This window comes from Scomber japonicus, chromosome 12 (assembly GCF_027409825.1).
Source record: "Scomber japonicus isolate fScoJap1 chromosome 12, fScoJap1.pri, whole genome shotgun sequence".
Taxonomy (NCBI): domain Eukaryota; kingdom Metazoa; phylum Chordata; class Actinopteri; order Scombriformes; family Scombridae; genus Scomber; species Scomber japonicus.
Genome location: NC_070589.1, coordinates 33,039,128 through 33,111,216, shown reverse-complemented (window position 1 = coordinate 33,111,216; position 72,089 = coordinate 33,039,128). Strand labels below are relative to the sequence as shown.

The 72,089-nt window shown below is 40.0% G+C and overlaps 3 protein-coding genes across 3 annotated transcripts in view; 2 read left to right on the top strand and 1 right to left on the bottom strand.

Moving 5' to 3' along the window:
- The window catches only part of LOC128369796 (adenylate cyclase type 8-like), a 39,489-nt gene extending 7,849 nt beyond the window's left edge, over positions 1 to 31,640 (top strand). Inside the window, exons 4-11 of the mRNA XM_053330873.1 lie at positions 1,541 to 1,642; positions 4,724 to 4,896; positions 9,801 to 9,879; positions 18,483 to 18,641; positions 24,135 to 24,281; positions 26,506 to 26,598; positions 28,600 to 28,714; positions 31,141 to 31,640. Of these exons, the coding sequence (XP_053186848.1) occupies positions 1,541 to 1,642; positions 4,724 to 4,896; positions 9,801 to 9,879; positions 18,483 to 18,641; positions 24,135 to 24,281; positions 26,506 to 26,598; positions 28,600 to 28,714; positions 31,141 to 31,640 (1,368 nt within the window). The remainder of the gene's footprint in view (positions 1 to 1,540; positions 1,643 to 4,723; positions 4,897 to 9,800; positions 9,880 to 18,482; positions 18,642 to 24,134; positions 24,282 to 26,505; positions 26,599 to 28,599; positions 28,715 to 31,140) is intronic.
- A 6,003-nt stretch (positions 31,641 to 37,643) lies between these two features.
- Positions 37,644 to 58,172, top strand: LOC128369795 (NACHT, LRR and PYD domains-containing protein 12-like). Its single transcript, XM_053330871.1, has 10 exons — positions 37,644 to 37,914; positions 39,115 to 40,981; positions 44,017 to 44,190; positions 44,722 to 44,898; positions 45,344 to 45,517; positions 45,952 to 46,125; positions 47,449 to 47,622; positions 47,803 to 47,976; positions 48,942 to 49,115; positions 58,097 to 58,172. Exons 1-10 carry the CDS (start codon positions 37,644 to 37,646, stop codon positions 58,170 to 58,172), a joined length of 3,435 nt encoding a protein of 1,144 aa, XP_053186846.1.
- Positions 58,173 to 65,173: 7,001 nt separating this feature from the next.
- Positions 65,174 to 71,597, bottom strand: LOC128369794 (uncharacterized). The gene is made up of 3 exons (XM_053330870.1): positions 69,927 to 71,597; positions 67,474 to 67,533; positions 65,174 to 66,895 (listed from the first exon to the last, which is right to left on the bottom strand). Exons 1-3 carry the CDS (start codon positions 71,595 to 71,597, stop codon positions 65,174 to 65,176), a joined length of 3,453 nt encoding a protein of 1,150 aa, XP_053186845.1.
- Between the last annotated feature and the right edge of the window lie 492 nt (positions 71,598 to 72,089).

Below are 72,089 nucleotides of genomic sequence, written 5' to 3'. Positions count from 1 at the left end.
AGGTAGGAAGAAAGCAAGAAAGGATGAATGAAAGGAAGGATGGAAAGAAGGTAGGAAGGAAGGACAGATGACTCGAAGGAACGATGGAAGGAAGGTAGGAAGGAAGGATGGAAGGAAAGAAGGAAGGAAGGAGGGTAGAAAGGAAGGAAGGATGAAAGGAAGGAAGGATGGAAGGAAGGTAGGAAGAAAGGAAGGATGGAAGGAAGGTAGGAAGGTAGGATGAAATGAAGGAAAGAAAGATGAAAGGAAGGATGGAAGGAAGGTAGGATGAAAGGTCGGAAGGAAGGAATGAAGGAAGGAAGGAAGGAAGGTAGGAAGAAAGGAAGGAAGGAAAGTAGGAAGAAAGGAAGGATGGAAGGAAGGTAGGAAGGTAGGATGAAATGAAGGAAAGAAAGATGAAAGGAAGGATGGAAGGAAGGTAGGATGAAAGGTAGGAAGGAAGGAAGGAATGAAGGAAGGAAGGAAGGAAGGTAGGAAGTAAGGAAGGAAGGTAGGATGAAAGGTAGGAAGGAAGGAATGAAGGAAGGAAGGATGGAAGGAAGGTAGGATGAAAGGAAGGAAGGTAGGATGAAAGGAAGGAAGGAAGGATGAAAGAAAGGATGGAAAGAAGATAGGAAGAAAGGAAGAAAGGATGGAAGGAAGGATGCAGAGTTACACAGAGATACTAAACTTCACAGTGACATTATGTTCCTGTTAGAAGTGTTTTATGGGTGTAATAGGGTAGGAAGGAAGGAAGGAAGGACAGATGACTCGAAGGAACGATGGAAGGAAGGAAGGAAGGATGAAAGGATGAATGGAAGGAAGGTAGGAAGAAAGGAAGGAAGGATGGAAGGAAGGAAGGAGAGAAGGAAGGTAGGAAGGATGAAAGGAAGGATGGAAGAAAGGTAGAAAGAAAGGAAGGATGGAAGGAAGGTAGGAAGAAAGGAAGGATGAAAGGAAGAATGGAAGTAAGGTAGGAAGGAAGGAGGGTAGGAAGGAAGGAATGATGGATGGATGGATGGAAGGAAGGAAGGATGGAGGGAGGGAAGGAAGGATGGAGGGAGGGATGGAAGGATGGAAGGAAGGTAGGAAGGAGGGTAGGAAAGAAGGATGAAAGGAAGGAGGAAGGATGAAAGGAAGGAGGAAGGATGAAAGGAAGGAAGGATGGAAGAAAGGAAGGATGGAAGGAAGGAGGGTGGGAAGGAAGGAAGGATGGATGGAAGGAAGAAAGGATGAAGGGAAGGAAGGATGAAAGGAAGGAAGGTAGGAAGAAAGGAAGGATGGAAGGTAGGAAGGAGGGAAGGAAGGAAGGATGAAAGGAAGGAAAGAAGGAAGAAAGGAAGGAAGGAGGGATGAAAGGAAGGAAGAAAGGAAGGAAGGAGGGATGAAAGGAAGTAGCCAAAAAAAACCTGTCTACACACAATCACCGAAATTCTGGCTATTTTTACACTGATCCTGCATTGGTTTAATATTGCACAACAACAATAATCCCCCCCCCCCCTCTCCCCTCCACCTCCCCCTCCACCCCCCCCCCTCCACCCCCCCCCCCCCCCCTCCTCTCTATATCTCACAGCTGTGGTGCGATTTCGACAAGTCCAGCACCTTCAGGAACCAGACGTACAACGAGTCGACCTCCATCCCAGACATCTGCTTCTACCCAGAGGTACCCACTAAAGGAGGAGTCCATCTGTTTCAGGGGTTGGTGGTGGTGGGGGGGGGGGGGGTTGTCTAAGGAAGGAAGGAAGGATGGAAGGATGGAAGGAGGGAAGGAAGGATGAAAAAAACACTTTGGTTAAACTTTGAAATTCTGGTTTTATATCTATAAAAATGAGAAGCAGTAGGTAAGTAAGGAAGGGTGGAAGGTAGGAAGGAAGGATGGAAGAAAGAAAGGAAGGAAGGAAGGAAGGTAGGAAGGAGGGTATGTAGGAAGGAAGGACACATTACTCAAAGGAAGGATGGAAGAAAGGTAGGAAGAAAGGAAGGAAGGTAGGAAGGAGGGTATGTAGGAAGGAAGGACAGATTACTCGAAGGAAGGATGGAAGAAAGGAAGGATGGAAGAAAGGAAGGATGGAAGAAAGGTAGGAAGAAAGGAAGGAAGGTAGGAAGGAGGGTAGGTAGGTAGGAAGGAAGGACAGATTAATCAAAGGAAGGATGGAAGGAAGGTAGGAAGAAGGGAAGGTTGAAAGGAAGGATGGAAAGAAGGTAGGAAGGAGGGTAGGTAGGAAGGAAGGACAGATGACTCGAAGGAACGATGGAAGGAAGGAAGGAAGAAGGGAAGGTTGAAAGGAAGGATGGAAAGAAGGACAGATGACTCGAAGGAACGATGGAAGGAAGGTAGGAAGAAAGGAAGGAAGGAAGGAAGGAAGGAAGGACAGATGACTTGAAGGAAGGATGAAAGGAAGGAAGAAAGGAAGGATGGAAGGTAGGATGAAAGGAAGGAACGAAGAAAGGAAGGAAGGAAGATAGAAGGGAAGAAAGGAAGGAAGGAAGGATAAAGGAAGGAAGGAAGGAAGGAAGGAAGGAAGGTAGAAAGGACAGATTACTGGAAGGAATCCTTTTTTCCTACCCTCCTTCCTTTCATCCTTCCTTCCGTCCTTCCTTTCATCCTTTCTTCCTTCCTTCCTTTGATGGAGGGAAGGTCGGAAGAATGGAAGGAAGGAAGGATGAAAGGAAGTAAGGATGGAAGGAAGGAAGGAAGGAAGGAAGGAGGGTAGGGATGGGAGGGGAGGGTGGTTTGCAGTCAGGTCTGTTTCAAGGGCTGGTGGGTTTTTTTTTTTTTTATTCTTTTACCACTTCTGCAACAACAGCAACATGATGAATTAAACATGGCGGCCATCTGCTGGCAGACCCAGAGGGAGGTCTCGCCTCAGACAGCGGCGACTGATGGAGCCATCACACCGAGGAACCGAGGAAATATCCCTTATGTTTATTTTGCTCACACAACACGCGTGTTTGATTGATGGACTCAATGAGGGAGTCACATTTTTATAGCTCCGAGCTTCGTACGGCTCCATATATATATTTATATTTATTTATTTATTTATTTATTTATTTATTTATTTATTTATTTATTTACAGACAGATTACTCGAAGGCAGGATGGAAGAAAGGAAGGATGAAAGGTAGGAAGGATGGAAAGAAGGTAGGAAGGAAGGAAGGAAGGCAGGACAGATGACTTGAAGGAACAATGGAAGGAAGGAAGGAAGGATGAAAGGATGAAAGGAAGGAAGGTAGGATGAAAGGAAGGTAGGAAGGAAGGAGGGTAGGAAGGAAGTAAGGAAGGTAGGAAGAAAGAAAGGATGGAAGGAAGGAAGGATGAAAGGATGGAAGGAAGGAAGGAAGGAAGGAAGAAGGGAAGAAGGGAAGGAAGGTAGGAAGAAAGGTAGGAAGGAAGGAAGGACGAAAGGAAGGATGAAAGGAAGGAGGGTAGGAAGGAGGGTAGGAAGAAAGGAAGGATAGAAGAAAGGAAGGTAGGAAGGAAGGAAGAAGGCAAGGTGGAAAGGAAGGATGGAAAGAAGGTAGGAAGGAAGGAAGGCAGGCAGGCAGTACAGATGACTCGAAGGAACGATGGAAGGAAGGAAGGATGAAAGGATGGAAGGAAGGAAGGTAGGATGAAAGGAAGGTAGGAAGGAAGGAGGGTAGGATGGAAGTAAGGAAGGTAGGAAGAAAGGAAGGATGAAAGGAAGGATGGAAGGAAGGAAGGAAGAAGGGAAGAAGGGAAGGAAGGTAGGAAGGAAGGTAGGAAGGAAGGAAGGATGAAAGGAAGGATGAAAGGAAGGAAGAAAAGTAGGAAGAAAGGAAGGAAGGATGAAAGGAAGGAAGAAAAGTAGGAAGAAAGGAAGGATGGAAAGAAGGAATGTTTGCTCACACAACACGCGGCTGATTGATGGACTCAATGAGGGAGTCACATTTTTATAGCTCCGAGCTTCGTACGGCTCCATATATATATTTATATATATTTATATTTATTTATTTATACATCACTAACTTCCTCCTGAGGGTCGGAAAAGCTGCTATGTGTGCAAATAAGAGCTGGAAATAAACAGACCGGGATATTAGATTAGAAATACAAACTAACTACGGAGCCTGGAGCCACGAGCTTCGAGCTTCATGAAAATCTCATTGTGTTTTATAGTCTGGGTGTAAAGTTGAGCTGATGTTGTGTCAGAGAAGATGACGAGAGGCTTGTTGGATGAAGGATGGAAAGGAAGGATATAACTGCATTCTATCAAAAGGCCACCAGGGGGCGACCGTCTTTATACAAGTCAATGGAGAATTCACCAACTTCTCACTTGATTTCTAACCTCAGTAAACGTTTTCAAAATGTGTTTATGGTCTCAATCGCTAGTTTAAAGCCTTCTTCAATGCAGTATGATGTTCATTTGGGACATTTTGGCCTCCCTGATTTTATATGTGACGATAAAGCAGGGTATGCATTAGGGGGCGTGGCTACGTCCTGATTGACAGGTTGATTGACCGATGTCCTCGAGATCCAGCCCTCGTAACCATAGCAACCTCCCCGCTCCGCCCATGGCTCCGCCTCATGCCCATATAAGTAGAATCCCTGTTTTTATTTTTCCCAGCATGCACCTGAAATTTTCAAGATGGCGCTGCCCAGATTCTAAACTATTGGCTTCTGAGCAGCAGTCCACAAACCAATGGGTGACGTCACGGATGTTACATACATTATACAGTCTATGTTTTTTTTCTAATGAAACTAACCTGATGTGTGTTTTGCTCTGCAGTATTTCGTGTTTACTGGTGTGCTGGCGATGGTGACGTGTGCCGTCTTCCTGCGGTTGAACTCGGTGTTGAAGCTGGCCGTGCTGCTGGTGATGATCGCCATCTACTCGCTGCTGACCGAAGCTTTCTACACCTCGCTGTTCGTCCGCTACGACACCGTCCACCACAACACAGAGTGAGTGAGACGAGTATATTCAAATACTTTCTATGAAAAGGAGAGAAAATCTGATCTCTGATGTCTGTTGAACTGCATTCGGCCTGTTGAGTTATTTAAAGCTCACTTGCTTCTGTGTATGTGTAGTTTTTCCTTTACCCAAATATATTTTAACATCCACAAGACTTAAAGAGACCTTATTGACCTACCATATTTATTGTCCCCTGTGAGATGTGGGATAATTAACAACATTATTCATTACATTTTACTTTCAGTTTGCCCTCAAATTAAAGTGGATTATCTGGATAAACGGCTGTAAATCATTTGTGCTTGAGTTGGACACATTTCAAGTGATGTTGCCATATTTTCTTGGACAATAATGACATAATAATAATAATTAAAGCCGCAAGCAGCGATGAACGTGGCCTGGCTCCCCTATGAAATTCGCCACATCGCCACAGCTGTTAGGTATAACAGAGGTGAAAGATTTTTATAACCTTTCATGTCCAGGGTCTTTAGATTATACTGAACGAATTTGAAACGTGATGGATTACATCTGTAGGAGGACTTCATAAAAGTCTGAGGCGTGATAATTGCGAAAGTGGCAGCAAAATTGATATTTCGAATGAAAATGGTGGACTTGCGGTTGGAGTTAGGATATGGGTCCAAGAGACTTTTTTGTGCGTTTTGACATGTTACATATGTTTACTGAATTTCGTTCATCTATGTCAATCTGGAGAGAGGGGCTCAATTTTCTTAATTTTCAACGGGGGGCGCTGTTGAGCCATTTTGTGATGGGTATTCCGGTGACCCATAATCAATATTTTAAATCATAATGGCGGACTTCCAGTTGGAGTTAGGATATGGGTCCAAGAGACTTTTTTGTGTGTCTTGACATAATATATATCTTTACCAAATTTCGTTTTTCTATGTCAATCTGGAGAGAGGGGCTCAATTTTCTTAATTTCCTGTTGAGCCATTTTGCGATTGGCATTCCGGTGACCCATAATCAATATTTTAAATCATAATGGCGGACTTGCGGCTGGAGTTAGGATATGAGTCCAAGAGACTTTTCTGTGCGTCTTGACATGTTACATATGTTTACTGAATTTCGTTCATCTATGTCAATCTGGAGTGAGGGGCTCAATTTTCTTAATTTTCAACGGGGGGCGCTGTTGAGCCATTTTGTGATGGGTGAATAATAAAATATTTTTTAACCAGGTCTGACGTGTGCAAAATGCCTTCAGTTTCGGGGCACATTTAAACCTTCAAAGATGCGTTTGTTTCAGAGGAATAACACCAATGTTTTTATTTAACTCTAACTAATACAAATATCAGCATCAATTTAAAAACTCCCGGCGTCAGTCTGCTCACCGTGTCAGTGATAATTAAGGAATCATGGACTCAACAACTGAAACATGGCGACACATTTCACAGCTCAGTGACCGTAAAACCCGAGAATGAAACCTGTCACCACCTTTATCTTTACCGCCACACGTTCCTCCTGTAGAGATTAGATTCAGAAGCATTGGCATCATACTTACTATGACCATACTATGCATATGATATTAACACGGTCAAATCGGTTTAAACTGACTCTTGATTGCCTGTAGTTCACGTTAGTAAAAGACATGTGTTAAAGGAGGAGAAGTACATTATGTCTCTGTCTATTTCTTCACCTCTGTCTCTTCAGAAACACATCAGGGAGCCATGTTGACCTTTTTTTCCCTCCTCGATATAAATGTTGCAAATGTGAGAAAACTCATCTTGTGGGTGTTCTCGGTGATAGTGCAGTGACCTTTTACGGTGACAATGTACGAAGGAATCCTGAGCAATATAACTGTGAAAGACTGGTGAAGAAAAAAAATATATATATATATTTATGGAGAGGTTTCTATACGAGGTCCGCTGGGAAGTGATGGGAGTCAGATTCATTTCTTTAAAGCCTTCCTTCCTAACACCATATCAACTAGTTTGGCATGATCTTCCTTCCTTCCTTCCTTCCTTCCTTCCTTCCTTCCTTCCTTCCTTCCTAACACCATATCAACTAGTTTGGCATGATCTTACATCCTTCCTTCCTTCCTTCCTTCCTTCCTTCCTTCCTTCCTTCCTTCCTTCCTTCCTTCCTACCTAACACCATATCAACTAGTTTGGCATGATCTTACATCCTTCCTTCCTTCCTTCCTTCCTAACACCATATCAACTAGTTTGGCATGATCTTACATCCTTCCTTCCTTCCTTCCTTCCTTCCTTCCTACCTACCTAACACCATATCAACTAGTTTGGCATGATCTTACATCCTTCCTTCCTTCCTTCCTTCCTTCCTTCCTACCTTCCTAACACCATATCAACTAGTTTGGCATGATCTTACATCCTTCCTTCCTTCCTTCCTTCCTTCCTTCTTACCTAACACCATATCAACTAGTTTGGCATGATTTTACATCCTTCCTTCCTTCCTTCCTTCCTTCCTTCCTTCCTAACACCATATCAACTAGTTTGGCATGATCTTACATCCTTCCTTCCTTCCTTCCTTCCTTCCTTCCTTCCTTCCTTCCTTCCTTCCTTCCTTCCTACCTAACACCATATCAACTAGTTTGGCATGATTTTACATCCTTCCTTCCTTCCTTCCTTCCTTCCTTCCTTCCTACCTAACACCATATTAACTAGTCTGGCATGATCTTACATCCTTCCTTCCTTCCTTCCTTCCTTCCTTCCTACCTAACACCATATCAACTAGTTTGGCATGATCTTACATCCTCCCTTCCTTCCTTCCTTCCTTCCTTCCTTCCTACCTAACACCATATTAACTAGTTTGGCATGATCTTACATCCTTCCTTCCTTCCTTCCTTCCTTCCTTCCTTCCTACCTAACACCATATCAACTAGTTTGGCATGATCTTACATCCTTCCTTCCTTCCTTCCTTCCTACCTACCTAACACCATATCAACTAGTTTGGCATGATCTTACATCCTTCCTTCCTTCCTTCCTTCCTTCCTACCTACCTAACACCATATCAACTAGTTTGGCATGATCTTACATCCTTCCTTCCTTCCTTCCTACCTAACACCATATCAACTAGTTTGGCATGATCTTACATCCTTCCTTCCTTCCTTCCTTCCTTCCTTCCTTCCTTCCTTCCTACCTAACACCATATCAACTAGTTTGGCATGATCTTACATCCTTCCTTCCTTCCTTCCTTCCTACCTACCTAACACCATATCAACTAGTTTGGCATGATCTTACATCCTTCCTTCCTTCCTTCCTTCCTAACACCATATCAACTAGTTTGGCATGATCTTACATCCTTCCTTCCTTCCTTCCTTCCTTCCTTCCTACCTACCTAACACCATATCAACTAGTTTGGCATGATCTTACATCCTTCCTTCCTTCCTTCCTTCCTTCCTTCCTTCCTTCCTACCTAACACCATATCAACTAGTTTGGCATGATCTTACATCCTTCCTTCCTTCCTTCCTTCCTACCTAACACCATATCAACTAGTTTGGCATGATCTTACATCCTTCCTTCCTTCCTTCCTTCCTTCCTTCCTTCCTTCCTTCCTTCCTACCTACCTAACACCATATCAACTAGTTTGGCATGATCTTACATCCTTCCTTCCTTCCTTCCTTCCTAACACCATATCAACTAGTTTGGCATGATTTTACATCCTTCCTTCCTTCCTTCCTTCCTTCCTTCCTTCCTTCCTTCCTTCCTACCTACCTAACACCATATCAACTAGTTTGGCATGATCTTACATCCTTCCTTCCTTCCTTCCTTCCTAACACCATATCAACTAGTTTGGCATGATTTTACATCCTTCCTTCCTTCCTTCCTTCCTTCCTTCCTTCCTTCCTTCCTTCCTTCCTTCCTTCCTTCCTACCTAACACCATATCAACTAGTTTGGCATGATTTTACATCCTGAGCAATATAACTGTGAAAGACTGGTGAAGAAAAAAAATATATATATATATTTATGGAGAGGTTTCTATACGAGGTCCACTGGGAAGTGATGGGAGTCAGATTCATTTCTTTGAAGCCTTCAGGTAAACGGGAGAAAAGGTCGCAATCGAAAGACCTCAAGAGAAAAAGAACCAGAGATGTGTTTCATTTCCACTGTAAAAAGTTTCAGAGTAGCTGAGCTTAAAATATAAAAATAAATGTATGAATAACTTGCACATGTTCTTTTTTTGTGGACCCAGCATCAAATTTCTTCTTTTAATCCATTTAGAGAGAATATATTAGAGGATTATGGTAAAAATGTCTAAGTGGTGTAACCATAAAAACTTTGGAAGGAAGGAAGGAAGGAAGGGAGGGAGGGAGGAAAGAAGGAAGGAAGGAGGGAGGGAGGGAGGGAGGGAGAAAGGAAGGAAGGAAGGAAGGAAGGAAGGAAGGGAGGGAGGGAGGGAGGGAGGAATGACAGAAGGAATGAAGGAAGGGAGGGAGGAAAGAAGGGAAGGAAGGAAGGGAGGGAGGAAAGAAGGGAAGGAAGGAAGGGAGGGAAGGAAGGAAGACAGGAAAATCCTTTTTCTGTCTTTTTTTCTTTTCCTCTTCCTTTATCTCACTTTCTTTCTTTCTTCCTTTCTTATTTTCTCCTCTTCCACCTTTATCTTTCTTTCTCTCTTTCTCTTCTTCCTCCTTTTTCTGTCTATTTTCTTTCCTTCTGTCCTTTCTTTCTTTCTTTCTTTCTAGGTAATAAAATATTTAATATTTATCATTCTTTTGTGGTTACACCATTTGACATTTTCAGGAGCATTCAGTCTTACTTTCGGTTTTAAAAAAAAGGCTGCTTTTAAAACGAGTTTTTAACATATTATTGAATTATTCATCTCGTCACTGAACCAAAGGGAAGCACAACAACAGTGTTTCATGTATTTTCAATCACATTAAATGATGATTTTTGTTTGTTTTTTCTCTTTTTTCTCAACAGAAACTTCCTGGGAACCAAAGAGACGTCGTTGCTCCTGATGGCCATGTTCCTCCTCGCTGTGTTTTACCACGGCCAGCAGGTAAGAGCCGCGAGCTTCGTCAGAGGAAGTGTGATACGAGTGTGATTCATTTTTATAGCACATTATTCTGTCTTTTTTTAAGTGCATTAACCCTCCTGTTGTCCTCGAGTCAAAGAAGGAAGAAAGGGAGGGAGGAAGGAAGAAGGAAGGAAAGGAGGGAGGAAGGGAGGAAAGGAAAGGAAAGGAAAGGAAAGGAGGGAGGAAGGAAGGAAGGAAGAAGGAAGGAAAGGAGGAAAGGAAAGAAGGAAGGTAGGAAAGAAGGACAGAGGAAAGAAAGAGAGAAGGAGGGAGGAAAGAAGGAAGGGAGGAAGGAATAAGGAAGGAAAGGAAGGAAGGAAGGAAGGGAGGAAAGGAGGGAGGAAGGAAGGTAGGAAAGAAGGACAGAGGAAAAAGAGAGAAGGAGGGAGGAAGGAATAAGGAAGGAAAGGAGGGAGGAAGGAAGGAAAGGAAAGAAGGAAGAAGGAAGGAAAGGAGGGAGGAAGGAAGGAGAGAAGGAAGAAGGGAGGAAAGGAAAGAAGGAAGGAAGGAAGGTAGGAAAGAAGGACAGAGGAAAGAAAGAGAGAAGGAGGGAGGAAAGAAGGAAGGAAAGGAGGGAGGAAAGAAGGAGGGAAGAAAGGGGGAGGGAGGAAGTACAGACGGAAGGAAGGAAGGAAGGGAGGAAAGAAGAATAAGACGGGGTCAATTTGACCCGGGAGGAGGACACAAGGGTTATAAAATGTCATTCCCTCTTTAAGTATTCATCTTCTCATCGCTGCTGACTTTAAATGTCCTCATCCAATCAAGACATCAGAGTTACAAAAATAATTAAAGCTGCAAGTAGCGATGATCAGGCCCAAGCTCCCCCGCCACGCCACTACTGAGCAAGACTTGCCGCGACGCATCTTCAAGGTCTTGAGATGACACAGAGTCAAAATGAAGTCGGTCGGATTAGGAGGAATTCATTAAACTATGTGGTGTGAAAATTGTATCAAACCGTGCCAAAATTGCAAATTTATTTCAAAATGGCCGACTTCCTGTTGGAGTGAGGGTATGGGTCCAAGAGACTTTTTTGTGCGTCTTTAGATGATACATAAGTGTACCAAATTTTGTTCATCTACGTCAATCTGGAGGGAGGGGCTCAATTTTATTAATCTTCTACAGGGTGCAATGGCAAACATTTGTTTGTCTATGTCAATCTGATTTGAGGGGCTCCATTTTTTTTCAATTTTCAAGGGGGCGCTATTGTATCCAGTAGGTGGCGCTATGGAGCTGACACAGTATTGATGCATATATGTGTTCAGGGTGGGACCCTCTACATGCGTGATTAATTTGGTGTAGATCGGACGATGTCTGTAGGAGTTATAAGGACTTCCTGTTTAATGGCGAAGGATCGAATGGCGAAGGAAATTGTCGGCGCTGCCACGGCCAAACCGGATCCCTAACTAGAAAGTTTTTAGGAACTTTTCATCTCCAATTTCTCAAGATGTTTCTGAGTGAATTTGAAGTTGGTCGGATTAAATCCCTAGGACAAGTTCGTTAAAGTACGAGGCGTGGAAAACGCCAAAATCGCACATATTTTTCAAAATGGCCGACTTCCTGTTGAAGTGACGTCATGGGTCCCACAGACTTTTTTGTGGCGAGAACAAAAAAAAAAAAAAAGCAAGAGATTTAATAAAAGCAGGAACATTTTATAATCCGTCTGAAGTACAGAGAGCTCACATGAAACCCCCGAATTTACACATTTATCAACGCTGACATTTCAACAGTATCAGTCAGTGTGCCACGGCTCTCTCTCTCTCAACAGCTGATTTTCACCCATTTGTGATCCTGACGACAGGTGCGACCAAAAAAGTGATAAGTGGATAAAACACTTACAGTTACATGGTGGAGGTGTTTTTCTATCAGTCGTTTGTTGATGTGACAGACGCTCGGAGATCACAGGCAGGTCGAGAGGTTGCTGTTCGTTCAGGCATGTCTGTAGAAAGAGAGGACAGAACAGGGTTTTTTTTGGGGGGGGCTTTACTTTATCTTTTGGTAGTACATGGCAGAGAAGCTGATAGGTAACAGGGAGAGAAAGAGGAATGACCTGCAGGGGAAGGAAGTTTTTAAACAGCAGAGATTTTGGATGAAATGTTGAAAAATTTGCATCAGAAGTTTGTGTTTGTGAGATTAGGATGAAACTAAATGACAATGCAAGACTCTATAAACACTCACTGGTACACCTGTGTAATCTAATTCAACAGATCTGCTTTAAAGTCTGTGTTAAAGTAAGAATAAATATGTGTTCTGAGTTTGACATACCACAGAAAAGTGTGTTGTTAACCACCCTGCCAAATTTGAATGATTAAAAAAATCGCCAAATATATAAAATTAGGCTTCAAAGTTGTGTAAAAATCAGCCTCTTTCTCTGCTCCCAAACGCTGTGGGCGTGGCTGCCGAGTCAGCTGAAGCCCCGCCCCCTACCAAGTGTCACCTGTCAATCAAAGTCACCACCTCTACCAGAAACATGGACGCTATGTCTGAGAGCTTTCTGCTGTTAGCTTGTTGGCTAACTCGGCTGCTCACTCAGCGGCTAACTCAGCTAACTGGCTAACTGCAGACTGTAGTAGTAGTAGTGTGTGCTGAATGTATTTCTACCTCTACAGCAGCAGGGGCGGGTTTATGCTAATCACTAAATCCTGAACACAGAAATCTTGAAACACAGTTTGTGAAGCCTAGCTCCACAATTCAAATCTAAATGGTTGAAATGCTTTTTACACCTTTTTTAGAAATACATTTATGACGTATTTAATGTGTTTAGAAGAAAATGTCTTAATTCACTTTACACTGTCTTTAAATTCTACTTTATGTTAATAACTGAGGTCATAGTAGGTGATGGTGATAGTGATGTACTAAGGTTCATTATATTGAATGGTGTTCCTAATATTTTGTCCACTCAATTAACGTGTATGAGAGGGGAAACATTTCAATATTTTTTTTTAATGAAGTCATTATTAGTATAAGTCCACTTAAATACACTGTAGGTGGATAAAATCATTATTTTGTGGTTACACCATTTGACATTGTCAGGAGCATTCAGTCTTACTTTTGGTAAAAAATGGTGCAAATGTCATTTCAAATGATATAAAACCAACAAAAATATTAAATGTACATTTTAACAAACCTGATGCTTTTAAATATAATTTTTAACATATTTGCTCACCTTGCCAACACTTATTTATCACTGACACTTATTCAAATGAACATCTATGAGAAAGGAAACCAACCCTTTTAATTCCTAACAGCAGCATTTCATCCATAATACCACATAAAGCAACAGTCAGGTGTTATTGTGCAACACACAAAGACACAGGAAAAAAAAAACCCTCTTCATTTACACGACATATTATACAAGCCGTTTTTATAAGGATGCAGTCAGAGTCAGCAGCTCAGAGGAAACTGGTATCAGCGCGTTGCTTTCAAGCTCTCTCTATGGCAACCTTTGATCATGTAGTTCAGCGGCTCGGCGTCGGTCAGAGATGGAGGGGAGACGGCCGTAATTGAAGGTCCTTTTGTAGCCTCCATGAAAGTAGAAAGCAGCCCGCATTTGCAGTCATCCAGTGGCAGCATATTGATTCTGCCCCGGTCAATCCCACCACTTGTTTGGAAAAAGCAGAGACAATGACAGCTCGCAGCGAGGCGCCTGACACTCGCCACTCTGGGGAGAAAAAAGAAAAAAAGGAAGAAAAAAAAGAGAAGGAGCTGTTTATGTGAGAGGCTAAGAGAAAAAGAGATGATATTAAACAAGCTGTTTACTCTGAGCAGGAAGTTCAATGTTCAACATGGTGATTTCTTCATCTGTGTTTTTTGGATGTACAATCGGCTTTTTATACCAATATTATAAACGATCTATAACAAAAACTAAGCATTGTCTTTGAACAGGAAGTCCTTATTTTTGTATAAGCTATTTCCTTAAATTTACACCTTTCCTAATGTCCTCAAACGAGACCTACTTTCTGAGTAGGCAAGGCAGCTTTATGTATTTATATGGCGCATTTCATACACAATGGCAACTCAACGTGCTTTACATAAAACATAAAAACATCCAATGTGAGAAATAAAAATAAAACCCAAGCATTAAAACATACAATTAAACCCCCCCACTCCACTAAAGTAGCACTGAGTAGCAGTGTCATAGCTTGTAGCTGTTGCTAAAATTAGTTAAAGTAGTTAAAGCATATCATTATATAGCATAAATTAACGAGTTTCAACCATTAAATCTGATACGTTTTTTATACCAGGTTCACGTTTATCTGAGGATCAGCTGTTGACTGAGTTGGATCAGCTGCTGCCATCTCGTTTTCAAACTGTATTGTGCTTTTGTTACCACTAGGTGGCACAATAAAGTGTTAGTGAATGAGGTCAACGGGTCAAAGTTAAAGTGATGGTTTGGCGTAATTTCGACCTAGCGTCATATGCACCATGGGGTCTATCTAAACAGCGCCTCAGCCGTTTATTTTTATTTGGTCGTAAAATAGTGGAGTTAGAGCCATCAGCCGAATGTCTTAGTACAGGCGCTAACGGGACCACCAGTGTATCTGGTACAAGTCAATGGAGAATTCACCAACTTCTCACTTGATTTCTAACCTCAGTAAACGTTTTCAAAATGTGTTTATGGTCTCAATCGCTAGTTTAAAGCCTTCTTCAATGCAGTATGATGTTCATTTGGGACATTTTGGCCTCCCTGATTTTATATGTGACGATAAAGCAGGGTATGCATTAGGGCGTGGCTACGTCCTGATTGACAGGTTGATTGACCAATGTCCTCCAGATCCAGCCCTCGTAACCATAGCAACCTCCCCGCTCCGCCCATGGCCCCGCCTCATGCCCATATAAGTAGAATCCGTGTTTTTATTTTTCCCAGCATGCACCTGAAATTTTCAAGATGGCGCTGCCTAGATTCGACACTATTAGGCTTCCGAGCAGCAGTCCACAAACCAATGGGTGACGTCATGGATGTTACGTCCATTTCTTTTATACAGTCTGTGGGTACAAATGGAGCCAAGTTGGAAGGAATCACAACAAATAAGCCTCAATGAAGCACTGATCTGTCAGACTAAACTATAAGAAAGCAACACCAATAAAAGCTGCAGCTGCTCCTCGTTGCGTGAGGAACTAAATCTTCTTGTTATCGACTCAGGCAAATGATCTCACATCTCACATTTTTTGGAAGGCAGCAGAGACCAGATCCAGCAGAGACACGCAATGAGAAAGTATTCAACAGGAGTAATATATCACCACTCTAAACACTGCGATAATGAAGCAGCTTCATTGTTTTTCTTCCTGTAAAACGAGAGCGAGTCTTTTCAAAGCTTTTACAGCGTCGACGCTCATTGTTGAGCAACACGTGTGTGAACAGAGAGAGAGAGAGGGTGTAAATACATTAGTTAATGCGTCTTTCAGAGGAGACCTTTAAGTGTTTTTTACTGTGTTGTGAAGAAGAGCCTATTAGTGCAGAAAGATGGAGGATGGTCTTTCACTCCTTTATTCCTCTTCTTCACAGCCTCTTTCATCAGGAGCAGCTCATTCAGAGCGCTACGTTCAAAATCTTCACAATAACCCAGAAAACAACATTTGCACACATTCTCCCTTTTACATTTATATTCAACTTTAAATTATTCTCTTTAACTCCATTATCATGCATTTGTAAGATTAATAATATGAGTAAATATATTGAATCAAATCTGTTTTTTTGAGGCTTTCATATGTTTTAGGGTGCAGAGGAAACCAACCAAATCCCTCCCTTTTTATTTATAATAAACTAATGGCAGCAGGGCACAGAAGCCAGATTAGGTTGTTCTTCATGTGCTTCCTGTCAGAGGTGTAATTACATTATCAAGCACTAGCCTACACAAAGCTGCTGCACAAGAGGCTCTTATTTTGAAATGTGAAATCATTTTAAGATCAATAGTCATGGTCATTACCTAATGGTGCCGGTGGATGAAGATGAAATCATTTCATTATAGTGAATGTAAATAGATCTTTTATTTTCTGATTTGTCACCTACTATTAAGGTTTGATAAATACAACTAATTGGTTAAATCTGCATTAAAAGTCACTGAATGTGTTTTTTAATTGTTAGTAAACCTGCTTTAACCTCTTTATCCGTCGGAGTCGGACTCAGGCTGCTGCTCGAAAATGACACACCCAAAATGAGTTGAGTATATCTCTGCAACTACAAGGTCTATATGAATAATCTTGGTCTCGTAACAAAGGTAACAGGCTGGTGTTTCTGGCACTTACTTCTAAGATGCACGGAGAAGGGTCACTTGTAGTTTAGATCAAAATGTTTCAGCCAGACAGGGAGCTCCGGTCCTCTGAAATGAGGCCAACGTGGAAGTAACTTAGAGCTGCATTCTATCAAAAGGCCACCAGGGGGCGACCGTCTCTATACAAGTCAATGGAGAATTCACCAACTTCTCACTTGATTTCTAACCTCAGTAAACGTTTTCAAAATGTGTTTATGGTCTCAATCGCTAGTTTAAAGCCTTCTTCAATGCAGTATGATGTTCATTTGGGACATTTTGGCCTCCCTGATTTTATATGTGACGATAAAGCAGGGTATGCATTAGGGCGTGGCTACGTCCTGATTGACAGGTTGATTGACCAATGTCCTCGAGATCCAGCCCTCGCAACCATAGCAAAGGGAGGGAGGGAGGGAGGGAGGAAAGGAAGGAAGGAGGGAAGGAAAGAAGGAGGGAGGGAAGGAAAGAAGGAGGGAGGGAGGAAGGAAGGACAGACGGAAGGGAGGAAGGAAGGAACAGTCAAAACAGACGGGGTCAATTTGACCCGGGAGGATGACAGGAAGGTTAAAGCGCTGTGATGTGTTCACTTACACTGGGATTATTTTACTTCAGGAACAGGTTAGGCCACTGTAGACTTCTTCAGTATTAAACAGAGATAACAATCGTACTCTAATTTTAATCCTTTTCACTTGTTCATTTTTGCAGGTATCCAAATATGAACATTAACTATATTTTAAGGGTTAGGGTTAGCCAACTCTACATTTCCTGCCAAACATATTTGCTGTTGTAATTTAGTTGTATAAGAGATGACAGCAGCTCTTACACTGAGTTAAATGTTTATTAGGATTGAGCAGCTGAGTGTATTTCTTCTGGGAGGGTTTTTAAATGAAAGTGTCGCCCAGAACAGTGGAGGTCATGTTGGTTAACAGCTGAGCGACCGGCCGCCATCTCATTATTATCCTGCCGCCAAACCCAAACCGGCCCCTGTGGGCTTTTACGTTCTTAATTACAAAAAAAAATGAGATTGAAGTTTTGTACTCACTCATATGATTAAGGGGACTAATTGATACCGAGATTAATCACAAAACTGTTTCCGCCAATCGCCAGAGACAGGCGCTTAAATCCTCACAGGCTTATCTGCTTGCCCCCGAAATTAATTTTCAATATCAGGGTTTTTTTTTTTTCCTTTCTTTTTTTTTCTCCTCTGCCCCCTTCACATGTTTAAACCAAATGGTACCGACTTATTGTTTGGCTCTAATGTATTCAAATGACTTTTTGTATTAATTGTGCTTTGAGAAAAGCAATTTGTGTTGCCTATTAGAGTCCCGCTTCATAATTGATCCAACCTTTAACAGATTTTTTTTAATTCCAGAAACACAGCTCAGCTTTTCCATCATTTAAATGATATAAACAACAGACTTTCCCCTCATCCTGGCTAAATGTTTCATTAGAAGCCGTTAATAAAGCCTGTCTGGAGAGGAAAAAGAAAGAGGACACATAGCATAAAGCCTTTGGAGATATTGAAGATAACACTGAGAAGTCCTGGTTATCGGTTACTTATAATGAATAATAGATAGTTACTGTATCAGGCAGCGTTAGCAGGGTCCCAATGAGCTCATTATGATCAACTCCTTTAAGTCTGTGAGGAGTGAGAAGAAAATATATTTTAATGTTATCCTTTATTGAGTCACTTTCACCCTCAGTTGGTCTCGTCTTATTCGTCACACGTCTCTAATTGTAATTCAACTTTTTTCCTTCACAGTGAAAGCTGCATTTAAATTAGCTCCATGATTTCATCACATAGCGTTACCGACACAAAGCCTTCGTTTTTTAGCTGTTATGTGTTTTATGATTCTGTTGTTTTTATCCTCCCTGAAAGATAAAATGCTTTCCAAAAAGGGTGAAACCAACATTCACATCCTTTATTTACACTTTTTGTTTTTTCTATATCCATCCAGTCATCAGGTTTTCTGATCTTCCACCTCTATGATTAGGGAAAGATGTTAGCTTAATGTGGCCGATCTGGGTGATGAAGGTGTTAAAACTTGACCAGGATGATGGACGATATCTCCGATTCTGCTGTATAGATTTCGATTGAGTCCATCTCCTTATCATTGTTCTTATTTTATAGTAAAAGTTACGAATCACTACCTACATGATTTAAATTGGGAGAAAGAAAAAAAAAGAATATAAAATAAAATTTAATTTTTAAGGTGTATTTCCTGGTTCTGCCACTGGAGGGCGCCAGAGATCAAACCGTTCAAATTCTACACATATAAAGGCTTTAAGTTAAAAAAAAAAGAGATATTTTACTAGCATGAGTTTTCTTTTGTGTTTTAGTTGGAGTACACGGCCCGGCTGGACTTCCTGTGGCGCGTTCAGGCCAAAGAGGAGATCAACGAGATGAAGGAGCTGCGAGAACACAACGAGAACATGCTGCGGAACATCCTGCCGAGCCACGTGGCCCGACACTTCCTGGAGAAGGACCGGGACAACGAGGTCCGTACAAACTCACACATCCGTCACGTGTAACCCTAACCCTCACTTTGACTGTCTGAAACAATGAATACTCACTTTGCTTTATTTTATATGTGGGTTCTTGAACACACCACCGTGTCAGAGGGTTTAAGTGATGGGGGAGCTCCTAAATTTGGGGAATAGTTATCTAATAAACTACTAATTAGTCAAGATGGCGTGAAATGAATCTTATGTTAAAGAAAATTCCGATTTGTTAAGTTAATGCTGCTGAGATCTCAGACGATCAGACAGTTAAACTTCCTGTCGTCCTCCCGGGTCAAATTGACCCCGTCTTTTTTGACTGTTCCTTCCTTCCTTCCTTCCTTCCTTCCTTCCTTCCTTCTTTCCTTCATTTATTTTTATTTTTTCCTTCGTTCTTCCCTTCCTTCCCTCTTTCTTTGCTGCCTCCTCCTTCCTTCCTTCCTTCCTTTTCTCCTTACTTCCTCCCTCTTTTCCTCCCTCCCTCCCTCCTTACTCCTTTCCTTCCTTCCTTCCTTCCTTCCTTTTCTCCTTCCTTCCTCCTTCTTTTCCTCCCTCCCTCCCTCCTTTCCTTCCTTCCTTCCTTCTCTCCTTACTTCCTTCCTCTTTAATAAAATTAGCACACATGAAATGTCTCTAATAGCCAACGATTAATATTCTCAGCAAACCGCAGACTAAATCTAAACCCAACACTTTATGAGCCTCCTCTCACACATCTGCATGCTTCACCTTCTTTTTTTCCCCCTCACTATAGATGTACTTTAAAATTAATCCCCTGCGTTCATTACAATTCGTTCCCTGAGTCTCGATGTTCCAGCTCCGAAGAAAAGAAAAGGCTCTGTAATTGCTTTTCAAACAACTGTACAGAGAGAGAATTGGTTGGGCGCTTCATTCAACCGGAAATCTTTGTAGAGTCTTTTTTTTTTCCTCTTCATCTTCTTCTTCTTCTTCTTTTTGGTCGCATGCATTTGATTTGATTTTAATAACATGTTGTCAGTCAGCAGAGAACACATTGATTTGCTTCTCTGTGGCTGCAGTGACTCAGCTGCCCCAAATCTGCAAAGAGTCAAACTTTCCAAAGTTGCTCTTTTTGTTCACCTAATCTCCGCTGCCCTTCTCCTTTTGTGCTTTTAATTTCCTTTGAATAGAGCAGTTCTGCACTTGTTAAAAACCTACAATAGAAGCACACAATCACATTCAAACACACATATGTCTATAAAAGCTTCAGCACATTTACGACACATTACATGATCTTACCTTTTAAAGTGTTTTACTTTAAATGCAGCCACTGGTTTTCTTTAATAACAGAAACCGTGGGTGTTATTCTGCTGCTGGGATTTGCTCCCATTTAGTCACTAGAGCGTCAGTGAGGTCCAACGCTGATGTTGGACGATAAGGTGTCTGTATTTCAGTTCATTCCAAAGGACTGGATGGGGCTGAGGTGTAGACTGTATATGAAGATGGATGTAGAGAGGTGGTGAAGTTACCTGTTGGAGCCAGTTTGAAGCCCAGAATTGCAGCTTATGGTCAGCCCCATCTTTTCTGGTTGAAAGACCATTCTATCAAAAGGCCACCAGGGGGCGACCGTCTCTATACAAGTCAATGGAGAATTCACCAACTTCTCACTTGATTTCTAACCTCAGTAAACGTTTTCAAAATGTGTTTATGGTCTCAATCGCTAGTTTAAAGCCTTCTTCAATGCAGTATGATGTTCATTTGGGACATTTTGGCCTCCCTGATTTTATATGTGACGATAAAGCAGGGTATGCATTAGGGCGTGGCTACGTCCTGATTGACAGGTTGATTGCCCAATGTCCTCGAGATCCAGCCCTCGCAACCATAGCAACCTCCCCGCTCCGCCCATGGCCCCGCCTCATGCCCATATAAGTAGAATCCGTGCTTTTATTTTTCCCAGCATGCACCTGAAATTTTCAAGATGGCGCTGCCTAAATTCAAAACTATTGACTTCCGAGCAGCAGTCCACAAACCAATGGGTGACGGATGTTACGTCCATTTCTTTTATACAGTCTATGGTTATTATTACATGTTTAGATGGAAGAAAAACAAGAAATACTGACATGTTCAAAAAAAGTCCATGAAAAAACATCCATCTTTGGTCAATCACGTGATGTTTACAATCAATCTGCAAAACGTCTGTTCTGATTAAATGCTTCAATCGGATGAACAAAAGTCTCCATGTCACCTGTTGGTTTGGATTGGAGCCAGTTTGAAGTCCAGAGATGCAGCTCATGGTTGGCGTTATCTTTTCTGATTGAAGCCAGGACCTTTCAGATAAAGAGTGCAGGGTGCAGCCTTTCAGATGTAAAGACAATGAAGTAAAAGTACACTTAACTCTGTCACCTGTTGGTTTTGATTGGATTATGTTCGACTCAGTTTTTTCCATTTGAGGCAAGGACCTTTTTAAAATAAGGAGTCCAAGATGTTTCCTTTCATTTTTTACTGAAAGACGGATGAAAGGAACGATGGCTGAGACATTGTGTTTAGCTACAGAAGCCGGCGGAGCAGAGGCTAGACAGGAAGTGACGTCTCTTATCACTCCGACTTAAAAAAAACTGCTCATTTCAAAATTAGATCTACAAGATTAATTACACCTTTTTAAAATGTGAAAAACATCATAATTAAAATGCCGGCTGATAACTTCTGTGTTTCTCTGTAATGAGCTGCCAGCAATTAAGATGAAAGATGAAGATGACTTTGGGGTGAATCTCTTTAAATATCCATCAACGGGGGTTTGACATTAGTCGAGAAAGAAACAAAGTAAAGTAACATATTTTAGTTTTTTCTTTCCGCCCTTTTTTGTGGCTTTTCTTGCACCATTTGTCTCGTTTTATGAGCGTGATAATGACTGATGGTGCTGTTCGGCAGAGAGGACAGTTATCGCATGCCGGAGTCAAATGGCTGCATTGTCCTCATCTGGCTTCTTTCATTATTGACTTCTCCGATCTTCCGTAGCCTCCTGAACAAAAAAAAAAAAAAAAAAAAGATGAATTATTGATGTCAGGAGGGGAGAGCTGATATCATTCTGCTCCCGTGCCTGTTCCTAATTAAAAAGGACATGATTAAAAATGCATCGGTTAGGATAGGTTGGGTCCTAATCACTTCTTACATTATAAATCAGGCTGTTTATTGTTCCGTGATTTAGATACTGGAGCTCTGGGTTATTAATAGGCTCCTCCTGCACCCCCTGAAGAGGTGTTTATGATCTTTTGGAATTAATCAGGTGACAGACAGCTGAGTGTCATTTATATCAACAGTTTCATTTTTAGACTCTGTTGGGTTTTTTTAAAGGAGGAGGTGGGGGGGGGGCTGGGGGGGGGGGGGGGCTGGGATTGAAGCTTTTATTCGCAGCAGCCTGCAAGGCTTCACTCAAGGACTCTTCAGCAGTGCTTTCAGCTGCTGGTGGTTTAGATATTGTGATCTTTTTTTTCCTGTTACAGCTTCCTGTGTGGCCGGTGTTGTGTGACAGGCTTCAGATTCACATCAGAAAGCAGGTTAAAAGCAGATAAATGGAGTTATACCTGTTGCTGCAGGCTTTAGACACATTTTTACTGATTCATTTGACTGGTTCTGGTTATATTTTGAGGGTGTTTTTTGGGGGGGATTGCATTCATAATAGTTTAGATACACATATTAGCCAAAATAAAACAAGTCATCAATCAATTTTATGATGTATTTACAATAAAGGAGTTTAAAATTTGGTTAATCCAGCTGAACAACTACAAATGAGAATATTTATGGTTTCATCTTATGCTGACACTTAATTGGATTTGACTTTAACTTGTCACTATCTGAGCCTGCCTACTGTAGAAAACTCCTAATGAGGTCCATTAAAAAGGCTTCAGTTGCAGGACGAACACTGACTGATGTGATCCTAAAGAGACGCAGCGAAGGGACCGAGAAATTAAATTAGCTCGACTTTTACCGACTTTTACTTTTACGGTTTGAGGTTTGACTGAGCTCATTAAACATGTATAATGTCAGTGAGGATGTCACAATAAAGTCAGGGGCTTAAATTCACAAGCGTGAGAGACAGAGAGAAAGAGAGAGAGACAGAGAGAGAGAGACAGAGAGAAAGAGAGAGAGACAGAGAGAGAGACAGACAGAGAGAAAGAGAGAGAGAAAGAAAGACAGAGAGAGAGAGAGGGACAGAGAGAGAGAGAGACAGAGAGAGAGAGGGAGACAGTGAGAGAGAGAGACAGAGAGAAAGAGAGAGAGACAGAGAGAGAGAGGGAGACAGTGAGAGAGAGAGAGAGAGAGACAGTGAGAGATAGAGACAGAGAGAGAAGCTCAACTTCTGCTGAATTATTAACTTGAGATGTTGAACTATGACTGGACATCGTGTTTACCAGCCGCTTGTTAAAATATTCACATAATAACATGATGAATTACTCCGCGTGACATTAGTATGTGAGGAGAAGCTGTTTTCATGTGTGTAGGACTGCTGTGCTGCTCTGTCACGTGTCAACAGTGCCCCCCGGTGGTGGAAACGAGGAAGTGACACTGCAGTCTCACCTGCTGCAACACACAACAACAGCATCAAACACTCTGATGCTGAGCAGATTTTTAAATATTTACACATTGAGTTTGAATTTTATTGGCACCAGTTGAAAATGAAGCAATATTACATTAAAAAAAATATAATGGAAAGGTTGCATAAGGCCAAAAAAAGAGTTATAATTACATCAAAATGCCTCACACACAGCCATAGAATAGCTCAATATTGGTTATAATATATATATATTTATATAGCAGTGCTGCAGTTTATAGTCTGGTAGTGAAGTATTGTAAAAAAAAAAAAACAGTCTTAAGTCAATATACATTTTAAAATTACACTACTATGTAATATCAGTATTTCAGGTTTACCATTACTTTCAATCTAACTGCAATATATTTTTTCACTTTAAAATCTGTGCAATATCATATTAATATCATTACTTACTTATATAGCTTTTGTTGCTTGTGGACTTACTTATTAATTGTTCTTCATTCTTTTTATTGATGTTCTTTCTATTTTTACTGTCCACTTGCTGCTGTAACACTGCAATGTTCCCCACCAAGGGACTAATAAAGGAATATCGTATTTACTGGTCACAGATGATTAATTAAATGGGAAATGGCATCTGCACTCATTCTCTAAATCATGTGAAACAATAATATACAGTGGCAAAGACATGCTGTAGGTATATAAGTATTGTAAGATTATTTTAAACCTCTGTAATCAAAGGACTTTAATCTCCTCTGGCCGTTATTGATCAGCATCAGTAAAGCAAAAAATCTGCCTTTACAGAGAACAGTGTAAATCTGGATTTTATTATCCAGTCTAAAAAGTGCAATTATCAAATCTGCTTAATGTCAGATTTCACTAATAATTCAATCTAATTTAATCTGACATCATCAAAAATGTTTTAAAAGATTTAGGCAAAAGAAGTGTTGATGGAGGATGAAACAACATGAATAAGTCGTCTGTCCCTGCAGGAGCTCTACTCGCAGTCCTACGACGCCGTGGGTGTGATGTTCGCCTCCATCCCGGGCTTCGCAGACTTCTACTCCCAGACCGAGATGAATAACCAGGGAGTCGAGTGCCTGCGGCTTCTCAACGAGATCATCGCCGACTTTGACGAGGTGAGACCGGCAGCTACTTCAGCCCAACTTCTAAAGATACAGGAGGCCGATTCTCTGTCATCTACAGCTTTTAATTTTTTCATCTTTTGTTCCTTTTTGGACTCCAGACTCTTTTCTTTTTTAGTTTTGGTCAGTTTTAGTATTATGTGTTTATAAAATTGAGTTTGGCAGTCTTGTATTTGGGTATGGTGTTTCTATATGTTGCCGGTTAATGTTTTGTATTGTGGCTGTAACATATTTGGGGGCCCGTCCGAGATTTGGACCCAGGACCTCTCACATCTGTGTAAAAATCATGTTAAACACAAGTTCTAAACTGAGGATTTTTATATTATAGGTCTGCTCAGCTGATTGGTAGGGGTCACTTTGTGTCATGATATCTGGTCAAAGCCAAAATCTATTGAACCCATTTAACTTTTTAGGTCAATCTTTAGCACTAGTATGAGGTATGTAATGCACAGACAGACCATCAGGTTGTGCTGTGGGTTGCTATAGATACAGGTTGTGCTGTGGGTTGCTATAGATACAGGTTGTTCTATGGTTGCTATAGATACAGGTTGTTCTATGGTTGCTATAGATACAGGTTGTTCTATGGTTGCTATAGATACAGTCTGTGCTATGGTTGCTATAGATACAGGTTGTTTTATGGTTGCTATAGATATAGGTTGTTCTATGGTTGCTATAGATACAGGTTGTGCCATGGTTGCTATAGATACAGGTTGTGCTATGGATGCTATAGATACAGGTTGTGCTGTGGGTTGCTATAGATACAGGTTGTGCTGTGGGTTGCTATAGATACAGGTTGTGCTATGGTTGCTATAGATACAGGTTGTGCTATGGTTGCTATAGAAACAGGTTGTGCTAGTGTATAAACAAAGAATAACACAAATCACTGCTGACATCAGAGATCCTGCTGGAGACATTTTTGAAGCTGAGTTTCATGTTTTCATCTTGGTCACGAACAGAATGAGTCTCTAACATGTTTTTAAAGAAAGTTTAGAACAAATGAGGTGTGAATGAGTCTGTAGAAGTCTGTAAAACATCACATTTAGGCTCAATGAGAAATGTTGATATGGCCACAAAGAGGTAGGAAAAGCATAAATAGCACTTTAGCACTTAGAAAGGGTTAAATGACTGGAGGGCACCTTTAAGTTCAGGAAATACTGATGAAATTGCTAAAAAATTATTTTTGAATACAAAGTGCAAGTAGATGAAAAGTTTTGTCAGTTCAGGTTCAGTATGAGGTTAGCAGCCCTGTGGACAGACTGAAATCCAGCTTGTGTTCCCGATCGAGCCTCCAGAACTGAACTGAGCTGAGATTTTGACAGAAAACGTCGGAGTCCTCTAATAAGAGCAGAGACAGACAGACACCAGCTGAGCTCGCCGCTGCCGCCGCCGCCTCGAGCCACGCGTCTCACTTTCAAACACTTGTCTCTCAAACATGAACAGACTTGTCTTTTCTCCGCTGGGGAACTCGTCTTCAGAGAGATGACAGAGCGTCTCGTGATATCAGAGATCAGGGAGACACACGAGCACTCAGAGTTTTAATTGGGGTTTTTATGATACAGTTAACAAAGAAGTTTATCACCTGCAACTCAAAGTATTCATGATAACTCTGCCTTGAGTTGTGGTTTATCTGCTGAATTCAAACTGCTTATTTCATTAACTGTTGTCCTCGAGTCAAGGAAGGCAGGAAGGGAGGAAGAAGGAAGGAAATGAGGGAGGGAGGAAGAAAGAAAGGGAGGGAGGGAGGAAAGAAGGAAGGAAGGAAAGAAAGAAGAAGGGAGGGGGGGAGGGAGAGAGGAAAGAAGGATAGAGGAAGGAAGGAAGAAGGGAGGGAGGGAGGGAGGGAGGGAGGGAGAGAGGGAGGAAAGACGGATAGAGGAAAGAAGGAAGGGAGGACAGACGGAAGGAAGGAAAGAAGGAAAAAGGGAGGGAGGAAAGAAGGATGGAGGAAGGAAGGAAGAAGGGAGGGAGGGAGGGACAGAAGGAAGGAGGGAGAGAGGGAGGAAAGAAGGATAGAGGAAAGAAAGAAGGGAGGACAGACGGAAGGAAGGAAAGGAGGAAAGAAGGAACAGTCAAAACAGAAACAGGAGGACGACACGAAGGTTAAACAGACTGCTGCTGAAACAGGAAGTTAGTTTATTTGGTTCTCGTCTGTGTAGGGAGCTAATAATGTGTTACAGCAGGGTTTTCAGCAAGTGTCTCTCTGTGTCTTCTCTCTCAGTTGCTGGGTGAAGATCGTTTCCAGGACATCGAGAAGATCAAGACGATCGGCAGCACCTACATGGCCGTCTCTGGTCTGTCACCAGAGAAACAGGTGAGATCCTCAGGGTGTCGTTTAGTCTGATTAAATGCTGGTGACAAGCTGTTTGTTATTAACTTGCACGCTGTGAGCTTCACAGAGGGATTTTCAGATGTTGTTTTTCTGCTCTGTGTTTAATGGTTCCTGTCAAACTTGTGTTTTTCATGTTTTGTACCTACCTCCTGTTTAATTTTGTAACCCATGTACTCTTGTTTTGTAATCAGCCCTGCTCCGTTTATACCATCGTGTTACCTGTAGTTCCTTGTCAGATTATCATTGTCTCCTTTCCAGCCTTTTGTTCCTTGTTTTCCTGCCTGGATATTTGGACTTTGGTTTTTATTGCCACTGCTGAATACTTGAGTCATACACAAAAAGAATAAAAGAGTTTCACTTTACAGACCGTAGATTGTAATAATAATATTAATGCATTTTATTTAAAGGCGCCTTTCAAAGCACTCAAGGACACCTTAAAAGGCTCATATAACACAACAACAGCACATCAAACAATATAAATCAGAAATTTAGTGCAAAGATAAAGAATAATTATGAATGTGACTACAAAGTGCATTAATACAATAAATAAACAAGAATGAAGATTGCAAAGTCAGTGGGAGACAGAGTAGGCCACTCTGAATAGGTGCGTTTTCAGGCGGGATTTAAAGGTAGAGACAGAGTCTGAAGTGCGAATGTCAGGTGGGAGAGAGTTCCATAGGCGAGGGGCAGATCGGCTGAAAGCTCTTGACCCCATGGTGGTTAAGTTGGCAGATGGGGCGAAGAGCTGGTTGACAGAGGAGGATCGGAGAGTTCGGGAAGGTGTGTAGATGTGAATAAGTTCAGAGAGATATGATGGTGCCAGGTTGTGAAGGATCTTGAATGTGAGGAGTAAAATCTTAAAGTCAATGCCGGATTTGATAGGGAGCCAGTGAGGTTGCTGCAGGGCAGGAGTGATGTGTTCAATAGAGGGAGTTCCTGAGGCGGGTCGGGGGGGGGTGGGCAGGGCAGGAGTGATGTGTTCAATAGAGGGAGTTCTGGTTATGATACGAGCGGCTGCGTTCTGTACCAGTTTGAGTTTGTGGAGAGATTTCCACGGAAGACCAAATTGAAGACCAATTGTAGACTGAGTTTTGCCCTCTGCATCTTGGTCCCAGCTTTGTAGTAAAGTGTTACAGGACTGTAAACAGGCCAGGCAAAACACAAAGAACACTTAACTTTGGCTAAACATAAAGCAGCTTCACAGGAACCTTCCTCAAATAAAAGTACAGTCTAAAACGAGCAAAATTCATTTAAATTATAGGACTGCTGTTGGTCGTTTATGTACAATACCAGTACCAATCCAAGTACCTTTAAAGTGATCCTGATACCAGCTGAGTCCTTCATCAGATTCCCATTAACACATGTAGGTCTCTGTCTTTTATCATGTGTAACAGTGTGTAGACTCACTTTAGAGCGTTTAGGAGGCATCTTGGCTGCTGAACTGCAAAGCTAACGCTAACTCAAATTCACCACGACTTCACCACCACAAACGGGTCGTAGCTGCTGTGGCAGTGGGCCAATCACATGATGCATTAAATACAAGAAGGCTTGCATTGATTGGCTGTGAGCAAGTCCAAACAAATGGTCATATTTTTTAGCTCTGGGTGCAAAAAGGATCGATTGCAGGTATCGTTTGACGGGAGAAGTTTCGATACAACTTGGTATTGATTTATTGCCGTTGATCCCTTAAAAAGGCGTCGAGTACCGATACCCAGCCCTACTCAGTGCCAATCACACATTTTATTGGGACTCATAAAAAGCTCTTGATGTCAGAAATCCAGCCACAGGACTTTACCTGACGATAGGAAGAGACGACTGCACTCAAACTCATGAATGAAATAGAATGAAAAATACTCAATAAATCCAGCAGCAGTGTGAGTCGTAGTATAAGTAGTAGTGGTGAAAACAGAGTGACATGTTGCCCTCCAGCTCACTCTGCTGACTCTTTTTCTTCTTCTTCTTCTTTTTGTTTGCCTCCCACAGCAATGTGAAGATAAGTGGGGTCACCTCTGTGCGTTGGCCGACTTCGCCATTGCGCTCAACGAGAGCATCCAGGAGATCAACAAGCACTCGTTCAACAACTTCGAGCTGAGGATTGGTACGAGCTTCTTTCCTCTCTTTTTATTAGTTTATTCGTAACTTTGGTTATTGTTCCTGTTTTTCTTTTGGTCTTCCTTCTACTAACAAATCATCGTATTTTCTCTATTTTTAAAACACACTCCTTTTATTATTTTTTAATCTCATGATGAAGGGAGGAGATTTAATTGAGGACTACAACTGAAACATTAGTGTTATTATTGAGCAGCAGATTATCAGTTATGTTAGTTTTATGGAGGTTTATAAAACAAAATGACAACATTAGCAGCCAGAACAAAAGTAAAACAATATAATAGAATAATCAAGAAAACAAAACTTGAAGCCTTGAAACGTATTAGATGTGGTTTGGTAACTCAGAGAGGGTTTGGTCCTCACCGCCTGAGGTTTTAAAGGGTTGTTCCACAAATGTTTAAATCTGTCATAAAACAAGACTGACAGCACTGTTTGTACATAGAAACAGTTGTTGGTTGCTGAAATTGTTCCTTTAGTCTGTATCTTCAATGTAAGTGATGGGAGACGAAATTCACGTTATTTCTAAAGCACAACATGCTTTTTAAAGTTCATCAATCTGACGCCCATTTTTGACCAAAGGTAGTTTGGAAGCAAAGGAACTAAACTAGAACTAAAAGTCTCTGTTGTATAATCCTGTTAGTCATCAATCATACAAACTTTTAAAAAATGACGGCAGCTTTTGTAAAACCAGTATTACCACATGAGGCAGAAACACAGTCGCCTGTTGTTGTTTGTATTCACTGTGGATGACTCTGATGTTTCAGTGAGTGAGTGAATGAGAAGGAGAAATAAAAGGGCTGGAAACAGAGAGAAGCGTCTGTTGAGTGTTTGATGATTATTTATTTCTACTTCAGAAAGCAACCACCATGATTTTATCAAAGTAATCCACTGTTTTATGGATTAAACGCTGCACAAATTGGAGCATCTGCAGTGTCTGTTTGACCAATCAGTTATAATCAGCCCTGCAAAACTTCCATCTCCCCAAATGTTCCTGAACTTTTAGAAAATAAAACTTCCTCAGAGCAGGAACCTTTTTAATGTCTGGGATTATTGAACAGGAACTGGAGTTGGTTCCTCTAAAAGGTTTGTAACTTTGGAGGATACACACTTGATTTGTTTAACCCTCCTGTTGTCCTCAAGTCAAGGAAGGAAGAAGGAAGGAAGACTGGATGGGAGGAGGGAAGGAGGAAGGGAGGAAGGAAGAGAGGAAAGGAAAGTAAGGGAGGAAGGAAGGAAGGAAAAATTGATGGGAGGAGAGAAGGAGGAAAGAAGGAAGGAAGAAAGGGAGGAAAGGAAGAGAGGAAGGAAAGGAAGGAAGGAAGAATGGATGGGAGGAGGGAAGGAGGAAGGAAAGAAGGAAGGGAGGAAGGAAAGGAGGGAAGGAACAGACCGGGACAATTTGACCCGGGAGGACGACAGGAAGGTTAACTCAGACTGCTGAATCTTTATACTGGCTTTAACTTCAAAGAATTCATTATTATCTCATCCTCCTGGTGGCCCCAAATGCAAAAGACTGAAATCATGACTGCAGAAAACTGTCTTTATTGGTGGGATGCAAAGAAAAATCAAAAGAGCAAGGCTGACTTGACAAAAATCCAAACAAGAACCGTCAGCGAAGCCAAACCAAGACTTAATTACTAACTGAACTAATGAGGGAATGGAGAACAGGTGACTTGAAACTGGCTGGGAGAGACACGGGGAGCAGAGCAGGACTAACGAGATGATGAAGATGCAGGACAGGTGTGTAGGGAAAGTGTGGAGGGAAAAGCAGAGAAGAAACACCAAGGAGACACAGAACAGATCAACCAAAGTAAGACTTCAGTCCTTCCAAAAAAGTCCTGACTCAAAATAAGTCCTCTCCTCAAGAGTCAGAACCATGATAGGAACAATTAGCAATGTACATATGTAAATGTCAATTAAATTCAATAGCACCAAATCACTACAAAAATCATCTCTAGGCACTTTTCACATAGAGCAGATCTAGACTCTCCTTTAACGGGGAGGCAGAACCAGACTCTAGGTGGGCAACATCTGCCTCGACTGGTTGCCAGTATTGTTTTACTGAGAAATTGTGAACTCACCTTTTAATCTGTGATGACCAATTACACAAATTCTTCATGGAAACTGTTGTAAAAGTTTACTCAAATAAAAACTAGTGTAAATTTGTAAAAAGTGAGAGTATTGAGACTAATTTAACAGTCTTGACAACTACTCACATGTTTTTTGCAAGATTGTCAACCACATCCGAAAGGGAGTGGGAAGAAGTGAACACTTATTAAATCCCACCCCTACTTCATAAATCTTGATGGAAACTGTTATAAAAGTTTACTCAAATAAAAACGAGTGTAAATTTGTAAAAAGCGAGAGTATTGACAGTAGTTTAACAGTCTTGACAACCACTTGTGTTTTTTGCAGGTATGGCTCACGGCTCAGTGGTGGCGGGCGTGATCGGCGCCAAGAAGCCACAGTACGACATCTGGGGGAAGACGGTGAACCTGGCCAGCCGAATGGACAGCACAGGCGTGAGCGGCAAGATCCAGGTCCCAGAGGACACCTACCTTATCCTGAAGGAGCGCGGCTTTGCCTTCGAGTACCGCGGCGAGATCTACGTGAAGGGCATCAGCGAACAAGAGGGCAAGATCCGAACGCACTACCTGATGGGCCGTGTGCAGCCCAACCCACTCATCATGCAGCCGCGCAAAATCACCGGCCAGTACTCGCTGGCGGCTGTGGTGCTCGGCCTGGTCCAGTCGCTCAACCGGCAGAAGCAAAAGCAGATCCTCAACGAGAACAACAACTCGGGCATCATGAAGGGCCACCACCACTACAACAGGAGGACGTTGTTAGCGCCCGGTGGCTCCGAGGTGGGCGGCGGGCATCATGCCGAGGTAGCCGATAAGACTGAGCTGTCCTGAAGGGTGGACCGGAGTTTGAGTCCCACACAGATTTCTCAGAGGCGGAGACGCTCTTCAGGCACAAATAAGCCCCAATGGTTGAGTTAAAGCTCATTAAAGAACAACCGGTTTCTGGTACAAGTTGTTCAGGAGTTGTTTGCAATGATAGAGAAAAAGAGAGAGAGAGAGCGAGCTAGAAAGTGAATGAAAAGAGAGAGCGTTGTTAGCGAGCAAACTGGTGAATGAGAGGAATAAAATTTTACTTTCTGCTTGTTTCCCAGCGGTTAAAACAAACGTGCAAACCTGTCGCAATGTCTGATTTGGTCCTGACTGTGTTTGCTTGTTTGGTGCTGAGCAGGTGGTGTACAGCAGCTTTTTAACAGCTGCTGCGGCCCAAAACGAAGCTATGAGAGCGCTGACCCTTTGACTTGACCGGCCACGAATGCCCCACTCTCTGCTGCGCTGGGCTATAAATACGAGCAGCGTCTATTTTCAACAGAAGACCCTTCAAAGAGCGTAACGAGCTGGACAGGAACAGGAAGTCAGGCACAGAAGTAGCATAGAGCATCCGGTCAATTTTCAAAATAAAATAACCCGTGCAGACTCAAGTTTTCTGTCTGATGACGGCGGTCTGTTCACTATTATCGGTATTAATGAGTAACGCACAAGCTTTGGCTGCTTGGTTTGGGTCTGCATACACTCAGCTTGAGTATCAATGTGGGTCCATAAGTGTTCTGCTGTTAGCTTTGTGTGAGCATCAGAAGTCAGGCAGTTGTGCCGCAAATAGGATGAAACGCACCTTTGATTATTTTTTTCATCCGCCCAATTTACACAGTGACGCGTTGCACCCAACCCTGATTAAAAGTCCAACTGCGTTTAAAAGGTCAATGGAGGAGGACGGAGCCAAACGGTGGCACAGCTGGAACGTGCCAGAAAGCTAAACAATGAGCTGAAACTCAACTATAAAGCCGAGGAGAAGCTGCAGAGTCAGTGATAATTCTCTTTATGTTCAAACTCGCTGACAGATCAGACTTTATTACGATGGAAAATCTGAATATTAAAGCTGCTTTTTGAGGTTTGTTTGAGGTTAAAAGTTTCTCTGACTGAGGTTTAACTCAACCAACGAGATTATTCCTGCCTGCTGAAGCTGCTCGGCGTTCGATGAATGTTTGTAGAGCTGAAACTCCACTTTTGTTCCTGAAGGAGGAGGAAGAGGAGGAGGTGTGGGAGGAGGAGGAGGTGTGGGAGGGGAGGGAGTGGACGGGACCGCCACGTTCTGTTTTCATCCGCCCTCATCTGTTCGATGTCTGTTCGACTGATCCCCTCGGACTGTCTGACGTTGCTCCTGTCGTTTCCACTTCCCCTTTTTATGTCGCCCCCCCCGACCCCCCCCCATCCCATCGCCACCCTCCCCCCACCCTGCCCAAAACCCAGAAACCCTGTCCTGCTCTGACCCTCGCCTGGTGTCGATGTTTCTTTTTTGTATTTCTTTTATATATGAGAACACAATAAAAAGGGGTCTAATTTTTTATATAAACTGTGTCTTGTTGCCTTTCTTGTATCAAGAAGAAACTTAATCTTAATTTTCCAAACAGTATAACTATTGAAATGGATCATCTGAATGGTTTATATCAGGGGAGTCAAACTCATTTTCATTCAAGGGCCACATACAGCCCAATTTGATCTTACGTGGACCAGATCACTAAAAAGAAGGAAGGACGGAAGGAAAAGAAGGAGGAGAAGGAAGGGAAGATCGGAAGGAAGGAATGAAAGATGGAAGGAAGGAAGGAAGGGAGGGAAGATCAGAAGGAATGAAGGAAGAAAGGAATGAAGGGAAGAAGGACAGATGGAAGGAAGGAAGGAAGGAATGAATGAAGGAACCAAGGAAGGAAGGACAGGTGGAAGGAAGAAAGGTAGGAAGGAAGGACGGAAGGGAGAAAAAGAGGAAGAAGGAAACTGGGCTGGATTGGACCTCTTGGTGGGCCGGTTCTGTATATATATATATATATATATATATATATATATATATATATATATATATATATATATATACAGTTGCGTAATATCCATCATGAGTCTTCAAAGAAAAAATATTCAAAGATCATGATTTATGTATTTTTTTTACCAAAGCTACAGTGAGTGAACTGACCCCAGGGTCTCCAGTTTACAGTTTGGACTCTCCAGTCCAGTACACAGAAGCTTCACATCTGAATTCTCCAGGAGGTTGTAGCTCAGGTCCAGCTCTCTCAGATGGGAGGGGTTGACCTTCAGAGTTGAGGCCACAACTTCATAGTGAGTCTTTGTGAGTCCAGAGCGAAAAAGTCTGTAATGACACACACACAGATAGAGATAGATAGATAGATAGATACATACATACATACATACATACATACATACAACATATGTTATCTTGAAAGAGGACACTTTATATGTACCTCGTGAAATAAAAAAACATTAATTTAATGAAAAGCAGCAGCTGAGAGTTTCTGAATGTGAATTGGTGTAGAAACCAATTATGAGTCAGAATATGAACAATATGTGAGCGTTAAGGAGCAGAAGTGAGGCTGCCTTCAGCATAAAACATCACAATCTGAACAGTTGGGTGAAATCCATCATGAGTCTTCAAGGAAAAAATATTCAAAGATCATGATTTATATATTTTTTATTATATAAAAGTGTAGTTTTAGTTCATATTTTTGATGTTATTGCAGTAACTACCAACAAACACAAGGGGGCGCCACCCTCAAGGCATACATAACTGGAAAATATACATTTATCAGAGTCAGTTAAAAAAAGGGGGGGGGGGGAAGTGAGAAGCTTTATATTTATGGTTCAGATTATATTTTTCATGCTAAATTATGCTTCTAATTTAAAATATATTTTACTACTAATAATATTAATAAACTTTATTTATAGAGCTCCTTTCATACAAGGGATTTAGCAGAGAAACATAAATAAATAAATAATGGTAATCTTTTGTTCACATCAAGTCACAAGACTGCAGGAATGTGTTTGGAACAGTGTGACGCAGAAATGAGAGACTAAAATCTGAACGATCCTGTTTGTTCAGTTGTTCTCCTGTGTGTAGAAAATGAGGTGAAAGTTTAAAAACTGTTGTCTGGAAGAACAACACCTAATAAACTAATGAACTGAGAACTCACAGTGGTATAATGTATAGATTTGAGTTACTGTGCAGTTATCAGGGTTGAAAATTCAAAGTTGGAAAACTGAAATGCAAAATTTAAATCATAACATTAAAAGATCAAACTCAAAAATGTAGGATTTTGTAGATTTGTGTTGTTGTTGAAGTGGCCTTGAGCAAAATACTTTAGATTCCTGTTTCACATAGTTTTTAAAGCTGCTTGAGTCCCTATACAGCATACAGTACAACTCTGCTTCCAGTCGTGCTTCTTTGTGTGTTGTTGTTACTTTAAACAGGTTTTAGTGGGCGTGGACCAGATCAACTGATACAAAAGTACTCAGAGGAACAGGAACACTCCACTTTATCACAGACACAAACATGATGCACAGCGACAGAGAGCCGACTGCAAACTGTGAGTATCCTGGGGTTTTATTAGGGGAGACAGAGGATAGTTGTAACACTGTCACTTTGACCAATAAGGGTCTTGTAATCAATTTCATTTATATCAACTTCCTGCCTGACCATGCTTGTGAATTTGCATAGCTGTGTGAAGAAGTGTGCAGATTTTACAGCAAAAATACATTTTCAGGAAAGAAAGTAATATTTTGTACCAAGTCTATATTTTGATTAATACTGACTCTGTTTAAGTTTAAATTATGTAACTTGCATTAATTTAGAGGGCAGATTCTTTGGTAAAATGTGAGGCATTTTATCTATGATAATTTCAAACAACCATGTTTTTATTGCTATTTCAACCATGGCTGAGTGGATTAGGGTTGTAACCATGTTTTAAGAAGGTATTACAATCACCCCAAGTCACAGATTTTTCTCTGTCCTACTCCATTTTTACGGTATACCCAGAGGGAGGGAGCAGTAAACCAACAGGTGTGTGTCTGCTCATGCACTTAAAGCTGCATCAGATGACGTGAGGCAGGGAAAGTAAGTGAGGTCAATCAGCAAAGACTACATTGCCATGTGACACTGAGCAGATACTGCAAGAAATTTGCACAACCTCACAGAACAAAGGTTCAAGAAAGCTGCCAGCGTATACAGTACAATAATTAACTCAGCAATAATTAAGTGTTATAGGGTGGGCTATCACAGTAGTCATAAAGCCTTCACTGCACAACAAGAGCAGGTATTGACTGGTTACTTGATTGAGGAAGTAGACTTGTACTATGGACTCACTCCATATAAGGTTGGCCTACTGAGCATCTAACAGGTGCAGATTACTGTGACTACGCTCCAGTCCGCTGCTGTAACACTCCGGGTGGGGTAGGGAGCTGTGGCACAACTGTACCGCAGCGTAGACACTCCTGGCTGCATCAAGCATCCTGTAGAACCAGTCTGTCAAGTAAGGCAAGGAAAGGCAAGGCAAGGCAAGGCAGCTTTATTTATGTAGTGCATTTCATAAACAGGGGCAACTCAATGTGCTTTACATGAAAACAAAATATCAGATGATTTAACAGTAAGAATTGGAAGAATAACCAAAGCTATCTATCTGAGAATATAAGTTGTTTCTAGCATTCAAATGTCAGCCTACATGCGTCTGACCAGGGAACGGGTTAGAAGCAAGAAGGAGGACAAGAGCAACCCGGTGTGTTAAGTAATATAGTCCTGATTAGGGGATTGGTTAGAGGAGGAGTCAAGCCTGACTACCACTCCTTACACCAGGAGAGCATTCCTCACCTCACAATCATCAAATCACAGACTGAACCTGCTGAGTTTATTGATGTTCTCTGGTGTCACAGAGAGGTCAAAGAGAGATAACTTACTGTCAACATCATCTATACACATTAAATAGGTCAAAAATGTATTTCTAAAAAAGGTGTAAAAAACATTTCAGCCATTTAGATTTGAATTACTACAGTCTACAGTTAGCCAGTTAGCTGCTAAGCTAGCCGCCAAGCTAGCAGCTAAGCTCACGGCAGAAAGCTCTCAGCTCTCGCATCCATGTTTCTGGTAGAGGTGGTGACTTTGATTGACAGCTGATACTTGGTAGGGGGCGGGGCTTCAGGCAACTCGGAGGCAACGCCCACAGTGTTTGGTAGCAGAGAAAGAGGCTGATTTTTACACAACTTTGAAGCCTAATTTCATATATTTGGCGATTTTTTTTTAACCATTCAAATTTAGCAGGGTGGTTAACAACACACTTTTCTGTGATATGTCAAACTCAGAACACATATTTATCCTTACTTTACATAGACTTTAAGACTAGAATTTGACTAATCATAACTAGAGACAGACAGAAAGGATGAAACAGGATGGAAAAGTGTGACATTACAGGAGGACAGCCATTGTTTCACTTGTTTCACTGTGACAGATCTGACAGATCACCTATAAGATCACTTCCATGATAGTTTTGTATTCAGCAGATGGATTTAACTGTAGTTTCGTTTTTTTGTTTAATGATTTTTTATCCCATATGTAGCCTACTATGAACATCTGGTGCTTTGTCCCTTTTGCTTTCACAGAACTAACCAATCAAAACATATGAAGACACCGGAGTTCATTGAACCACAACAAACAAGTGAGTTGTGAAAGCAAAAGACTAACTGGACCTTGTGGAGAGATCACTTTGTCAACTGTTGTTTAAGTTTGAACTTTTATTCTCAACATTTAAGTAGAAAATTAATTTGAACACATTTCCATGACAACTGAGAAAACTCAGTCCAATAGAAAGCTCCAGAAAAGCTACTAAGTAGACTTATGGTGAAGTTTTTATTGATGGTCTTCTTGAGTTTCTCCGATCCTTCAATGATTGCAGCCAAACTGGGCTTTTCATGAAATCAGTCACATACAGTAGAAACACAGAATGAGCTTCGACTGACAGACAAACAAAACTGTCCTCTTATCTGTTCTTTGATTTTACCAGAGCCAGGATGACGGAGGTGGATCTCCTTAACCTTCTGGGAGATTTAACCGATGATGATTTTGAGAAGTTTGTGTGGGCTCTGAAGCATGAAAAGGTGGACGACATCCCACCCATCCAAGAGAGCCAGCTGTCGAAGGCAAAGAGGCAGGATGTTGTAGATCTGATGGTGCATAAATATGAATTTGCTGGAGCTGTGGAGGTGATGAAGAGCGTTTTAAAGAAGATCAACAGGACAGATCTGGTGAAGAAGTTCTCAAACATCCTCTCAGGAGCAGAATGTCAGTCACAGGAAGAGACAAACATGACATTGCATCCAGACAGCAGATCTGTCACAACAGCCTGTGTCTGTATGTATTTTTTAATCATTTTATATTAGGATTATTTTATTGTCATTTCTCAGCACTTCTATACATTGACACAAAATGAACCCTCTTCATCTGATTTGACCAAACCTATACACTTGAAGTAGTGGGCAACGACAAAGCAGCACCGACAGTAGGGTACAACTCCAGTTCTTTTTGCCAGTGGGGCACTGACAGCAGTATTAACCCTAACATAATTGTCTTTGATGATGGGAGGAAATCCAGAACACCCAGCAGACACTCCACACAGAAAGGACCTGGGACACTCAGGGTTTGACCCAAGGACTTTCTTGTTGTGAGACAATAATCCTATAAACCACTGAGCCACCGTGCTGCCCAAACAGTAGTCTTTGGACAGTTACACATACATTTAGTTCTTCTCAGCACATTTACTTTAAAAAACACATATAGTACTCAATGGAGGCTGGTTTCACATTGTATGGGTAATTTGGGGGTCGATTTTGGATTATTGAGAGATTGTGGGTGCAACTGGTTGAAAACATGAATGAACTTTTGTCAGCAGATGTGTATCAGTGACATAATTCTGAAAGATGGTCATGAGAAAGGAACTCTTATGGTTTACTGTTATCAGAGAAACTTTGACTTTCTTTGACTTTCACTATGAATGAAAATTAAATGTATTGTGTTAGTATTTCCCCAGGTAGAGTTCTCCGGGAAAATGCAAATTTCTCTGTCATTTATACACATAATATGTACTAAACAAAAGACTGTAGATAGTAAACAATGGAGCAGCTGAATGAAAGAAGAGCTCATTACACAGATATTTATTCAAACACAAATTATCCTCTGGAAGTCTAACTAAGCTGGTTTCCACCACTTAATATTCTACTGTTTGTTAAATTCAGACACATTCATACTTACACATATCTTCTGTCACTAATACTGATAAAATAAGAAAGGCATGCTTTGAGAATAAGGCCAATGTAGAGGAGAAATCTGATCACTGATGTGTTGTGGGTGCACACAGATTCACAGTAATGAGGTTTAAAACATTGCATGTTTACCCATGTAACCTGGTTTCTCTGAGTGAACTGATTCAATAAGTGCATGTGAATACTGATAGTTGTTTTGATATATATTTTTCTTCTCTTTCAGTGGATGGTAATCTGCAGGAGGGTTTACGTATATGTAAGATCAAAGTGAGGAGGACGCATCAAAATGTGACTGAAACAAGTGATGAACCAGGAGGTGAAGCCCTCTTCAATGATAAATACATTGGTGTCTACATCACAGAGGGAAAGAGTAAAGATGTGAATACCCAACATGAGGTGTGGCAGCTTGAGAGAGCTTCCAAAATGAATACCCTCCATGACACTCCAATCAAATGCCACGACATCTTTAAACCCTTACCAAACCAAAACAAATACATCAGAGTCGTTCTGATGAACGGCGTCGCTGGTGTTGGAAAAACCTTCACAGTGCGGAAGTTCACTCTGGACTGGGCAGACGGCTCCGAAAACCAAGATATCAGTCTGGTTGTTCCGTTTCCATTCAGGGAGCTGAACTTGATCAAAGATGAGCAGTTAAGTCTGGTCATGCTGATCCAGGAATGCCATCCAACATTACAGCTCACAGCAGAGAAGCTCGCTGTCTGTAAAGTTTTGTTCATCTTTGACGGCCTGGATGAAAGCAGACTTCCGCTGGATTTCAACAACAGGAATGCTGTGACTGATGTCACACAGAAGACATCAATCAGCGTGCTGCTGACAAACCTCATTGAGGGGAATCTGCTTCCCTTGGCTCTCATCTGGATAACTTCCCGACCTGCAGCAGCCGACCAGATCCCTCTGAAATATGTCGACAGGATATCAGAAGTACGAGGCTTCACTGACGCCCAGAAGGAGGAGTACTTCAGGAAGAGATTCAGTGATGAAGAGCAGTCCAGCAGAATCATCTCACACATCAAGACATCCAGGAGCCTCCACATCATGTGTCACATCCCAGTCTTCTGCTGGATCACTGCTACAGGTCTGGAGGACATGTTGACTCCAGACCAGAGAGGAGAGCTGCCCAAGACCCTGACTGACCTGTACTCACACTTCCTGCTGGTTCAGATAAAGAGGAAGAAGCACAAGCATGATGGGGGACGTCAGATTATTCCACAGGAGCTGACGGAGGCTGACAGGAAACTTCTTCTGAAGCTGGGGAGGCTGGCGTTTGAACAACTGGAGAAAGGAAACATCATGTTCTATCAACAAGACCTGGAGCAGTGTGGTCTGAATGCCACAGAGGCCTCAGTGTTATGTACACAGATCTTCAAAAAAGAGAATGTTAGATTCAAGAAAACAGTCTACTGCTTTGTTCATCTGACCGTTCAGGAGTTTCTGGCTGCAGTCTACATGTACCACTGTTACACCAGCAGGAACACAAAGGTACTGGAGGACTTCCTGGGAAGAGACTACAAACACATCGAAAAATCTTTCCTTGATAAGATTGCTGCTTTTTTCAGAAGGAGTGGTGGGCATGGTGATGATGACAGAGACAATAAACCCTACCCATCTCTGGATGACTTCCTGATGGGAGCCATGCAGAAATCTCTCACAAGTAACAATGGCCACCTGGACCTGTTTGTCCGCTTCCTTCATGGCCTCTCTCTGGAGTCCAACCAGAGTGTCTTGGGAGACCTGCTGGGTCAGACAGACAACAGTCCAGAAACAATCCAGAGAGTCATCAACAACCTGAAGGAGATGAATATTTGGCTTATCTCTCCTGACAGAAGCATCAACATCTTCCACTGTCTGACAGAGATGAACGACAGCTCAGTACATCAGGAGATCCAAGAGTTCCTGAAGTCAGAGAACAGATCAGAGAAGGAACTCTCTGAGATCCACTGCTCAGCTCTGGCCTACATGCTGCAGATGTCAGAGGAGGTTCTGGATGAGTTGGACCTGAAGAAGTACAACACAACATGGGAGGGACGACAGAGACTGATCCCAGCTGTGAGGAACTGCAGAAAGGCTCGGTAAGTCCAGATGTGATTAACGTTATAAATCATGGTAGATTAGTAGTTTAGTTATAAATAATATATTAGGTCATACATTGAGAGTGTTGGGTTTCTTTAAATTAAATTGAAGAGTGTGTTCTTAGCCTGCTCTATGTGAAAAGGGCAATGAGGTTATGATTGTTATGATTTGGTGCTATATCAATAATACTGAAATTATAGTTAAAATAGTGCTTGTTTATAGCTTAAATAACATCAGTTATATTTAGTCTCAGATGTTATTGAGCTGTTTCAAATGTTGTGAGTGCAAACAATGTTGATTTTTCAATCAATTAATGAACAAAAGTTCAGTTTATTTCTAGTAATTATTGGATTTTACAGTTTGTTTTCTTTCATTTGTCTTCCTCTGGGTGTTGGAAGCATCATTCAAACCTGGTAAATCAAATGAAGGACTTTGGCATTCGTGGCTGAGGTTTATTACAGCAGCATTTTATCACAACATATATCAGTGTGTTACAGTTAACAAGGAATGCAGTTAGAAGCAGAAGTTATTATTACATGAGCAGTTTCTGCAAATAATATATAATCATAAAGATGCTGGGTTTTTGTTTTTTTTTAACCAGAATTTCAAATAAGATCTGTGTCACATTCCAAAGATTTCTGAAGAGAGAGATGGTTTGATTGTCATTATTTTCTGAATGTTTTTTCCCTCAGGTGTTTTCTCCATTGTTGTTGTAGAAAAGAGTAGAAGCAGGAGTTGATTGGTAGAATTAAGACTATTTTAAAGTTTGTGTAAATGTGTTTTGAGTTTGTCACAGCACAGACATATGTGTAATTATGCACCCAGCCAAATCTGAATGATTAAAAAAAAATCACAGGTGGAAAAATAATCAGTATTCTCTGCTCTGAAATGCTGAAGGCCCAACTGAACAGCCTCTGAGTTAACCTTAGTTTCTTATATACAGTCTATGGAGTTAACATGTATTTTGCTCTTATTACCTTCTGTGCTGTGTGTGTGTGCGTGTGAGAGTGTATCATACCTGACAGCAGATTTTTGGAGCATGCAGTAGTATTTAATAGTTCTGGATTGTTTCAATAATAATAATAATGAACAGACATTTACATAAAGCAAGTATATGTATCCACTCACATGTTATTAAGAAAAAACATCCCTTTTTATGTACATTTAGAAAAAAAATGCACAATTCATCTGTAACTCATGACAATCATGCAACTAATCGTGATTAAATATTTTAATCAATCGACAGTCCTAAAAAATACACAATTTAACAAAGGCCTTGTTTGTAGGTGTTATATCCCAGAAATAAAATAAAGGGGCTGAGAGGAATAACAATGATGTTGCCTAGTGAAAAAACAAACGCAAAGTAAAGGGAGTAGGATTTAACCCAGAAACTGAGTATTTATTTAACAAATAATGTTCACAATAAAAAGTGCCACCCTCCCTCCAGATGGGAGTAAACACCACGATTATCAATCATGACTAGTTTTACTACCGGTCAAAAAAGTCACACAGCTCATGGCTGCAGGAATGGCCCACTGGCACCATTACCAGGTACCCTAGCCCTTCTAACAGCTGCCATAATCACTGATCTGGTAAGTCACTCCTCACTGCACAAAGGTGGGGCACCCACAACACCAGGTGTAAGGCAGAAATATGGATGATATTTTCAAAATGAAATATCATTAGCTATTTAATGTGGCACATATTATATGGGTAAATTTGGATTTATTTCAGTAAAAATGTAACTAAACTGATGAGTTAACAGGCAATCCATCATCATTATGTTAAATTGTTGTTTTTTTTCTAGGGACTTTGGTACACTTAATGTTACTCACTTCTTGTCAGTCCTTGGTGGCTACATTGTGGCATCTCACACTGTGCTTTTTGGTGAAGTGCTGCCCAGTAAATGCTCTCCCTCTGGTTGAGGATCTCCTGGCTGCACAGCCACTGATGAAGCTGAAGCCGCTGGCAGCAACAGGCATCTGTCATGCACATCTAAATATATAATTACATTCATATCAGGATGTCCTCATATTAACTTTGTGCAGACAGACATGGGATCAGATTAGCTTACTGGTTAAGACACATATCTTGTAACTACAGTACAATGTCAGTGGTTCAGTTCCAGCAGTGGACATTGGCTGCATGTCATTCTCAGTCTCTCTCTTCTTGTTTCCTGTTTATCTCTCAGCTGCTGCTTTTCCTTAAAGTCCGTGTAAAGTCAATTCATTACTTCTAAACATATTATACATGTTGGAAAATGGTTACAGAAAACATATGAAAAGGCTGATAACTATGCAATACTGAATTGTGGCGGCAGAGCCTTAAACAGTTTTTTACCCTCTCATTTTTCCTGATTTTCTTCTTTTTTTAAAAAAAGATTTTGTTGGCACAGACGCCTTTATTAAGCAGTAGACAAACAGGAAACATGGGAGAGAGGTGTCGGCGCTCTAACCACTCGACCACCTGTGCGCCATTTTTCCTGATTTTCTGAACCTGCAAAAAAGGGCTACCCCGTGACATAGTGGCATACCCTTGGTCCCTCCCCTACTATATAAGACCGAGAGGCCTCTCTCCTCAGTGGTTAACCTGCCTAATGGACAGTTATTGTTACTACATCTAACACTACTACCAATACAGTCTACAGTTTGCCAGTTAGCTGAGTTAGCCCCCGATCTAGCAGCTGAGTTAGCAGCAGAAAGCTCTCAGATGTAGCATCCATGTTTCCGGTAGAGGTGATGACGTTGATTGACAGGTGAGACTTAGTAGGGGGCGGGGTTTCAGCGAACTCAGCGGCCACGCCCACAGCGTGGCTTTGAAGCCTAATTTCATATATTTGGCAATTTTTTTAATCATTCAAATTTGGCAGGGTGGTTAACAACACACTTTTCTGTGGTATGTCAAACTCACATTTAAAACACATATTTATTCTTACTTTACACAGACTTTAAATGGGTTTTTTTAAACTCCATGAAGTAAAAATGAAGTGTCCTCTTTCATGATAAGATATGTTGTAATATATGTGTCATTACAGACTTTCTCACTGTGGACTCTCAAAAATTCACTATGAAGTTGTGGCCTCAGCTCTGAAGGTCAACCCCTCCCATCTGAAAGAGCTAGACCTGAGCCACAGTGGCCTGGGGGATTCAGATGTGAAGCTTCTGTGTACTGGACTGGAGAGTCCAAACTGTAAACTGGAGACTCTGAGGTCAGTTCACTGACTGTAGCTTTGGTAGATATGTTTCTATATATTCAATTAAAATCCTTCACTGAAGTTTGGTTCATACATTTTCAGGATTTGCTTGAACTCAAATCTGAAGAATTAAAAATTGCAGCCGTCTGAGTTGCACATATCAAGTATGTTTGTGTTTCTTCAGTGTTTCCTTGCTGATCTGCAGTGGAGGAATTGAAATTCATAGAGGGATTTTTACTACATATTTTGAAACTATGAGTCAGAAAGAGTAGGGGTCTACCAGACTATCAGAGCCTCATACTAGCTTCATTTTCTACAGTGTAGCTGTGTTAGGAAGACACCACTTCACAGTCAGTATGGACAGGAGGATTGATTGCCACCAATAACATGTTGTTATTACACATACCCACTAAACTAACAAATACAGGAAGAAGAGTTGTTTTAATAGATTTGGACATAGTAATATTGAACTACACATTTAAAACCTGAACACATCGGATTGCATTATAAATAGATTTTAATCTCCATTATTTATTCTTTATTCAGATTGTGTTACTGCAATTTGACAAAGATCAGCTGCGATTCTCTGGCCTCAGCTCTGACTTCCAACCCATCCTCCCATCTGAGAGAGCTGGATCTGAGAGGAAACAAGCTGCAGGATTCAGATGTGGAGCTGCTGTTTGAACTTAAGGAGAGTCCACAATGTAGTCTGGAGACTCTGAGGTCAGTTCACTGTCTGTTATTATTGTTGACTGATTCCTAAATAAAATGTAGAAAATGTCCAGTGTGAGTTGTTGAAGTAAATTATTGTTTGCAATTTTTATTAAGGAGTCACTTATTATATTCTTTAATGTGTTTTAATGAATAATGTGTGATCATTGAATCTTCGCACACACACACACACACACACACACACACAGATCAATGTAGGCATTAAAAGTATTCTGTATGACTCAGTGTTGACATGAATGTGTGTCTGAATGTTGTGGTGATGATGTCTGTTGAAGGCTGACATTATGATGATCCACAATAATACAATGATAAAATCGCTTTGTTCATTTTAGATAAAAGCTCATTGATTAGGACATAGTAATGTTGAACTACACCTTTAAAACCTGAATCTGGATTATAAATGGATTTTAATGTACATCTTTTATTCTTTGTTCAGATTGCATGAATGCCGTTTGTCAGAGACCAGCCGTGCTTCTCTGGCCTCAGCTCTGAAGGACAACCCCTCCCATCTGAGAGATCTGACCGTGCATATCAACAAGCTGGAGGATTCAGACATGGGGCTGCTGTGTGATTTTCTGAAGAGTCCACACAGTAGACTGAAAACTTTGATGTAAATTCACTGTCTGCTACTATTGTTGATCTTAATGTTTAACAACTGAACCTAATGTATGTACATACTGTACATAACTTGCATTCATGAAGTAAAGTTTTTCTATATTTTCAGTATTTTACTGTACAGTTTAGTCTGTAGTTATAAAAGATGACTGATTCTTAAAGAAATATCTGTATACAGAAGGTCCTCTCAACTAATATCTGTTTGACACTGCTCAAGTTTACTTGTTTTCTTTATTATATTCTTTAATATGCTTTATTGAATAAGGTCTGATCATTTATGTTGATCCTTCAGATTACACACAAACACAAACACACACACACACACACACGTTAGAGAAAAGCACATTGATGAAGACATAGTAATGTTCAACTACACATTTGATTGGATTTTTAATAGGTTTTAATCAACATCATTCATTCTTTATTCAGACTGAGTGGCTGCAGTTTGTCAGAGATCAGCTATGCTTCTCTGGTCTCAGCTCTGAAGGACAACCCCTCCCATCTGAGAGATCTGGATCTGAGTCTAAACAACCTGCAGGATGCAGACGTGGAGCTGCTGTGTGATTTTCTCAAGAGTCCAGACAGTAGACTGAAGATCCTGATGTCAGTTCACTAACTGTCTGTTAATATTGTTGATCTTAATGTTTAACAACTGAAGCTAATTTATGTACATACATCACTTATCCATATCCATGAAGTAAATTTGTTCTATATTTTCAGTATTTTACTGTACAGTTTAGTGTGCAGTTATAAAGGATGATTGCTTCTTAAAGAAACTACAGAGAATGTTCACTGTTAGCTGTTAAAGTAAATTAATGTTTATCATTTTTGGTGAAGAGTCACATCTGTATACAAAAGATCATCTCAACTAATACCGGTTTGAAATTGATCAAGTTTAACCTACTATATATATATAGTTATATATAATATATATATAATATATTATATTCTTTAATGTGTTTCAATTAATAATGAGTGATCATTGATCCTTCAAAACACCAGTTTACATAAGCCGGTACATACTGTTTTTTGGCTGGTATCACCTGTAATTGGCCAGCAGATTAAAACATGAATGGCCAAAATGTCTGTATAAACAAATTTAAAATAAATATTATATATAATATAAATAAATGTATAAAATCATTGACATAATGAACACTAATATTATAATATGTGATACAGCCTATAAGATGTGTTGTCAAGACAGCAGCAACAAAAAAACTTGCAAAAGTTTCATTGAGAAATTCACTGATTGATTGATCATTTGACCTAAATGTGGCTCTTCTATTAAAAAAAATTGGCCACAAATAAATATGAATTGATTGTGAGATTCGGACTTGACATAAATCAAATGCAGACTGATGTCTTTATTTAATACTAAGGAGTGATGTGCGAATTGCAGTTATATCTGTGGGATTGGTTATGGGCTGGGTGAAAGTGGATGGGCCACATTCAGACAGGATTATATGCAACGGTCAGAAAGCGAACAGCAAAGCCCTCTTTACATTTAACTTTATCAGCTACATCAGCTAACCCTAACCCTATAAATGCCCTCAACTCATCCAAGTCTTTGATCGCCGGCTGGTGGCCACAGCACACACTTAATTGATAAAATCTCACAACATGCTGACGGGATTTGATTAACAACAATTATTTTATGCTCATTTTGAAAAAGTTAGTGAAGAGTTCGTTCTTTTAATAACTTTTTAATAAAATATACTTGATGAATCAAAGCTAAATCAACTGAGGTCACTGCAGTCACACAGGTAATCTGTGCCCATTCAGGTTTTTATTTTCAAAGAGGGTTCTGTACTGTATTAAACATGCCAGGTAGCTGTTCTATATGGCTGTAATTCTGGAATATTACCGGCCATAATGATTGGATTATAAATTGATTTTAATCTACATCATTTATTCTTTCTTCAGATTGAGTGGCTGCAGTCTGTCAGAGATCAGCTGTGCTTCTCTGATCTCAGCTCTGAGGTACAACCCCTCCCATCTGAGACAGCTGGATCTGGCCTACAACAACCTGAAGGATTCAGGATTGAAGCTACTGTGTGATTTTCTGAAGAGTCAACACTGTAGACTGGAGTGGCTGAGGTCAGTTCACTCTCTTTTACTATTGTTCATCCTACTGTTTAACAACTGAACCTAAATTATGTACATACATAAATTGCATCCATGAAGTTACATTTTTCTGTATATTCAGTATTTTACCGTATAGTTTAGTCTGTAGTTATAAAAGGTGATTTTTATCTACATGATTCCTTCTTTATTCAGATTGAGTGGCTGCAGTTTGACAGGGATCAGCTGTGCTTCTCTGGTCTCAGCTCTGAAGGACAACCCCTCCCATCTGCGATGGATGGATATGAGTAACATCAAGCTACAGGATTCAGGATTGAAACTGCTGTGTGGTTTTCTGAAGAGTCCACACTGTAGACTGGAGACTCTGTGGTTAGACGCCATTTTTTACTTATTTTTTTACTACAACTGAGAGCTGTAAAAACACTTTTTTCTTTTAGCCTGAAATTTGATATCTTCACCTAATATGACCCAGAATTACAAAAAAGGAAATATATGACGCATATTTTCATCCAATATCTCAAGAATCTTCGTTCTTCACATTTAATTTAATTCATTGTATGTAACATTGTACATAATATAGTGTCTTTTATAGAGAATTTTTAAAATCATAAATACTAGAGAATACTCTCTGTGCTCTCTGAAAGCTTGATTAAGGATAAATCATGTGAATATGTGACTGATAAGCTCTTTATGAACGATTTGTGTTTCAGAAGTTTTTCATAGAGACCAAGTATGAGAGGAAATACTATGACGAGTCAAAATATGAACAGTATGTGAGGGTTAAAATACACATTGATGAAGCCCTTGCAAGTGATCAGTGGTGGGTGGAGTACAGAAAATCAATATTCAAGTAAAAATACAAGTACTCCCATTAAAAATAACTCAAGTAAAGTAAAAGAGTATGTGGTTAATAAATTACAACTTTGCATTTTAATAGATTTTGGATGTGCAGGCTAGTGCAAAATAATGGAAAAATATTACTTGTTGATAAAATCTTTTTTATAATGAAGTAGAGCATTTGTCTTTGAGTATTTATGCATTTTTACTTTTTCTTGGCTGCACAACATGAGGTTTTTTAGATGGAGTCACTGGTGGAGCTGCAGAGTTTAAGAGTCACTACGTCTTTATTAAAGTAGCACCATGTTATCATTAATATTAATTAGAGCTCCTTTTCACTGTTTATATTTGTTAGTTTTCAACCTGCATCCTGTTCATGGAGTTTCCATTTTCTAAACATCTACTTTCTAAACCTTCTGCAACTCTGAACAGATTATGAAACACTGAATAATTTCCAGCTTTGTCTTTTAAAGTGATATCTTTTATTCTTTATTCAGGTTGATTGGCTGCAGTTTGTCAAGGATCAGCTGTGATCATCTGGACTCAGCTCTGAAGTCCAACCCCTCCCATCTGAGAGACCTGGATCTGAGTAACAACAACCTGAAGGATTCAGACATGAACCTGCTTTATGCTCTTAAGGAGAGTCCACGCTGCAGACTGGAGTATCTCAGGTCAGTAGAGAGTTGGAGTCAGTCTGTGCTGGTTTCAGCAGTTTAGTATTAAACACAGTCAGTATCAAAGCAAAGATCCAGTATTTCCTGGTGAAACTCCAACCTTCTCAGTGCTGCTTTCCTCAGTGAAGCTGTGAGAGGAGAATGGTGACAGGCTTCAGGATTGGACAGAAAGACAGAGAGAGTGAGAGAACAGTCAGCCAATCAGATGAGCCAGAAGCTTGTTGTGTTTGAGTCGATGTGAAGACGACTGTTGTTGTTGTGTTGATGTCTGCAGGAAATAAAGCTGGATTACAGCTGACAGCCTTACAAGATGTATAGAGATAGTGATCCTCATCATTAAACTGTCACACCATCAAATCTGATCACGTATTGATACGCTTCATATCCAGCGCGTTGAAACGTAGAGATTCATAATGTCTTTATTTTGCAGAAACGTACAATTCTGGTGACCAGGCTGCATGTGATGAATTAACAGCAGGAAAGATTTTCTAATCCCACAGAGACTCTGTAGTTTTAAACTTTGATAAGAGTTGACATGTATCAGCAGTAAATCCATCAGTAAACTGATGAGTGAATGTCTCTGTTTCTGCAGTAATGGTGTGTTCATGACTCTCAGCACTTTATTTCCTCTGTGTACTTCAGTGAAATCTGCAGTGGAAACAGACTTGATAGTAAAAGTGTCTGCAGGTGTGTGAGCTTGGAGCTCAGTGTGTTCACTCCAACACGTTAACATGAGAGCTGAAAGGAAGCAAGCTACGCTGCACAGCTGTTCCACTTCTGGTCTGAACAGGACTGAAGTCCCTGCTGCTCTTTATACTGGATGTGCTGCATCACTGACTGACAGCTGATGAAGTGAGTCTCACTAAACACTCATTTATCTCCTCTGTTCTTTCTTCTTCTCTCATCAGCTGGTGATGATCTCTGTCAGAGTAAGAGTGAACATCCAGGAATGTTGAGAGAGGATCAGCTGGATCCTGATGATCCATCTGGACCGGAGTCTGGATTTTATCATCTTCACTACAAACTGAACAGTTATCTCTGGATTTTGCTTAAATCAGCACTTTACAGATTTGCTATGCATGAGCTGTTTGATGTATATAAAGGTTTTTTTTAAAAACAGGTGTTATAAGTCAGACTCATATTTATCAAGAATCTCAGAATCACACTGAGAGTTAATGAGGACTAAAACTAATGAATGAAGCAGAAGAGAATTGACTGTGACTTTCAGCAGGAGAAGGATTACTGCTTGGAGAGAGTCGCTGTTTTACCACAGTCAGAGTAGAAAAGTAGTAGACATAATGATGACGTGTTGTAGTATTCTCACAGTCTCAGCTGGAAATATTAAACAGTGCTAATTTGGTATATTATGTGTATAGACAGGTAACCAGGCAGGTAACTTGATTATGTAACAAAACTATGAAGCCAACATTCATAGTAAGATGATATTTACAATCTGGACAGTCTGAGAAATAAATGCAGCCTATATGTTAATTTAGATAACATCATTTGACTAAGCTGGTGAAATTCTCTTCATTCAGCCACATGGTTTCACAGCCTGTAATAGTGCTGCATCTTGTACATATTGCACAGATATATGTTGCAAACCCTCTACATGAAGCTCATAATACTTATGTACTTTTACTGTAATACTTTTACTTTGAGCTCTTAATACTTATGTACTTTTACTGTAATACTTTTACATTGAGCTCTTAATACTTATGTACTTTTACTGTAATACTTTTACATTGAGCTCTTAATACTTACGTACTTTTACTGTAATATTACTTTGAGCTCTTAATACTAAGTACTTTTACTGTAATACTTTTACTTTGAGCTCTTAATACTTATGTACTTTTACTGTAATATTACTTTGAGCTCTTAATACTAAGTACTTTTACTGTAATACTTTTACATTGAGCTCTTAATACTTATATACTTTTACTGTAATACTTTTACTTTGAGCTCTTAATACTTACGTACTTTTACTGTAATATTACTTTGAGCTCTTAATACTTATGTACTTTTACTGTAATACTTTTACATTGAGCTCTTAATACTTATGTACTTTTACTGTAATACTTTTACATTGAGCTCTTAATGCTTACATACTTTTACTGTAATACTTTTACTTTGAGCTCTTAATACTTATGTACTTTTACTGTAATACTTTTACTTTGAGCTCTTAATACTTATGTACTTTTACTATAATACTTTTACTTTGAGCTCTTAATACTTACGTACTTTTACTGTAATATTACTTTGAGCTCTTAATACTAAGTACTTTTACTGTAATACTTTTACTTTGAGCTCTTAATACTTATGTACTTTTACTGTAATACTTTTACTTTGAGCTCTTAATACTTATGTACTTTTACTGTAATACTTTTACATTGAGCTCTTAATACTTATGTAATTTTACTGTAATACTTTTACTTTGAGCTCTTAATACTTTGTTCATGGAACCAAAGCAGTTCCCAGTTTGTCTCCTCAAGGCTTTGGTGTAAAATTGGCCTTGCAAGTATCTTTTCTGGCTAAATAAAAAAATGGGCAGGTTTTCTTGTCACAGACTCACATAAACAGGGGAACATCACAAACCTTCTGTAATGGTTAAACACCTCCACTAGATGGGAGCAGACACCCAGTCAGTGTCCTGCAGTCAGCCTGAAAACACTTCTGTTGCTTCAGGAACATTGCAGCTTACTCTACATGCTAAAGTTTCATGAGGAAAGAAATGCATTTAACAGATCTGTCAGATATGACCTTTGTTTGCCTTGAGGGAAACTTTGATGTGCATCTTTTAACAATCAGATCTCAAAAATACCAGAGAGCAGCTTCACTGCAATCAGATGGAAAGTTTGTTTGTCCTGAACCCTGATTGAACATCAGAACACCTCCAGCTGTTTCAGTAAATAATTGCAGGGAACAAACAGACTGTTGCTGCCAATTCACTGTTTATTTGGTCAATAAAAAACTGTTTAGCAGCTCAGGATTTTCTCAGTTTTGCTGTAATGTGTGCTGCACATGAATCATTTTCTGTCATTTTGAATTCATTTCTTGAAAGTTTTATAATAAAACATCAAACCAGTTTTGCCTCTTGCATTGTTCAATAACGTCACATTCAACACTAATTTAGATTAATGAGCGTTGCTTAAAAATCACAAGTGACACACAAGTGAGAGCATGTTCACTAAACTAAACCGTATCAAACTGTTTTAAAACTACACAGAAAGGGAAAAATATCATAAAACTGAAGTAAAGACGAAGAGGACACTTGTATTAGACAGTTGAAACAAAACACACAAACACAAATACAATAATTGAAAATTTTACAGCCACAGAAAGGCCACAGTTGGTGTCTGAAGCTGATATGTGGAGTTGTTTTTTTTAATCAGTTAATGAAACAATGTTGTTAAATCCACTCCTGTTGAATTTATGCAACCTTATATTATGATTTATTTTGTGGCCATCCAGATAATTGTCTAGAGTTGTGAGTCCGTATGTGCTGGTCACCAGAAAAGGTGCAGGTCACTGAAAAAACAAACAAACAAATCAATAAATTAATCAGTCATAGAGGAATCAATCCACACTGAATAAGCTGCAATGAAACGGCCAGTGACATCACACCTGGCCTCGTCCATCATTATTCAACACACAGGTGAAAATTGTCTTAGATACTAATCTGTATTTATATGCATTCATATATTGATTTAAATCTTCCAGTAACTCTTCACCAGCCTCTCGTTTTTACTTTGGGTTCATGTTGCATTCATCAGCATCATCAGCACTAACTCACGTTGCTTTATATGATTGTTGGAGTCGATGAAAGTTGTCAAGTCTCCACTGTGTTACCATTTGATTTATTCTTTTAACTGCAGGTCACACACACAGGAAATACTGTACCAGACAAACAAGACTTTCCACTTTAATTCACAGACTAGTAATATCCCATATATTTTATTTTATTTTAATCACTTTAATGTGGAAAAAATTGAATATTGCAGCTTCAAATTATCTCTCACTCTCCTTTCCTTAACCACCACTGAGGAATAAATCAACAAATCAACCAGTTTGAACAACTCTCAGCATCTGGTCACCACGACGACGACAGTGACAAACACAAACGCTGTGTGTTTCCAGGACGAATTGATCGTGTTGCTCTGCTTTCCCTCCTCCCCTTCGTATGGATTTTCTGTTAGACGTGAAGGAGGAGGAGGAGAAAGCAACGGGGAGAGGCAGAGATGTGGGGAATGGAGTTGCCATGGCGACCGTCGGCATGTTGGGGGTGCAGCATGTGTGTGTGTGTTGTGCCTGTAAGCCAAATGGATGTTAGGATGAAATGTACATTGATTGACATCACAGCGCTATGATTCACCACACAGTCATCTCTTCAGCTGATATCAGTAACAGTTTAAAGCTGCGCTGCCAGTTTTGACAGATGGACCGTTTCAGTTCATTTGCCCGCAAAACAGCCAAAATACATGATTGTACATTAGCCGTAAGTTAGCCGGTAACTGAAGGGAGTTCCTGTGTGTTGGTATTCAGTTTAGCCTCTGACTGAACCCTCAACTCACCACCAACTCTGCTGCTGTTGATTCCTTCCTGTCTTTGCTTTGACTTGTGCAATCATGCTGCAAGACACATTTTGCCTGCCTACTCTATTTTAGCTTCATTTAATTTCCAATTTCTAAGACTTTTTGTTGTATTTAAATGTTTCTTTATTTTGCCAGGTGTTGCTTGTTGTGATTCCCCTGTGGGTTTGTGTGGGCGTGGTTAACTTCCCTCTCTCTTGCAGGTGAGGAGTTGATTGCAGTAACGCAGGGCACCTGTAGTATATCTGTGACTCCTGTTCCAGTCTAGGTCGGAGCTGTGTGAGAGCTCAGACCTCTTTTATTAACCACTTAACACATGCCCCCCCTGTGTTTTATGCTGTGAGCCTAAACGACATGCCCATGTTGTGAGCAGCATAGATCTCACATAGTTTGAGACTCAGAGATGTGTCTGGTATCATTGGAAAGGAAACACTCTCAGGATTCTTGTAAAAGTGTCTGTGTGATTCTGTGACTTACTGACAAAGAGTGGCAGAGGTTACAATGATGGGGGTTGTTTACTCGCCCATAGGTTTGCCTTTACAATGACATGTGTACAGACATTCAGGGACCTCTCAGCAGGATATAGACACAATGAGGCCACAGCCACAGGTCTTGGCTTCATGCAGTTCCAAATTTGGAGTCAAAAGACCAAAAGATGAATTTTTCAGAGTTATTTTTCAACAGGTATGTCCATGCGTTTTCCTCAGGTCCTTTTTGGAGACTCCAAATGGACACTTGGTTACCAAAGTTGTATAACCACAATCAAACACCTATAACTTCACATCCCCTTTGCCTACAATCAAAATCTTGGTCTCTAATGAAAGCTGGCGCCATATTATTATTATTATTATTATTATTATTATTACATATAACCATTTTTTTTTGTTTGGCCATATCTATCTATCTATCTATCTGTTTATTTTGGTATAAGTCATATGTCAAGTCGAAGAAGAACCAACTGTGTACCAAAATGCCGTGTGCGTAATGATATATGGTTCAACTCTTTTACGCACCGGGCGCACGCCGGTTACGCTTGGAGTTTGTTTATGGACAGCCAAACCTGATAGCTTAGTGTCATAACACCTTTGGAAACCTCAGACTATTGGCTAAAAGGTTATCAACTTCATTTCACCGAATATTTCCATAGGCTGGAACAGCTGTCAATCAAAGCCATGTCGTCATTGTTGTCGGTCACATGTCCTCATTGGTTTGGAGACATGTACTGCCTAATCCTAAACACCGATTGGCTTGTGTGTGGTGTCGTCAGAAGCAGGAGAGGCTCACGGTCGTAAACATCTAGTCACAAAATACTACATAACATATATCCATCTAAAATGTTTATTTCACGATTCCTTGACATCGATAACAAATGTACTTTTTGTGAAATTGAACTTGAAAATGTAACCCATTTGTTTTATGGTTGTTCACCATAGTATTACATTTTGGAAAGAACTTGAGAATTATATATTATGCAAAACAAAATACAAAATCAACATCGAGGGGAAGGACATTATCACTTATTTTGATTTCAAAGAAAAGAAACTATGTACTATAGTAAACCTCTTTATTTTATTAGGAAATTTTCATATTCATAAATGTAAATTTCAAAATTCTGCACCTTTTATTTAAATTATTTCTGATTGAACTTGATTTTTATTTCAAGTCTCTAGACTTAATTTCAAATAAGAAATGTATATCTACGATGAATATATATTTAGAAATGTTTAAATAATCTGTCACTAAACCTATTTCTTTTTTTATGGGATACAAGTCTGTCACCATTTATTTTTTTTATTTTCTCATATCTTTTCTTACGTACTTTAATGTTAATCTTTGAACTTCAATTGTTGTATTGTCATAAAAATTGTGACTTGTTGTATTGTATTGTGAGCTGAAAGGCTGAAATATTGTTATTACGACTTTAAATAAAGTTGGGGGAAAAAAAGTAAATATCTAGTCACGTGTACTCTGAGATGGACGTGCAGGTCAGGAAATGACGTACACGGACCGTGTATGGTTTGTTATTTGTGTTATTACGTTACGTGTTGGACTAAATACATGTTGACATATTGAGGAAAGTATTCCGGTTTTATGGAAACGGATTTCATATTTCATCAGAATGGATACTTGGCGAGCTGTACAGAAAGTCCTGAGTCATAAGATGATCGTTGTGGATAAAGAGAAGACTTTGAAGGTATGTAGGCATTATAGCTTTTCTTACTTAGCTGAGGGGCTAGCCGAGCTAATCGCTAATACTATTACGGCTGTGAGCTGTGAGTGGTCTTGAATGAATCAGGACAATCTAAGCTTTCCAACGATGTACGGCATGAATATATATGTTTAAGGGTTGGTGTTTAAAACATTCAGAAGAACTTGTGGCTACCTCCTAACATCCGTCCCGTTCCGTAGACGGAACAGCGTGCGTTAAGTGGTTAACCTTCTCCACTTTTGTTTCCTCTCCCAAGTCTCGTCCTTTGTTCATCTTGGTTTGCAGTTATGATGTTTGGTTGTAGGTATTTTTGATTCCCGTGCCGAGAATTTAGTGGTTGAATTATTTTATGGGTAGGCTACACCATAATCCTCAAAATGTATTAAATATAGAAATATTATCCTGGGTCCACAAAAAAAGAATGTGAAAAAGTTTATTTTAACATTTTAACCCCTTTAAATTTGACTAAACCAAATGTACACAAAAAAGCTTCACTGACTCATTAATACATTTATAATTTAAGTTCAATAAAACACTAAAAACAAGCAATTAAATATATGAAAAGGATTGAAAAATGTATTAAATCACTTGAAATTCAACTGGTGGAGAAAAACCTTTGACCGTCAGTAACAATTTTGAGGAAATACTATATGAGCTTTTTTACAGTGCACTGCTGTTCTGGTTGTTCGTCCCACTCACCATCCTTGAGTAATTTGAATAATCATATGCTGTCAGTCATATTCACAATCAGTGTCAGTCAGAAAACACATTTTATATTCATAGTCTGTATTGAACCAGCAGCTCCGTATAAAAATACACGAGGTGACGAGCAGGAGGCGACCACAACAACTGGACAGGGTTTCATGGATTTTTATTATCCAGGCAGCTTTGGGCTCAGGGGGCTAAAGTTCGAAGTGAAGGCCGAGCACCTTATGTATCTGCCTCAGTTCTGCTCCCAGAGGTCCTCGGCCCGACTGACCACAAACATAACGCTGCCAAATCCATTTCTCTGATGGTTGTTTTCAACGCAGGCTGCTTAAAAATCCCCAGAAGACCTTCAGTATATCTAACAACTCAAAAACTGCATTTTAAGTTTCTGAAGATCATCTTTCAGTCATCATTGTCACACTTTAGCCAGAATTTCATAATTTTTACACATATTTTACAATATGATTCATGAAGAGTAATCAAAGCTTTAGTTCTTGGTGTATTGTTAATAGCAACGCAGCTCATGATTATTTCCATTAACCTGCGATCTTTCTCAAATTACTGATTAAGTGTGGAGACTACAAAATGTCAAATATATGTCAGAGTATTCTCTTCAAGGTTTGTGAAGGTAGTGAGAAGCTGCTGCTTTATATGCCGCCAAAGTCCAAATTATTAGGCTCATGCATATTCTGTGAATCAAAGTAAAACCTCTTGACATCAAAAAGCTTTTCAAATAAAAATATTGGTGATTCTTCATCCTCTGTTATTAATTTTGGTATTTATCTGAGCCACGCTTGATGACTGCAGCCAAACTGGACTATTAGGAGATCACAAAAAGTCTGCTTGAGTCTGCTTTTGTGGATGAATTATGAATGATCAACTTATCGTACAATATCGTAATTATCTATATCATCATGTCTATATATGGACTTATGGACATGACCTTTGACCTCAGTATTGCCACACTTCAGATGTGTGGAGTCTGCAGAAGAATTAAAGGTTTTCTTACAGAAGTGTAGCGCCTACTCTCCAACCCCCCCTTTACATTATTATACTATTATATTATCATTATATGTGTGGTATAAAATGATCTTCAAATGACAATAATATCGTTTATTGCGATTATTTCTGAGACATTATATCGTCCAAAAAAAGTAGTTATCGTGACAGGCCTACAGGCATGTTTCTGGGAAATCTGCAAGAGTGGAGAAGAGTGAACATTTGGATTCAGCCAAAGCAGCATTGAACTTAACAAGGTAAATCTAAAATACACTGAGAGGATAAACTCTCTCGGATTAAACAACACAGCCTTTTTTATTGGCGCCGCCCTCACAACAACCTTCATGTTTTCTGGAGTGTAAGACGTATTACAGCCTTATCATGCTGCCAGTATATGCTTGTATTATGAAACAATGTAAAGCAGTTTCTCCAGTGCACATCTTCTGTTTTTTTCTTCTCTGTCTCACACACAGCACAGAGCCAGTGGCATCGCAGCTGAGCTCAGATTATTACCACAGAGCTCGAGAGCCTGTTGTCTGCAGCAAATGAAGCAGCAGAGTAAAAAAAAGTCCAGAGATGAGCATTTATTCACAGCTAGTAAAAACCATAGCCTCCTCCCCTTAACACCAACAGGTAATAATAATGAACAGGACCTTTTCTTCATCCTTTCAGTGCAGATTCAGCTCAGACAACGCTTTTCACCGAATGTGTTTCATTGAATTCAAACACATCAATACAGTAACAGCACGACAGTTCAGGTCAGATCAGAGCTGCTTTCTGCATCTGAATCCAGTTAAAACCCCCTCAAGTCAAACTCGCAGTTTCTGAAGCTGTTTGAATATGAATTAGACGTCACTTTCACCATGGCAACCGCCTCCTTCCCGCCGGTGATGCTCCTCAGTTGACCACAGAGAGTCAACCGCCATCTGGGCTGACAGGCGGAGAGAGGAGGGAGAGACATGCACAGAAAACAATACGCGAGGCTAACAAGAACACACACACACACACACACACACATCACATGCATGTATCTTAACACAAACCAACATGGAGAAATAAAAAAGCACAATCTATAAACACCAAAAATATGAATTGAAAGGGAATAACAAATGATTTGAAACCAAAAATGAAAGGCTAAATTAACAATAAAACTATTTTGTTTGCTATTTTTGATTTGAATATTCTCCACTTTTCTTGCCCTGATCAGGGTTAGGGTTAGGTTTTTAGTTTCAGCTCTGACACAAAGCTCTTGTTTTGTACCTTTTATTAGATTATGACGATCTTAGATACTGGATACTGTTTCTACTATTGTGCTTTATGTTTTATTATTGTGGCTATTCTTTAAACCACTCTGTATGCTGCTGCTGCTAAGTGTCCATCATTGTATATCCACATACTTTGTCATTGGTTTAGTTTTTCTCTCCTCATCCTGGCTCCTCTATAGCTGTGTGTATTATACAGATGTTGGTTTCCATGCTTTGCTTCTTCCTTCTTTATTCTTACTTTATTTGAAATAGCTTTGGAGAATCCCACCTGTTCCAGCACGTAAATTGGATATTTAGCCCACTTGTTTCATTTGTTAGTGTGTGACAGTTGTTTATATTTATTATTTTAACAGTGTTTGAGCTGCTCTGTTGAAAAGGACCTTTATGAATAGTATTTTTGGGGCTAGTTTTTGCCTTTATTGGACAGTTGGTGGCAGAGAGGTTGACAGGAAACAAGGAAGAGAGAGAGGAAATGGGTATGACATGCAACAAAGGTCCCAAAGGTATGTGGTATGTGCTGTAACCACTCAGCTACGGTGGAGGTGCTCTGAAAATGACCTTTTTACCTGGTTAAATGAAAGGATAAAAGAAGACGGCTCAAATGTTTGGAAGTGCAACAAGTGGCCCGACTGTAAAGATGATTGTATGAAAAATTCTTCACAATTGACCCCTAAAAGATTCTTTCTAGAGTCTTTTCTAATTAGTCTCAGGCTTTTACTAGCAATGATAAATAAACATTTAAATACTTATCATTTTTATTGTTCATTCAATTAGTTCTTTGGTTTTATTCCCTCATTGTTTTTATTCTTCTTCTTTACGTCGTTGTTCTGTCTCATTATCAGCTTGTCAATTAACTGTGAAGCACTTTGAACTACATTACCCTGCATGAAAAGTGCTATATAACTAAAGTTTGATTGATTAATTGATTAATTGATAAACATATAGATGATTGTACCACTCAGTATGTATGAATTGTACATATAATAAGCCATGTGATGCAGCAGCAACAGTCGAGGTAACAGAATATTATAGTGACTATAATGTAATAACTGAATTTATGAATAGCACCACTTTACACTCTTGGCTGAATTTAATTACACTATGATTTATGATCAAATACTGCGTGTACAGAAAAGGAAGTTTTATTGTTATGATATGAAGATCAGACACTTCATCACATCTGCCACTCAGTTTCATATCCAGATAGAGACGGGCTCTGTTGTCAGTTATTCACGCTGGGTGCCCTTTGTGTTTACTGTCCATCCACTTCATGCATGGAGATGCTGGGGTGGGTGGGGGGGTGAGGGGGGTCATGGTCGCTGACACAGACACACACACGTCCCTACACCCCCCCCCCCCCGCCCCCCCCCGGAGACCGAGCGCCCTACATTCAACCATCAAGCCCACTGTTACATAAAACCACCACCGCCACACCACACAAGCTGCCTGTTGCTAGGCAACAAGCCCCGGAGCCCCATCAGCGAGTCTCGCTGGGTCGCTGCTGTACCTGAAAGTGCTCAAATGGGTCAGTGAGGACAAAAGGAGACAACAGACAAACTGAATACAAATTCAACAAATGAATAAAAAAAAGAGGGGGAAAAAACCCCCCACATGAAATCTGTCTCACATGAAGTTTGTGATTGAGGGATTGAACGAGGAAAAAGAGAGAGGAAGAACAACAGGCACTGAGCAAGCAGCATTATGTCATATATACAGTACCTCTATTTAAAAACAAAGCATTTATGAATGTTTCACAGTTATGTGATATTCATACGAAACACTATTAGTAGGCTATTAGTATTAGTAGTTTAACCAGTTTGACATGAGAGTCAACAGAGGTGATGCGGAACAAATTAACAAATGACACGAACCAGAAAGGAAAAGTACTAAATAGATGTGACATAGTGATAAAGTGATGGTGACAGTCTGAACCAGCACACCAGTATGTTTACTCAGCTGTTTAATAAACCATAAACACATATATATGTATATAGTTATGAGTTTCTGACTCTACAGCACCATCTAGTGGCGGAAATTATACAACGCTTAACTCATGAATAAACCAACTCCAACGCAAATTAGACCATTAAATTAACATTACTCACAAAAAAAAAAAAAAAAAACTTAGAATTTTTTGGTTAACATACAAGTAAAGACAGAGATCACAGTAGGTTTTATTTAACCCTGTCAAAGAAAACGTACATTACATAACAAAACAAATGTATTTCTCATAAACTCCTGGGGCTGCTGACAAGTTAATTTTGAACATAGAAACTTTACTTCTCTAAATAAGATAAACTTGTTGGGTTTTCTGTGAGTAATTTAGCTCATTTAATGGTTTCATTTGCGTTGCAGTTGTTGGTTTATTCATGAGTTAAACGTTGTATAAATTCCGCCACCAGATGGTGCTGTAGAGTCGGTAAGAGATTAGTGGTGAAAGTGTCGAGAGAAGAAGAAAACTCCGTTCAGCGTCACATAGCATGACAGTAGTAGCTAGCAGTTAGCAGTAGCAGCTAGCTTAGTTAATACACAAATATGCTTATATATATGTGTGTGTATGGTTTATTAAACAGCTGAGTAAACATACTGGTGTGCTGGTTCAGACTGTCATCGCTCATTTTATCACTTCTATGTCACGTATTTGGTACTTTCCCTTTCCGGTTTGTGTCATTTGTTAAAGTGTTTAGGGACTGGTAGAAGTGTTTTGCTAATGTCATTTTGTTTTATGATATGTAAAAAATGCTTTGTAAAAGTGCTTCACATTTTGTGTTGTTGTTTTGCACTTCCCAGCCACCGTAAATGGCCTATTATAGACGTTCAAATAATATTTAGATGTCCAAAAACTGTTTTCAAATCAAATCAAATCTCTTTATTCAGTCATTTGTAACATTACATTTCTGCAAGATGTATCTAGATGTAAGTTCAAGGAGACATAATTGAAATATCACTAAAAACTCAAACATTTGGAGTTAAAAAAACAAAACAATATAACAATAGAACAATAAATACAAACATATAAAAATGAAAGTGTAGATTTCAGTGTGCAGTTTCAGGGTTTGTTGCTGCAGCTGATAAGACAGCTTTTGAAAAACAGAAAATTGTAAATAAATATGAAATGTAATTCATATATAAAACTGTAAATCATCCTGCTACACACACACATTCAGGTTCAGTCAGTCCTTCCTGTCGAACAAACCCTCATGTCAGTTGCTCTTTTAACTCCTGCTCACCAGCAGATCTCTATACCGCCTCTGAATTATTAACAGCTCCCTCATCAATGTTTGATTTCCACATTTTACAATCCTCCATCCATGCATTGCTCTCGCTCATGATATAGTCCCTTTGAAACGTACACAGTCCCAACGCACCGAATCCTACGCTGAGATTAGCAGGAGGAGGTGTGTGTGTGTGTGTGTGTGTGTGTGTGTGTGTGTGTGTGTGTGTGTGTGTGTGTGTGTGTGTGTGTGTGTGTGTGAGGAGGAGTTCACCTTTGATGGTTGTTTTGTTTTTTTACAGTTTTATAGACGTTACAGTTTGAGGATGGATGATGCAGCATGTTTTATATGATAGTAGTAATTTCAATCACCTTGCAGTTATCAAATCAATCTTAACCTTATGTTATTAATTCTGTCGGGTAATGATTAATATGAAGGATAATTGTGACCAAAATCTACTCAAAGAGGTCTGTCTGTCACTTATACCTTTATTTTTTTGAACTTGAATGACTGGTTATTTGTTTATAATGAAGTAAAAAGATAAAAACAACACTTGCTTGTGTTAAAAGTCACTGAAGTCATCTATCGGAAGCTAAAAGGACTTTGACTACTCAAAGAGGTCTGTCACTTATACCTTTATTTCTCCCTTTTTTATTTAATGAACTTGAATGACTGGTTATTTGTTTATAATAAAGTAAGGACTTTGAACGCAGTAAATGGGAGAAAACTACTGAGAGAGCTTAAGGAGATCGTTGTAACTGTTACATAAAAGCATAAATATGTCAATAATTAACTGTTTTAATATTGTAGATATGTTTTTAGTAAATCAACTTAGATAAACAAATTAACATCCAAGCACAATTACTTCTAAACTTTAGATAATTATCACAATGTAAGATTTGTGATACTGTGTTTTTCAGTCTAATGGTTAAGGAGCTTTTTATTTTAGTGCTATAGTTGTTTGTTTAATCTTCTTTCAAATTGAAAAATGTGATTTAAAGTCTGAGTGTAATAGAAGTTAGAGCATCTTTAGCCTCTGTAATGTGATAAATGTATAAATCCTTCACATTTGATTGGACTGCTTTGACATTTAAATATTAACTCTTTAGAACTAAAGTCTTTAATTTCAATGTGTTTGACTGATGAATTGACATAATCATACATAATCATAATTACCATTTAAATCAATCACTGCCCAACAAAGTGAATCATATTTCACCATACTCCCTTGCAAAAACATTAATACTAAAAATCACCACTACATGCTCCAAAATCACACCCGATCTCTCCACACCTGTTGATAATGCCATCAAACACAAAGCACAGTCCATAGCAAACGCCCGCTGTCACTCTCTACATTCATGTTTCAGTCCCTTCTGGCATCAGATACAGACAAATAACATACAGGAAGACCCTTCAATCCATCCACCATCACTATTCTAAATAAAACATCCAGTAGGTGGCAGTATTGGTCACCTGTTTATGCAATTCGTGTTTAAGTCTTGTCTAGAAGGTCTGTTCTGTTTTTGTTTTTTGTTTTGTATCCTGTTGAATGTTGAATTTTTCTTGTTGATGATGTTTGTTGGCCTTTTGAATGTTGTTGCGAAAGAGTATGGATGTATGACAATAAAGAATGAATCTGAATCTGAGAAGGTTAAGAGTATTTGATTTGATATCTGCCAGCTGATCGAACATATCCCCCTTTTTTTTTTAAAGATGAAAACTGAAATATGAAACTTGATTGATATGATTTTTGGGCCTCAACCTCATTTTAACCCCATAGTTGGACTGGTGTATCATCTGCTGTCAAAAACATTCCTCCACTTTGACACAATGATCGTGTAATCCTGCATCATCAATACTAATATGCATGTGTAATAATTCTGCACCCACAATAAATCAACCATTAACACGGAGGACTTTGTACCAATAACCACTTCCCTTTTTTTTAATTAACCATATCTGCGGCCCCCATTTGTCATTGTTTCCCTGTTGACTCCCATTAAACATTATTATTAACACAAAAATTCTCCAGTAGCAGCGTCTCAAATGTGAATATCTGCTATAGTTTCTCAGTTCTCCACCAAAGTAAACTCAACACCTTTGTGGTTGATTGTAAAAAATCTTATCTCAGAGTTTAGAGAATAATAATCAGCACTATTTTCTACACAATCAATCGATAGTTAATAATTATAGTCAAAAATAATAATTATTAGTTGCAGTCTTTCAGCACTCCTATGATAGAATAATATAACCTTGCCTTCAGCTTTCTGTGTGCAGTTTGATAGAAAAGAATACGGAGTAAACCTTTAGGCCTCACGGTTTGAGGTGTGCATGGTGATGAGATGCATGAGAGATAAAATTGTGGAAATGTGTAATCCATTCGCTTCACGTAAAACATGAAAAATTGCAATTGTTGTCTCTTTCAGTTCAGACTCTTAATCTTAAAAATCATCTGCTGATTTCAGGTTTCTCCGTTGTGTTAAATGTCATTTCCTGCAGACAGATTTAAAACTTATCTTTCTCCTCTTCTACTTCTCTCTCTCTCTTTCTCTCTCCATCATCAGACACTCCGAAAACAACACAGCAACCTTGTTAATTTCATACCAAAAATAACGTCCACTTAGGATTTGAGGACCCAGCGCAGCCTAAAAAGTGACAGAAATACTTCCCCTCTCTATGAATCTCTGTCATTCCTCAGCCTATAAACCTCTTAAACAGAAGCAGTCGGAGACGAGCGGCGTCCTCCGTCCCAGGAGAGACACTCGAGGGAGAATTTGTGAATCTAGGACAGTCAATAGCGCTCCGGTTGACTGATGCAGGCAATTGTACAGCAATCTGCTGTAATCACTGAGCTTAACTATCTATAATTCAGGAGAGGGAGGGACCGATGATTCAAAGGACAGACAAAGTTGGGTTTTTTTAAAGCAGGAAATAATTGATCAGACTCCTCAGTGCTGCTCAGTGGAGACCTGAAGCATCTGAAGACAGTGTGAGGAAACAGAAGAGGTGCAGTGCATTAGATCCAGACAGAGACAAAATAACTGACTGTCCCTCAAATGACTTCTGACTATTTCACTTTACACAATTCAGCTGTGTCTCCATAATTATAATAAAACCAAAGTCCAGCATAGAGAGGCTGAGTGAATGTGGTCTGGACTCTGTGGAGGAGAGTCATGGTTTCAGAGACGCTGTAGAAGGACAGAATACCTGCTCTGTGATCCAGGTACACTCCGACTCTGGAGGAAACAGGACCTGAGACGGGAGTTGAGATGTTGTTGAACCAGAATTCATATTTGTTATTGTAATAATATAAAGCCCAAGATTTGTCATTGCATCCAAATCTACATTCATTTGATTCTCCTGCTCTGCTGATATTCTTGTATGCGACTGCTACGCGAATTCCTCCTCCGCTCCACTCCACCTCCCAGTAACAACGTCCAGTCAGACTCTGTCTACTCAGGACCTGATACCATACAGTGAATCTGTCTGGGTGACTAGAATAAGACTGTTGTTGTTTTGTTAGTTCTGCTTTTCTGTTCCCATCAGATAATAACAGCTTTATGTGTGCTGTGTTTGGATCCAGAGTGATTTCATGTGAATATCTTAAGAATCCAGCTCTGGTCTTGGGCTCTGATTTTGAATCTGACAGTAAAACGTCCACTTCAGTCACTGCCAGTGAGATGTTTGTCCATTCGTCCCTCAGGATGTCCTGTAGTTTATCTCTGAGCTCTGACACAGCTGCTGTCACATTCTCAAAGTATCTCAGAGGACGGATATTGATGCTGGATGAGTCTGTAGGTTCACTGAGTTGTGACACTGAGGGGTAGTTGTGTAGAAACTGGTTGTGATCCTCTGTGTGTGAGAGCTTCTTCAGTTCAGCGTCTTTCCTCTTCAGCTCAGTGATCTCCTGCTGCAGTTTCTTCTGAAGCTCTTTGACCCCACTCACTTCAGTTTCCTGCTGGGATCTGATCTGCTGCTTCACATCAGAGCTTCTTTTCTGGAGGAGACGGATCAGCTGAGTGAAGATCTTCTCACTGTCCTCCACTGCTTTATCAGCAGAGCGACTGACGGCCTTCACTTCCTGTTGAAGCAGCTTCACAACTTTCTCTCTGTTCTGGATTCTCTGCTGGATGTTTAGTCGACTCACCTCGAGCTCTCTCTGCCTCTCAGTCCTTTCTGCTGCAGCTGGGACTGTGTTGTGGCCTTTATGTTCATCCATAGTGCACAGATAACAGATACACTTCTTATCTGTACGGCAGAATATCTTCATCACCTCATCATGACGAGAGCAGATGTTCTCCTGAAGCTTCTTGGAAGGGTCGACCAACTTGTGTTTCTTCAGAGGAGCTACATTATAGTGACGCTGGAGGTGATTCTCACAGTAAGAAGCCAGACAGACCAGACAGGACTTGAAGGCTTTCAGCTTCCTCCCAGTGCAGACATCACAGGCCACATCTTCAGGTCCAGCATAGCAGAGATCAGCAGCAGCAGCTTGGAGTCCAGTCTTCTTCAGCTCCTCCACTATATCTGCTAACATGGTGCTTTTTACCAGGACAGGCCTCGGTGTGAAGGTCTGTCTGCACTGAGGACAGCTGTAGACTTCCTTCTTATCCTCTTCATCCCAGAAGTTGTTAATACAGCTCATGCAGTAGCTGTGTCCACAGGGAATAGTCACCGGATCCTTCAGTAGATCCAAACAGATGGAACAGCAGAATTTAGCTCCGTCCAGCTGAGCTCCTTGCTGCGCCATTTCACCTCTCAGTAACAATGACTGTCTGAGTTTCACCTTCTGAGAGGTGAAACCAGTTTGAGCTCTGGTCTAAACAGCATGTGCTGCTTCAGTAAATGTAGGCTGGCAGCTCACCACATGTTGGTTACACCCATCTTCAAACTGTAGATCTGAAGGGGAGGGAACAAGGAAATATGTGGACCAATCTGGGCTTGTTGTGTTTGAGAGCAGGAAGAAGAGGGAGGAGTATCAAGTGTTGATTCATTCCAGGAAGAGGAGCGGTCTGAGAGAGATACTGAGTGTTTAACCCTTTTTATACAATGAAGCTCATATCTTATTTAAAAGCACTGCTCACCTGCTTTCTGGTGGCAAAGTAATGTTGGGAGTTTGAGAGTGATCTATAGAAGTATTTATTCCATTAATCACAGTGACATCAGAATAAATATCAGCCTATAAAACAGTCTGTTGCTGCAGAGCTGGTTGATTTTGGTTTAAAGACATTTGTTCATCTTGTCATTCACATAAAGCTTCACAGAAACTTCCTGTAGCTGTAACAGATTCAGGTTCACAGATAAAAACACAGTCAGAAAACTACTTTAGTCAGCTTTCATTAAAAGGCAGCCATCCAAGCCCTGAACCTCCTGACAGTCCGGCATCTGAGGAAACAGGTTCAGCTCGTCTGATCCGTCCCAACACGCCTTTACAACACAGATCAGACCACACTTAGCCCATAAACACACAGCACTCACAGCATGGCTGATACTCAGTCAGATCTAACATAAGATACCATAAAATGAACTTTATTGATCCATGAAGAGAAAGCGGGTCAATGCAGCAGACGTAAAGGAAAGAGTCTAAATAAGATTCAAATCAAAGTTGAAACAGGACTAAAAATCTGAATAAAACACCAGAAAATAAAACTATTCTATTCTTATATTAATATCTTTTACAGCAGCAATTCTAGGATATATTACAGTTCATCAGCTGTTCATGTTGAGACTCAAACCCAACATGCAGTCTTAGGCAGTGGTAGCCAAATAGTGGTTCATGGGCCAAATGTGGCCGCCCAATAAAGATATTTGACGTCGTAACTAAAGCTGAGGTTTTCCCCCCTCATAGATGACATCACTAGATAATGATGTAAACACTCAGGCTCATATAAATCACAATAGATATGACTTGTTAATATCTTATATATTGAGCAGATGATTAGTTTGATAATGACGTCATTTTGCTGATTTGTGGACAACAGATTTGTGTCATTTATGGCACTTTGAAGTCATGAAGCGCTCTACCGTTGTGTGGATAAATCATGAATTACTATTTCTATTCTTGAAGAGTCACTGTCATCAAATCGCATGTTTGGAGCCAAAACCAATGAATGTGTGTGTGTGTGTGTGTGTGTGTTTGTGTTTGTGTTTGTGTTTGTGTGTGTGTGTGTGTGTGTGTGTGTGTGTGTGTGTGTGTGTGTGTGTGTGTGTGTGTGTGTGTGTGTGTGTGTGTGTGTGTGTGTGTGTGTGTGTGTGTGTGTCTAAAGTCTAAAGTCACATGTTCCTTCACTCCAGAAGACGGTGGTTATCTTAGCTTGTTTTTGGAAATGGTGCCATAAAGTAAAGATAGTGATAAGATAGTAAACCTCTCTACTTGAAACCAGATGAAAAGAAGGATTTTATTCACTTTATAATTTAATAATTTCATGACTGGGCCTGATAGAGTTTAAATATGTTTCATTTGCTGTTGTTAATGTTAAATATTATAGTTTTCTTTAAGACTGAGTTTGAGTGGCAACTAAGAAAACTTAGAAGCAACATGAATCTTTATCAAATATTTATTATAAACTATTAATGGTTTAAAACTAGAATAAACATTTCAACTTCTTCTGATGTTTATTCTGATTAGACTGAATGTAGTTTTTCATATGTGTGTGTTCACATTATGATAAAATGATAGTAAATTACATCTGTACTAGAAAAGGTGGAGAAACTTTAACCGTGATGGTTCAATAAATCAATCACAGCTGTCAGAAACACTAAAAACTGTTTTAAATGTGAGTTAAAAGAAGTTAAATACTGAAAATTAATGTAAATATAAAAGTCATTACCTGAAATTGACAATACCATGCTGTTGTTTTACCTTCATCATGACTGAACAAAACATCTTCACATCCAAACTTGACCAAATTTAATGTTTAAAACTATTTTTCCAGTTTTTTTAGGCCTGTGTTAGAAATCCTCTTTATTGACTGAATGTACAAATAAAATCTGAGTTAGTTAAAAGCAACAAGTGATAGAAAGCTCTGCTCATTTCTCTGTGATGAAGCTGTTTTAATGATTAAAACTGAAAGTTCAGAGACTGACTGACAAACATGAACTTTGCACTTTGAATGAGATCCTGAAATGAAGACAGAAGAAAATATTGAATTATTAAACTTTATTTATTGTGTAAAGCTTCAGTTTGTTCACACATCCAATCAGTAAAGTCTGTTAAATGACTCTTGTTCAATGATTTCATGTTCAGATTCATTTCAACCACACAATCAATCACAGAATGTCAGCTATGTACAACAACTTAATAAATGATCTACTTATTGATTAGTATCATGATTATTATTGTTTTATAAAACTTAATAACACCTGATTTATATGTGACATTGGACAATATGCATAACTATGAATGTAAATGCAACAATACATTTCTTTACTGATTCACAAAGTCATGAGAGCAAAATATGTTTGATAAAGGAAGGTCTGATTTTTCTCTGTTAAGACCGATGAGATGGAAAAGAAACAAGAACACAAAGTTTCAGTTTCCATGTTGAGAAAAGCAAGTTTGTGTTTCTATATATGAAGAAAATCATCATGAGCAGTGATAGCCTCTCTGCTCAAACACACAAGCAAGAAAGAGCATCACATAAAGAAACTCAAATATTTACATAACATAACAACAGATGAGAAGATGTTAAAGTTGTCCATCAAACTTGATTGACAGCTGATCTCTGTGCAGCACAGAAACACCTCAGCAAAGAGCTCTCAGCAACAATGATAGAGACTAAATAACTGACTGTCCCTCAAATGACTTCTGACTATTTCACTTTACACAACTCAGCTGTGTTTCCATTATCTAAAAGTCTAACTCCAGCATAGAGAGGCTGAGTGAATGTGGTCTGGACTCTGTGGAGGAGAGTCATGGTTTCAGAGACGCTGTAGAAGGACAGAATACCTGCTCTGTGATCCAGGTACACTCCGACTCTGGATGAAACAGGACCTGAGACAGGAGTTTTAATGTTGTTGGACCAGAATTCATAACTGTTACTGTGCCAATATAAAGCCCACGATTTATCATTGCATCCAAATCTACATTCCATTGAGTCTGCTCTGCTGATATTCTTGTATGCGACTGCTACGCAAACTCCTCCTCCGCTCCTCTCCACCTCCCAGTAACAACGTCCAGTCAGACTCTCTCTACTCAGGACCTGATAATAATAACCAGTGAATCTATCTGGATGACTAGAATAAGACTGTTGTTGTCTTGTTACTTCTGCTTTTCTGTTCCCATCAGATAATAACAGCCGTGTGTTTGCTGTGTTTGGATCCAGAGTGATTTCATGTGAATATCTTAAGAACTCAGCTCTGGTTTTGGGTTCTGATTTTGATTCTGACAGTAAAACATCCACTTCAGTCACTGTCAGTGAGATGTTTGTCCATTCCTCCTTCAGGATGTCCTGTAGTTTATCTCTGAGCTCTGACACAGCTGCTGTCACATCCTCAAAGTATCTGAGAGGACGGATATTGATGCTGGATGAGTCTGTAGGTTCACTGAGTTGTGACACTGAGGGGTAGTTGTGTAGAAACTGGTTGTGATCCTCTGTGTGTGAGAGCTGCTTCAGTTCAGCGTCTTTCCTCTTCAGCTCAGTGATCTCCTGCTGCAGCTTCTCCTGAAGCTCTTTGACTCCACTCACTTCAGTTTCCTGCTGGGATCTGATCTGCTGCTTCACATCAGAGCTTCTTTTCTGGAGGAGACGGATCAGCTCAGTGAAGATCTTCTCACTGTCCTCCACTGCTTTATCAGCAGAACGACTGACGGCCTCCACCTCCTGTTGAAGCAGCTTCACATCTTTCTCTCTGTCCTGGATTCTCTGCTGGATGTTTAGTCGACTCACCTCGAGCTCTCTCTGCCTCTCAGTCCTTTCTGCTTTAGCTGGGACTGTGTCGTGGCCTTTATGTTCATCCATAGTGCACAGATAACAGATAATCTGCTGATCAGTACGGCAGAATATCTTCATCACCTCATCATGATGAGAGCAGATGTTCTCCTGGAGCTTCTTGGAGGGATCGACCAGCTTGTGTTTCTTCAGTGGAGCTACATTATAGTGACGCTGCAGGTGTTTCTCACAGTAAGATGCCAGACAGACCAGACAGGACTTGAAGGCTTTCAGCTTCCTCCCAGTGCAGACATCACAGGCCACATCTTCAGGTCCAGCATAGCAGAGATCAGCAGGAGCAGATTGGAGTCCAGTCTTCTTCAGCTCCTCCACTAAATCTGCTAACATGGTGTTTTTTACCAGGACAGGCCTCGGTGTGAAGGACTGTCTGCACTGAGGACAGCTGTAGATTTCCTTCTTATCCTCTTCATCCCAGAAGTTGTTAATACAGCTCATGCAGTAGCTGTGTCCACAGGGAATAGTCACCGGATCCTTCAGTAGATCCAAACAGATGGAACAGCAGAATTTAGCTCCGTCCAGCTGAGCTCCTTGCTGCGCCATTTCACCTCTCAGTAACAATGACTGTCTGAGTTTCACTTTCTGAGAAGTGATACTAGTTTGAACTCTGATCTAAACAGCATGTGCTGCTTCAGTAAATGTAGGCTGGCAGCTCACCACATGTTGGTTACACCCATCTTCAAACTGTAGATCTGAAGGGGAGGGAACAAGGAAATATGTGGACCAATCAGAGCTTGTTGTGTTTGAGAGCAGGAAGAAGAGGGAGGAGTTATCAAGTGTTGATTCATTCCAGGAAGAGGAGCGGTCTGAGAGAGATACTGAGTGTTTAACCCTTTTTATACAATGAAGCTCATATCTTATTTAAAAACACTGCTCACCTGCTTTCTGGTGGCAAAGTAATGTTGGGAGTTTGAGAGTGATCTAAAGAATTAACATTAATGAATCTATTGTCTAAAGTGATATGTATATATAATCTATAGTTACTTGATCATTTGTTAATGGTGAACAACAGGAATTCATGGAACATCCTGCATT

Coding starts and splice junctions, on each gene's coding strand:
- LOC128369795 (XM_053330871.1), top strand. CDS start 37,644: ATGACGGAGGTGGATCTCCTTAACCTTCTGGGAGATTTAACCGATGAT. Junction 46,126..47,448: donor AGTAGACTGAAGATCCTGAT/GTCAGTTCACTA, acceptor TTCTTTCTTCAG/ATTGAGTGGCTGCAGTCTGT. Junction 49,116..58,096: donor TGCAGACTGGAGTATCTCAG/GTCAGTAGAGAG, acceptor TCTCACACACAG/CACAGAGCCAGTGGCATCGC.
- LOC128369794 (XM_053330870.1), bottom strand. CDS start 71,597: ATGGCGCAGCAAGGAGCTCAGCTGGACGGAGCTAAATTCTGCTGTTCC. Junction 67,534..69,926: donor ACACAGCTGAGTTGTGTAAA/GTGAAATAGTCA, acceptor TGTGTTGTAAAG/GCGTGTTGGGACGGATCAGA. Junction 66,896..67,473: donor AGATGCCGGACTGTCAGGAG/GTTCAGGGCTTG, acceptor TTCACCTCTCAG/AAGGTGAAACTCAGACAGTC.